This window comes from Adiantum capillus-veneris, chromosome 12 (assembly GCF_014529385.1).
Source record: "Adiantum capillus-veneris isolate H3 chromosome 12, ASM1452938v2, whole genome shotgun sequence".
Classification (NCBI taxonomy): domain Eukaryota; kingdom Viridiplantae; phylum Streptophyta; class Polypodiopsida; order Polypodiales; family Pteridaceae; genus Adiantum; species Adiantum capillus-veneris.
In genome coordinates, this window is record NC_140942.1 from 51,970,203 (window position 1) to 52,042,291 (window position 72,089).

The 72,089-nt window shown below is 42.8% G+C and overlaps 1 protein-coding gene across 1 annotated transcript; it reads left to right on the forward strand.

Moving 5' to 3' along the window:
* Positions 1-9,331: 9,331 nt before the first annotated feature.
* LOC147445739 (phytol kinase 1, chloroplastic-like) lies at positions 9,332-35,314 on the forward strand. Its single transcript, XM_086525166.1, has 6 exons — positions 9,332-9,796; positions 10,057-10,124; positions 34,166-34,297; positions 34,367-34,482; positions 34,566-34,680; positions 34,759-35,314. The coding sequence occupies exons 1-6, from the start codon at positions 9,494-9,496 to the stop codon at positions 34,949-34,951; spliced, it is 927 nt and encodes a 308-aa protein (XP_086381292.1). The 5' UTR covers positions 9,332-9,493; the 3' UTR covers positions 34,952-35,314.
* The last annotated feature ends 36,775 nt before the right edge of the window (positions 35,315-72,089 follow it).

The following is a 72,089-nucleotide window of genomic DNA, read 5'->3' on the forward strand; positions in this document are numbered from 1 at the left end:
TGTTATTTTGTCATAGGCCTTTTCCAGGTCCAACTGTAGCAGAATGCGAGAGAGAGAGAGAGAGAGAGAGAGAGAGAGAGAGAGAGAGAGAGAGAGAGAGAGAGAGAGAGAGAGAGAGAGAGAGAGAGAGAGAGAGAGAGACTTTCCTTGGTAACCTGGTAGCCCTTCAAAAGTGACCCTAGAGCGTAGCACCAACCAAACTTATCCTCAACTCAAAAGAATTGAGAAAGGGAGAAAAGGTGGAAAAAGAGATAGCAGAGATCTACTCGATGAATCTTGATCTCAAGGTCTAATATGAGAGAGAGAGAGAGAGAGAGAGAGAGAGAGAGAGAAGGCATAGCTATGCATTGTTATCTTGCTAGAGTGATTCCAAGGATTGTAGTTCCATTTTCCTCACACGTGGGCGAGCGCACACACACACACACATACCTACCTATATATGTCCCTGTGGGTGGGTGTGTGTGTGTGTGTGTGTGTGTGTGTGTGTGAGAGAGAGAGAGAGAGAGAGAGAGAGAGATCTCTAATTTCCATGATTTTCTTGGCCGCAACAACGTGCGGGTCACACAATAGTCACAACTATGCCAAAATCGGCATGGTCACAAAGGGTAGGCATAGTTATTCATTTAATGCTTTGTCTAACGTGTGACCAAGAATGATGCTTAGTTATCAGTTCAAATAAGTGATAAGGCTATGGTCACACGAGGCATAGTTCTCACTAAGCTTCGACAACTACTGACAACAGCGCAGAGCGTCCACCGTCGACAGCAGGTAGAGAGAGAAAGGGCAAGGCGCAGGCTGGAGAGCGAGAGCAAGAGTTGACCGGGAGTAGGCAGACATAGTTTTGTGACTATGCCTAAATACGCATAGTTGGCATACGAAGCCGGTGAGAAGCTGTGGAAAGCTGCCATGCGTCAGAGGCTGTCGGCTGATCTACGAAGAACTAAGCCTCGCGTGACCATAGCTTAAGCCTCACACAATCATAACTAAGCCTTGCGTAACCATGCAACAGGCTTAGTTATTCATTTAATGCTTCATTTGAACATAGTTTGCATAGTTATCTATAACCAATAAGATAGGATTCGTACAAAGGCTCTGACAGGGTTAAGCTATTGTCAAATATGTCCCTACGATTCATTTTTTATTCTGCTTTAAGAAGAATCTTCACAAGATTCTTTCTCTCTCTGTCCAGTCGTTATCCGTCAGTCTCTATTTTTGTCTCGTTAAGTGCTTGTTTTGCATCTCTCTCTCTCTCTCTCTCTCTCTCTCTCTCTCTCTCTCTCTCTCTCTCTCTCTCTCTCTCTCTCTCTCTTACATTCATCTGGAGACCTCTCTCTCTCTCTCACCCATCCATGCGCACAACTACAGGGCAGTCCTCTTTGTTGAGAAGCAAGTCGGTAGAGGTAAAATCAGAAAGGGTCGCCACGAGAGAGAGAGAGAGAGAGAGAGAGAGAGAGAGAGAGAGAGAGAGAGAGAGAGAGAAGCAGATGGTTGTTGGAGATAGCTCTTTGAGGGCAGGATCATAGAGGACAGTGCAGATAGGTCTCAGTGGGGAGGGAGGTATGAGGAGTCGAGGGCTATTGCAGAAAGGAGATAAAAGCGCACATGCAGGTTTTGTGTGGTGTGTGTGTGTTTTTTTTTTTGGCCTACCCAAAGGGCAAAGGCTATAGAGATCACTTCTCTTTTTGCTGACTAAAATAGGAATAAAATTGAGTTGTATTTTCAAGTATTTTTTGATAGACTTAAAATGTTGATTGGTTGAAATAAGATAGTGGGCACTCATTGAAATGAAGAGTGTGTAAATCTAATGATGGACATGTCTTGAGTTTTGAAAAATGAAATGAACGCTCATATATCAAAGAAAAGATTTTGTGTTGCCCAATGCATTAGAAAGCATGAAAGGTTGACAACCTTATATGTTAAATGATAAAGCTTAGAGGCTCCACAAATCCCAAGAGTTACTTTTTCATTTTGAAATTTGAGAAGTTCTTTTAGCCATCTTTTCATTTTGAGAATTTCATTCACGGTTGAAACTTGAGGTAATAGCTAAAATTGTCATTTTTGTTGGTTAAAACTTTATGGAAGGAATTTATCCTTTAGAGCCTTAATCTTTAAAGATTTTTTTTTTGAGATTTTAAACCTAATCCAATGAGGAACTAATTTTTTTTAATATTAGAAGGTAAAAATTTGAATTAAAGAAAGTGAAAATGTTACATGGATCCACAGATAGGGGGAGGGTCACCCCGAGACGTTAGAGTTTTAGGATTTACTAACTTAGAACTTTAAAGCTTTTAAAGTGGGATTTACAACTTAGCGATCTACAGTTTTAATTTGTAAAAGGCGCTCTAGAGCTTAAAAAATGTAGAATTTTTAAAGTGGGGTGTGTTGAAGATGATGAAACAGGAAACAGAAGGAAGACAGCAAGTCAGAGTAGGAAGAAGATGGAGAAGGAGAAGACACAGAGCTTCCGTACGAGATCTCTGTAGTCTATCTCTCTGTATTAGAATAATAGAGTATGTACAAACTCAGAGCTACAAAGCTTATATGAAACCCTAAGAGATAAGGTGTCCTTTCACACCAGATGTCCAGGGGGAAAAACCCAGTGGGAGAAAAGTGCCCCTCGTGAAGCGTGTATACACACTAACACTACTACATGTCTACAAATCCCCCCTGTAGTGATAGTGTGAATCCGTACAGGGTCGCAGATCATCATGTGTATGAGAGTAAGCCCAAAGCTTTTCGGAAAGCTTCAAACTTTTCTCGTGATAACGCCTTCGTAAATAGATCTGCAATGTTATCCAGTGTAGGACAGTAAGTTAGTGTGATCTCCTCTGCATGTAGCCTTTCCCTGACATAGTGGTAGTGAACCTCTATGTGCTTTGTTCTTGCATGAAATACCGGATTCCTTGCAAATGCCATAGCACTCTGACTGTCAGTGAAAATGGTAGTGGGTGCCTGTTGACACTCACAAAGATCTGCCAATAACCTGCGTATCCATACATAATCAACTGTTGCCGTGAAAGCTGCTCTGTACTCAGCTTCACAAGTTGATGTAGCCACTCTGGGTTGCTTCTTGCTTAGCCAAGATATACATGCATTTCCCAAGAAAAAACAATTCCCACTTGTGGAATGTCGTGTGTCAAAATCACCAGCCCAATCTGAATCGCTGTAACCAAGAAGCTGCATAGAACTGTGCTTTCCATACATATCCCCCCTTGGAAAGAACATGGAAAGATTAGGGGTACCTGAAAGGTAACGAAGTATGCGCTTCACAGCCTGCCAATGATGCATACCTGGGCTGTGCATAAATCTGCTTGCTTGTGAAACCCCAAATTGAATGTTTGGACGAGTGTTGCCTGCCAAATATATCAAGCAACCAACCGCTGTTGCATAAGTATGTACATCAAAAGGTTCTCCAGCATCGTGCATGCTCAACTTTGATCCAGTTTCTACGGGTGTAGAGATTGGTTTACAATTTTGCATACCAAACTTGTCCAAATTTTTATGCAAATATTTTGCCTGCAAGATGTATATGCCATCCTCTGATTGCACAAATTGAATACCCAAGTAATAATGTAGCAAACCAAGATCAGACATCTCAAAGGTTTTTCTCAAAGCATCTTTAAACGCTTCAATTTCATCTGCAGTATTGCCTGTAAGAAGCATATCATCCACATAAAGTGTTAGCATAATGAGAACTCCATCTCTCTTTTTGACATACAAAGTACTTTCTGTTGGACTATTCTGAAATCCTTGGCCAATCAAATAAGTATGTATCTTCTCATACCATGCTCTTGGAGCCTGTTTGAGACCATACAAAGCTTTATGCAATCTACATACCTTTTGCTCTTGTCCTTTTACAACAAAAACACTTGGTTGACTTACATAAACTTCTTCCTGCAAATCACCATTCAAAAAAGCAGTTTTGATATCCAACTGATGCACTTTCCAACCATGATGAGCAACAATTGCAACTAGTGATCTAACTGTGGACGCACGAGAAGTAGGAGCAAAGGTTTCATCATAATCTATGCCTTTCTGTTGCGCATAGCCTTTTGCCACAAGCCTTGCTTTGTACCTGTCAACAGTACCATCTTGTTTCCTTTTTACCTTAAAAACCCACTTTGTACCAATAGGCTTTTTACCTGTAGGCAAGTCCACTAGATCCCATGTATGATTCTTATGAATAGAATCAATTTATTGCTGCATAGCATCTTTCCACTGAACACACTCTAAAGCTTGTTCAAATGAATCATGCTCATTTGCATCACAAAGAGTGCTAAAGCAAGCCAAATCTACTTGCTCTCTGCCAAAAGTAGTACCAGCACGTGTTTTTCGTAGCAACGGTGCATCCAACTTGCTATCCTGCAAAGTTTTCTGAACCCATTTAGGCAAGGTTCTTTCTTCCCTAAGAACTTCTTGCTCTTCACGCACAATTTCCTCTACATCATGAGGTGTCACATGCTGATCAAAAGATTGATCAAGATTATCAACCTGTTGTGATTCTTGATTCTCCACAAAAGAAGGAAGAAAACCTTCAAATACATCATGTGTCTGCATATGAGGTACATCAAAAGCAACCATAGATTGAGTAGTAGTTTCTGCAAAAATTACATCACGACTTTCAAAAATCTTGTTTGTAGCAGGATTGTAAAGTCTATAACCTTTACTTCCACTATTGTACCCCACAAATATACATTTGATTGCCTTATCATCAAGCTTCCCACGTAACTGCTGAGGGATGTGAGCATAAGCAAGACAACCAAAAACACGAAGATAACTGACTGAAGGTTTTCTGTCATACCAAGCTTCATATGGAGTAATGGTCTTCAAGGCACGAGTAGGACACCTGTTCAAAACATGTGCTGCACAAGCAACTGCCTCCATCCATGGCTTATGAGGCAAACTCTTAGCCTTGAGCATACATCTAGCTGTCTCCATTAAAGACCTGTTCTTCCTTTCTGCAACATCATTTTGTTGTGGTGTGTATGGCATAGTGCATTGGTGTTTAATGCCTTTCTTTCCCAAAAAATCCTTAAATGCACATGACATGTATTCACCTCCTCGATCGGTACGAAGAGTCTGTACTTTGCAACCTTTTTCATTTTCAACCATGGCAACATAATGTTGAAAAACTGCAAACACATCTGACTTTGCTTTGAGTGGATACACCCAACAAAACGTGGAAACGTCATCAATGAAGGTCACAAAATAAAGGTTGTTTCCTATAGATGGCGTACTCATAGGACCACATACATCACTGTGTACAAGCTGCAACTTTCGTGTCCCTCTAACTGAACCACTGTGAAAATGCAAATATGTGCATCTTTTCAAGAACGCAACCTTCACATACATGTCTTGGTGGCATCTCCAATAAAGACAAATCATGCACCATATTATGACGTTGTAAAGTCATCAAACTGCCATAACTAACATGCCCAAATCTAGCATGCCACAACTCAGCATCCTACATGGCCTGAGTCTTTGTTTCTGCAATACATACCTGAATCTGCTTTTCATAACGATCTAGCACAAATAGTCCATTTTCCAGCGTACCTGTAGTGATAAGAGAATAACCATTCTCTCGATCTCGTACAACACATCTGTCATCCTCAAAAATGACCCGAAGACCATTTTTTGCAAGAGAGGATACAAACAACAAATTCTTCTTGATCCCTGGAACATATAAGACATTTGGCAAGCATAAATCTGAACCATCTGAAATGGTAATCAAAATCTTACCAACGCCTTTGATTGGATAAGAAGCATTATTTGCACATGTCACCTTCTTTCCTGCTGGAGCTGCATCCAATGAACAAAACAAATCCTTCCTTGAAGTAATATGCCTGGATGCACCACTATCAAAGTACCAAATCATTTGTGTCTTGTCAACACTGTAAGCTGAAAAATCTGAACATACTACAAAAGCATAAGAATCCTGCACAAAGTTTGCAGACTCTTCTTTAGCTGTAGAAGAATCACCAGAAGCTGAAACAACCAAACTTGACTCTTTCTTCTTTTCTTTAGCAATTCGCTTTTTACACTCACTAATGTAGTGACCAGGTTTCTTGCAGTAGTGACATTTACCTTTCTTCTTGGACTTATCGGAATCACCTTTAGACTTCTCTGAAGATTGTCCTGCACCAGACTTGGAGTAATGAGCACTCTCTTTACCCTTGTTTTTGTTCTGTACAACAAGAGCATGATCCATACCATCCACCTGTAAAGACTTGTTCTTACGTGATTGATCCTCCTGCAATAGCAAAGCCACTAACTCTTCAAAATGAAGAGGCTCAGGATTAGCTCGCAAAGACAGAGTCAAAGAAGTCTGAAAAGTCAGATAAGATGGTGGTAGTGAATTGAGTGTTTTGGAAACCAAGTCCTTCTCTGGAATCACTTTATCAATGCTAAGCAATTGCTCTTTAAGATCCCTGATTTTTGTAAGATGCTCGACAATATCGTCACCTTCGTCCATCTGTATTTTGTCAAGTTGTTTCTTCAAAAACTCTATTCTGGCAGCGTTTCTTCCTCCAAACATAGCTTGTAGAGTGTTCCAAGCATCCTCAGAAGTTCTGCAAGATCTGATATGTGGTGTGATTGTCCTCTTTATGGTTAAGGCAATCACAGCCATAGCTTGTGCATCTTTAGTATCCCATCTCTTTTGCTCTGGAGTGACTTGTGAGGGTCCTGCACCAACAGCTGCACCATGACCAGGCGTGGCAAGTGCAATGCTACTTGGACGAACTTCATCTCCAGATACATAATCCCACAATCCTTTACCAACCAAAACATTTTTGGCCATAAAAGACCAAAGAGAATAGTTGGTACCATCCAATTTGTCTTCGGATGTAAACGCACCAAAAATCTCTTTCTCCGTAGATTGAGCCATACTGTGGATGCACACAAGAGAGCAAAAGAACCTCCAAGAGATTCACAAATCTCCTCTCCAATGCAAGAAAAACTCTACACAAAATCTCAGCACAAAGCTAAGACAAGCTGCTTCCCAAAAGAACTGTTTACCTGAAGAAAATCTGTCAAAAAGCACACCCTCTTGATCTAAACGCCTCCGAAAAGTAACTTCTGCTACGCTGCTCAGAACAAAATTCTGAGGGCTCGAACGGCTTCAAAAGGGGGGTAAAACTCCAAGTCACCTAGTCAGAATACTCCCGGGACGAGGATGCTCCCACGAACAAATTTTCCGAAAACTGCCTGAAAACTACGATTGCACGCGCGGACGCGAAAATGCAAGTAGAGGCTCTGGAAATCACCTTGCTCTGATACCAATTGTTGAAGATGATGAAACAGGAAACAGAAGGAAGACAGCAAGTCAGAGTAGGAAGAAGATGGAGAAGGAGAAGACACAGAGCTTGCGTACGAGATCTCTATAGTCTATCTCTCTGTATTAGAATAATAGAGTATGTACAAACTCAGAGCTACAAAGCTTATATGAAACCCTAAGAGATAAGGTGTTCTTTCACACCAGATGTCCAGGGGAAAAAACCCAGTGGGAGAAAAGTGCCCCTGGTGAAGCGCGTATACACACTAACACTACTATATGTCTACAGGGTGTAGAGCATAGGGATCTAAAGCTTAGGGTGTAGAGCTTAAGGGTGCTTTTTTAATTCAATTCACTATGTTTATGTTTTTCTTTTAAGCTTAGAGATGTAGAGATTTTAAAGTGGAATCTAGCCTCATATCAAGACCTAAAATTAACGTTTTTTTTTGTCAAGGGTTAGGTAATAACTAAAGTTGTCATTTTTGTTGGTTAAAACTTTATGGAAGGAATTTATACTTTAGAGCTTTAATCTTTAAAGATTTTTTTTTTGAGATTTTAAAGCTAATCCAATGAGGAACTAGAGTTTTTTTTTATTAGAAGGTAAAAATTTGAATTAAAGAAAGTGAAAATGTTACATGGATCCACAGGTAGAGGGAGGGTCACCCCGAGACGTTAGAGTTTTGGGGCTTACTAACTTAGAACTTTAAAGCTTTTAAAGTGGGATTTACAACTTAGGGATCTATAGTTTTAATTTGTAAAAGGCGCTCTAGAGCTTAAAAATGTAGAATTTTTAAAGTGGGGTGTAGAGCATAGGGATCTAAAGCTTAGGGTGTAGAGCTTAAGGGTGTTTTTTTAATTCAATTCAGTATGCTTATGTTTTTTGTTAAAGCTTAGAGATGTAGAGATTTTAAAGTGGGATCTAGCGTCAGATCAAGGCCTAAAATTCACGCTTTTTTTTTGTCAAGGGTTAGGTAATAACTAAAGTTGTCATTTTTGTTGGTTAAAACTTTATGGAAGGAATTTATCCTTTAGAGCTTTAATCTTTAAAGATTATTTTTTTTGAGATTTTAAAGCTAATCCAATGAGGAACTAGAATTTTTTTTAATTAGAAGGTAAAAATTTGAATTAAAGAAAGTGAAAATGTTACATGGATCCACAGGTAGGGGGAGGGTCATCTCAAGACGTTAGAGTTTTAGGGCTTACTAACTTAGAACTTTAAAGCTTTTAAAGTGGGATTTATAACTTATGGATCTACAGTTTTAATTTGTAAAAGGTGCTCTAGAGCTTAAAAATGTAGAATTTTTAAAGTGGGGTGTAGAGCATAGGGATCTAAAGCTTAAGGTGTAAAGCTTAAGGGTGTTTTTTTAATTCAATTCACTATGCTTATGTTTTTAAAAAAAGCTTAGAGACGTAGAGATTTTAAAGTGGGATCTAGCCTTAGATCAAGGCCTAAAATTGACGTTTTTTTTTGTCAAAGGGCTATTTTGCCTATCAAAACAAGTGCTTAAAAAAAAACTCATGTCATTTGACATGCTAGAATCTCAAAATTGCCTATCATTTTTTGTGTTTATATCTTTAAGTTAACAATATATATGGAAAATGATATAAATTGATTGCATTACACAAAGCATATGAAAGGGTACTTGAAAAATTGCATCTCAAGAAAAAAATTTTATCAGGCATGATTCCATACATTATGTTTGTGTTTATTTTATCAAAACACCACTTTGATACTCTTCAATCTTTCATCTCGCGGTCAACATTTATGATGTTATCTGTAAATCACTTTCTCTATAGATCAATATGATTACTATCCTAGTAGTTTTTTGTTTCACTTTCATGTTCTTTATTAGTTTCCTTAATTTGGCAGGTCTTGTGATTTTATCACTTGTTTTTTTGGGAGTTGGGGGAGGGAGGGAGGGAGGGAGGGAATGCCTACCGGGGGAATCTCACAAAGTATTGATTTTTTAAACTTCCGACCACTATGTCTTGTCAAGCTTCTTTGTCATGTTGTGAAAAAGAGGCCATCTAAGTTCTAACTCTGCAGATTTTGGCAAAGTTGAGCAACTCTGGCACTCGCTCTTCTCCATTTCACCTTATCTCTCTTGCTTCACTCGCCAATTGTTTTTCTTCGTTGATGTCCTGTTCAAATGTTTTGTTGCCACCAGAAAGGTGTATAACAGTACCATACCAATCGCGTAATGCAACTTCTCCTCCTCCATGGCTTCTCTCGCCATCACCCCCTTTGCTGCACGCAGGCCCCTCCCTGTTTATCAAAACCTAGAGAGCTTCCCCTTCGCTTTTCAACCCCTTACCTTGAAACGCCGCTTCAGTGTAGAAGTCTGTGGGAGCTCGTTTCTATGGTGGAGCAAGCGTCCCCGTAGAGCTCGCAATCACGTCTGCAGTTCTTTTCTTGTGGGTTCTGCTGGTAAGGATGCCCTTTGTACAGCAGCTGGGTTTGCTGGCGCTTATGCATGGATACGCATCTTCGACCTTTTGGGAGAGAAGAACGTGCTTGAACAGGTTAGCATGTTGTGTTCTTATCACTTATGCTTAAGTTTGCGCTTTTACCAACATTTTCATTGTATCTGAGTTCTCTCATGGCGCTTCAGAAGAAGTCTTCAAAGTTGGTGTATTAACAATCTGTTGATGTTCATCTTAAACTGTCTTTTCCATCGGACAAATTATAAGGCTGAAGCAGTAATTTTCTAGTGTTGCTGCCTTGCAATATATACCTTGCAGCTTACAAGTGCGCCTTCTTTGTTTATTGTGAACCAGAGCAGAAGCTAAGCCGCAAGCTGATTCATGTCTCAACAGGGCTGCTTTATGTGATGCTATGGCCTTTCTTCAGGTTTGTATTTGCATTTGTCCGTAGTTTGTGCTCTCATTTATAAAACATGCACAAATCTTTTGTTTACAAGGTGCATTTGTGTGTGGGTGTTGCCTTGGGGTGCCTTTTGTTTAGATTGTGTGTTTTGTTGTTTTAAATAGATTACTTATACACAAAAGAACACCATGTTCCAAGTTCTAACAACAGCTGGTTCCATGCACAAAAACATTTCTATATTTGAAACATCTTTGTACATAATAGTCAGTCATTCCAAATACATCAGAACAAAAGGTAGATTTTGTAGATAAACTAGGTCCTCATTTTAAAAGTCAGATCGCAACAAAGCTAAACATCTTTAAGCAAGGTGACTATATTCAGAGACTAATGGGACATGCTAAGCAACGATTTGGAATGCATGCCGGCTCATTGACTTATCCTATGGACATGATAGTATCCACCTCAACAGGGAAAGAGTCTGCCAGTGAAGAGAATGAGTCAGGGGAACGGGATGATAGCTCATCACAGGATTTTGGAGAATCAGATGGTAGCACATCTGAGGGTTCCGATGAACTAAGGGATCCAGATGCAAGTTCATCAGAGGGTTCCGAAGAAGAAAGGGATCAGATGATAGTGCGTCTCAGGGTTTTGATGATTGAGACTGATGTGCCGATGGATAGGGGAGGCTAGCTACCCACAGGTGCCAGGGCACAAGGAAAGAAAGGAAAAGGGAATCCAGATGAACTAAGGGATCCAGATGCAAGTTCATCAGAGGGTTCTGAAGAAGAAAAGGGATCAGATGATAGTGCGTCTCAAGGTTTTGATGATTGAGACTGACGTGTCGATGGATAGGGGAGGCTAGCTACCCACAGGTGCCGAGGAGATTCTCGTTGCAAAACAGATATTGGCTCACATGGAAAAAAGAGAAAGGTAAAGTGAACGGTTGTTCTTTAGTCAAGAACTATCCGGGATAAAAAAATCATAGTCGATTTCAATTCTAAGCATCATCTTCAGTCCTATTGCAGTCCTCATCATCATCTTCATCGTCCTCTGATGATGATGATGACGTTTGAGTGTAGTGCTGAGTATGTGGTTTTTAGTGCTTACTAGTTTTATGATTCATTATGTATTTATTTTGATGCTCTTAGTTTTATTTGACCATGGTAGCAGACATTTGATACTATTTGTTTGTAGACATTAATCAATGGTTAGCTAATCTCAGCTTTGCGTTTTCATTGTTCAGTAGAGTCGTAGACTCCAGTTTTTGGCATTTGTAATTGTGTATTGTTGATTTGCTAGTCTTTATTTGAAGTCTTGGTGAATGCATAAGTAAATGTATGAAGTACTCTCAGTTTTAGGCTTTGTGAAAAAAAGGACGAATTTTTATGTACCTAAAAACTCAATCCATTCTGTACTACGTACCTTACGTACCGAAATTGTATTGAACACTACGTACCTAACTACCTTGGTCTGGTGCAGGCGGGACTGCACAAGAGGGGAGTTACTGCGCTCCCTTGTCACAGATTACCTAGATGGAATAAAGTCACTGAATTCCTTTGGATTTTAGAGATACTGATGGAGTTGACAATATTCTGTTGGATGACTTTATGAAAGAAGTACGTTGAATTGGGTCCACTGCCGGTTGCTCGTCTCGCTCATTGTCCACTGGCACTTCACCTTTGAAAGGTCTCAATAGACACATGAAATGCATTGTGAATCTTCCGAGTATTTGGTAACTTTAGTCTGAAGGATACATCATTATCTTTTCTTGTACTTGGAAGGGTCCATAGTATCTCATATCTAGCTTTGGAAAAAGCCTCTCCTTACCCTTCCACTTTTGTAAACATGCTTTCTTAAACTTGAGTAACACCCAATTGTTTTCCTTCAATTGTAAGTCACGTTGATGCATGTCCGTTGCCTTCTTATACCATGATTGAGACTTCTCCAAAGCCTCCCTTACCTTGGCAAAAGCAGTATCTAGGTCTTGTGTATATTGATTTGCTTCAAAAATCTTATCCTTGGTGCTCAGAATCGGTGGAACCTTTTTGATGAACAAAGAGCATAGACTTAGTTTTGGTGCTTAGAATCTCTTGACATGCTCGACAATCTCAAATGGCGCCTTCCTTGTAGACGTATGAATTGTGGTATTGTAAGCAAACTCCACTAGGGGTAGAAACTTTTCCCACTGAGTCTTCTGATTAGAGATATACAACTTTAACAAGTCTAAAACTTCGGAGCGGGCTTTCTCCGATCGCCGATTTGTCTGTGGATGAAATGAGGACGAGAATTCAAGCCATGTGCCTATATTCTCGCATATTGGTCTCCAAAACAAACTCGTAAATTGGGGATCTGTATCTAACATGATAGATTTAGGCATACCATGTAATCTGAAAATCTGTGAGACAAATAGTTTGGCCAAACGATCTGCTTTCACTATCTTCTTTACCGGAATAAAATGAGCCCGTTTGCTGAATCAGTGATGATTGTCCAAATGCCATCATGCCCACTCTAAGTCATCACGGTTGCAAGCAACCTCTCGTCGAAAGGGAGCTCCAATCTCCTAAGGGCATGAAATCAGTCCAAAATCAGCCCCTCTGCTGCACAAAAGTCTCCAACCGGCTGGCTGAAAATTTGCAAAGGAAACTGGCACGACCCATCACACTCGAATCACCTTTTGATCTTCAACACCCCCCCCCGCCCCCCCCGCCCCCGATCTCCTCCAGCTCCTTGCTGAAAATTAACAACACTCCTCGGTCAACAATCGGCTGAAAAAAAACACACACATAGACAGGGGTTCTTCGCAACAAAATGTTGCAGAGTTAGATCAGCCCCCTCTAAAGCAAAAAAGCTGGTTTAAAGGACTTCTCCATGGCGTTGCCGGATCTCACTCTCCTACTGGCTGAAAAACACAGCCTCCAAGAGCCACTCCTCACGCTCCGGATCCACTAGACATCGTTAAGCATAGGCTCTGGAACCATATCAAAGTGCAACCGAAGGCGTGACAAGGGAATACGAAGAGAGAGAGAGAGAGAGAGAGAGAGAGAGAGAGAGAGAGAGAGAGAGAGAGAGAGAGAGAGAGAGAGAGAGAGAGTCGACCAGCCCTGCGGGGAAAACTCTGCTATCACAAGACAGTGCAAGGCTCTGCATAGTACAATGTACCAAAATGGGTCACCCTCCTCCCTGTATAAGTGAGCACAAAATTTGCCCGACCAAGCCCCGTAAAAGCTCGACGATAGAATGGGGCCCTTACTAAAAAGGTGTCACAAACTGATGACGTGGCAGGACTGGCTCCAAGTAAATCCGGTATGTCAGAAAGTGATGACGTGGCAGTGAAATCCTAACCCTAAAAGGCTGTAGAAACCCTAACCCTAAAAGACTGAAAACCCTAACCCTAAATGGCTGCAGAGATGACACATGGCAAGCTGGGAAAACCCTAACCGAAATGCTGACGTGGCAATCCGTGAAACGCGGAAGCTCTGTACACCTGCTGATGTGGTAGCCTGCAAAACGCGGCGGGTTTTTTGCAAAGCAGTCTTGGCGGCAGTTTTTGGCATTGCTTTTTCTACGCCTTGCTGAGAGGGAGAGAGAGAGAACCTTTGTGATTTATTTTAGGCAAGGGGTTGAGAAAGAGGGGAAAAAGCCCTATTGCTTTATTTTGCAAAGCTTTTAAAAAATTTCAGCTTTTGAAGCTTTTGGGGCTCTGCTTTTGGCATCCCTTGTAATCTTTAAATACGCGGGTTGGCCTCTCACAACTCAAGAGCATCTAGACGCAGAGTCTGAGTGTGAGCGCCTACCTGCACTCTTGTCCTTTGAACTCAGATTAATACAAAAAGAAATACCGAAAGGAGCGCCAGTCTTTGGGGCCAATATCTCTAGGCACGTAACTTCGCCGGGCCAGTGTTGAATCAATTGTGAATTGTGAACTGTTTTGAAGTGGTTATTTGATGTTGTCGTGGTAGATTCTTGACTTAAAGTGTCCAAGTCTGATACAGTGGTATCAGAGTACGACCGATTTCTTTTCTATGGGAAATCCGATCCAATTTTTTTTTTCGCGGCACGAATGGCTTCAGGCAAAGATCAGTCGACTCCCTCTGCATCCGGAGATGCGGGAAGGGATCACAACGAAGATTCCGACACGGAGTATGGCCCGCCTCGGCCTACTCAGGCGGAGCGTTTGAGAGATGGAGCGTCGTCAGTTGATCGGCGATGCAACAAAGATGATGCTCAATTTTGTGAAGGACCCAAAATTTGCAAAATATATGAGCGAGACCTCTTTCTAGGAGGTGCACGCGTAGTGGCAAAAAACCACAACACCACCCCCAAAACCCGCTCTCAAGAGACCTTCTGCTCACAAGCAATATACAGAGAAGGAATTAGAAGAGGTGGTTGATGCGTGAATTGCTCAGCTTTTTGAGACGCAGAACAAAGATAAAAAGCACGGCAAAAAGCAGAAGAAAGGCACTGACTTCTCGGGTTATTTGGGTCGTCAGTCGACATTTCAAAAGGCCAAGCAACAGAAGAAGCGTGTTCGATTTGAAGGAGTAACCAGTTCTTCTTCTTCTTCTTCTTCTTCTTCTTCTTCCAGTTCTTCTAGCTCATCTGACTCGAGCGAAGAAGATCGAAAAGGCAAAAAGCGAAGCAAGAAACAACGCTTCGGTAAGGGCAAGGAAAAGGCAAAGAAGTCTAAATCTCACTCAGTGAGTGACAGTTCTACAGAGGACTTGTCTACAGACAGTTCAGACTCTGAGAGCAACTTTTATGCAAAGAAGAAGGATTTTTACAAAGCCAACCAGTATGACTTTCTCGAAGACAAGCAAGAAAGTCCGAGAGTTTAAAGAAGGTGGACAGTCAATTAAATTTGACACGTTTTCGGGATATAGAGATGCTTTGAAGGCTTTGTCTTTTGTACATCAGTTTGACGTCGCTTTCGTGGGAGGACGTTACTCAGAGCACTCTAAGATTCGGAGAGCTGCCTCTTACTTTAAGGGGAATGCTTGAACTTGGTGGTCCACACTTCTATTAAGCAAGACTGCGCCAGTTAAATGGCTGGAATTCAAGAGGCTTTTTATTTCTTCTTGGTCGACTCCAGAGTATGAACGTGATATACGAACTGCTTGGAACCATCTTCGAATGACCAAGAAAGATACAGTGGACGCTTATTGCGAGAGATTCTGGAGCTCTTTTCTACCCACCTCTTCATTTAAGAAGATCTCGTTCAAGGAACAGATTGAGTGGTTTACCTTGGGTCTACCTACAGAGATCCGAGATCATTGCTTGGAACAGAAGTCAGTTTCTATTCAGGAGTTGATGAGTCATGCGAAACGGGGTTTTGCCATCCACTCCGGCAGTTTGCCTTACCCCACCGATGAGATCATGACACAAAGAGCTGAACAGACTTCGACAAATGAAAGTAGAAAGAGAAAGAGAAACTTAGAAAAGAAAGATGCACAACCCAAGCTTACTCCTTAGGAGAGAGCTCGCTTCATCAGGGAGGGGAAGTGCTTTGGATGCGGGGAACTTGGATATATCTCCGCGAAGTGCCCTAAAAAGTCATAGAAAGAACAGAACGATAAGGACGATGAAAGGCCTGAGAGTTCGAGAGTAGCTGAGGAACGTGGAAGAAAAGACAAGATGAAAACAGGACTGGTTCCAGATTGTGTGGGTACCAACCCCAGCACATTGGATGAGAGGTACAGAACTTTGCCAAGCTTGGGGCAAAGTGAAAGACCAAGAGGCCTTGATCTTCTTTGATGAAGGAGCCAAGGCCAACTTCATTTCACCGGAATTGGCGGCGCGGCTCGAGATCACTCCCGATCATATGGGACCACTTGCGGAGGCAGTTCTAGCGGCACTCGGCAAGGACATAGCCATTACACCTGTCATTGGCAAACTTCGGTTGCATTGTCAGGGGTATTTGGGGCATGAGCACTTTTACATAATGCCTTTGGAAGGTTGTGATGTTCTCTTGGGAATTTCCTGGTACCACAAGAACAACGTCGTGGTCGACTATCGGGCGAGGAAAGCAACATTGACTACAGAGAAGGGCAAAACCATTGTACTTGACATTAAACTGAAGGGCGAGTCTGTCCCTATTGTATCGGCTTCGACCATTTCTAAATTAATGAAATGTAGTCTGTTTGTTACTCGATCTTTATGAAAGAGTTGAGTGATGAGGATAGGATAAATATGTCTAAACTTGATAAAGAATGCCAAGATTTTCTCCACTCTCATGCCGATTGCTTCTCAGAGGGTCTGCCAGGCGAGTTACCACCTGCTCGTCCTGAAGATAATACTTTTGATTGATACCTGGAAGCACACCACCGAACCGGTCACCTTACCGTGTGAGCCGAGCACAGAACGAAGAGATTATGAACCAAGTGAAAGACCTCTTGGAAAAGGGTCCTGTCCAACCTAGTACTTCACCATATTGCTCTCCATTGTTGATGGTTTTGAAGAAAGACGGATGTTGGAGAATGTGCATCGATTATAGAGCCCTCAATAAAATCACCATCAAGAACAGATTTCTGATTTTTAGGATCGGTGATATACTCGACAGGTTACAAGGATCCTCATGTTTTAGCAGGATTGATTTAAAGGTCGATATCATCAGATCAGAATCATGCCGGGAGACGTCTATAAGATAGCCTTTCGAACGACTTTTGGGTTATTTGAGTTTTTGGTGATGCCTTTTGGCTTAAACAATGCTCCTGCGACATTCAACCGGATGATGGACAGGATTTTTCGAGAGTACATGCTATTTGTTGGCACTTTCTTTGACGTATCATTGTTTTCTTCAAGAATGAGGCAGAACATAGAGATCATCCGCTTAGGTCTTTCAGGCATTATGAGAACCCTAACCCTAATTCTGAAAACCCTAACCCTAAAACTTGCAAACCCTAATTCTTGAAACCCTAACCCTAAAACTGCAAAAACCCTAACCCTAACCCTAATCCTAAGGGCAACAGGGAGATTTCCAAAAATTGCATTGATTGATGACGTGGCAGGCTGTACGGATTCTCGTGATTTACGCTAGCAGCTTTTTGGCTTTGCTTTTGGACCAGATGCTTTTAAGTTTGAAGGCTTTTCACTGTAATTGCTTTTAGGCCAAGGGCCTTTAAATATGAGGTTAGGGCTCATTCTTTGGCATGCTTCTTGGAGAAGGTGCAAAGTCTCGAGTACCAGCTTGTACTTTGATGATGCAATATAAAGAAATACCGAAAGGGGCGCCAAGGTTTGGGGCCAATACTCTCTGGGGTGGAATTCCGCCACTCCGTGTCGCATATCATCTTTCTCTCTCTCAATTTAGTTGTTATTGAAGTGCTAAAAGTGGAATTCCGCCACTTCGTGTCACATATCGTCTCTCTCTCTCTCTCTCAATTTAGTTGTTATTGAAGTGCTAAAAGTCTGTTTCAGTCTGTTCTTTTCTATTGGCACGTGGTGTCCACCTTGTGACAGTGGTATCAGAGTATCAGGCGTGTGCTTTTCTGAAAGCATACCGGTCCTACAAAAGAGCCGATAGAGCTTTTTGTATTTTATTTGAGGTATCTTCGCCCTCCAACCCGGACTTATTAGCCACTCCCACCCTTACTTCATCGCGCATCGGGCGCGCTCCCGTCTTCACCGCTCATTGCTTACAGGGCATAAGCCATTAAGATCACTTGCAAGAGAAGGATCCAAATTTGTTTCAAGTCACTGTTTTTCTCAGAAGCAGTGCCTTGCAGATATTGATGTCTACAACTACCAAGTAGCACACTCCAAGGACTCGGCAAGCTTTCAAGAAAATTTTTGCCCGAAGTTATATGGTTTCTGACATCTTCCTTTGGAGTGCAACTTCTGACAGAGTGGGGTATCCTGAAATGCTTGCCATGGAAACCCTAGCAGATTATAACTTGAAATTTCTCGACATTTCTCAGTAGTTGTCTCTTCACGAGCAGATGACCTTGGAGGTTCGGTGTGATTGCTATCTCTTGGGACTACCATTGCCGCCAAAGAAACACTGTCTGTCCAAGAGCTGATGGACCATGCTGTGCTCGGCTACGACCTTATGGAATAACCTAACCCTAATTTTTGGTGCAGGTTTCAAGTGGAAAGTCAGGCGACTTTTTGAGCTTGACTGATGTCGAGATTGCTTTTTAAGTTTGAGTTCTGTTTGATCTTGTTTGGTGATCCTGTTTGGAATTTGTTTGAAATGGATGGTATCTGTTTTGAACCTGTTTTGGTGCCGATTTGAATTGTTTGACTCTGGTTTGATACCGGTTTCAATGATTGGTGATTTTATGCATGGGGAGCGTTTCGTTGTGTGTTTGAAAACCTCGAAACGATGCAGGCCGATGCTTGGGGAGCGTTCCGTTGTATGCTAGAAAACCTCCGAACGACGCAGGCCGATACTTGGGGAGCGTTTGGTTGTATGCTTGAACCTCCAAGCGACGCAGATTGCGGTCTAGGGAGCGTTTGGTTGTACAGTCCTCTGAGCTCATGGCCCGGACCTTTTTAGGTTATTTGCGGGGGGAGTGACGAGGTAGTCGTTGAGTAGCTTCATACCGCAGACCGTTTGTCTCGGGGGAGTGCTCAGCGGCGCTGTTTGTTGTGTCTTGTAACATGCATATGTAAGCATTTGTGTTGCATTGTGATGTGCCAATTACTGAATATTCCTAATTGGATGAGATTGCCTGGGTATGTAATTTTAGTGCATCAAGACACCCGTGGAAGATCAATACGGTCCGGGTGTGATGGCTAATTTTACTACGCCGGAATATCAAGAGTTCTGATCTGGAGGAAAGGAGAAGCTAACTCCTTGATCAAAACAACCGAAAGGAGAAGCTAACTCCTTGATCAAAAGAGCAGAAAGAAGAAGCTAACTCCTTAATAAAAAGAGCAAACTGATTGTCCCTCGGAAATTTTTTTGAGCTAACTTGAGTTGTTTTGCAGATATGCTGTAATCGCGGACGATTACTCTCTTTCAAGAAGGGGAGATGTAACAAAGTGCTGACGTGTCAAAGCCCTGAAGAAGGGAGCCAACTTGCAGATGTCAACCGAGGGGCCTAAATCCTAAGAAGAACAAGTAACAGAAGAAGTGTCACAAAGTGATGACGTGGTTGCCCGAGAGCAGAAACCCTAACCCTAATTTTTGCCCAAAACCCTAATTGTTGAAACCCTAATTTTGGAATCCCTAACCCTAAAACTTGCAAACCCTAATGCTGGAAACCCTAACCCTAAAACTGCAAAAACCCTAATCCTAACCCTAAGGGCAGCAGGAAGATTTTCGAAAATTGCGTTGGCTGATGACGTGGCAGGCTGTACGGATTTCTGTGATTTACACTAGCAGCTTTTTGGCTTTGCTTTTGGATCAAATGCTTTTAAGTTTGAAATTTTAGGCCAAGGGCCTTTAAATATGAGGTTAGGGCTCATTGAAGGTACAGAGTCTCGAGTACCGGCTTTTACTTTGATGATGCAATATAAAGAAATACCGAAAGGGGCGCCAAGGTTTGGGGTCAATACTCTCTGGGGTGGAATTCGGCCACTCCGTGTCGCGTGTCGTCTCTCTCTCTCTCTCTCAGTTGAGTTGTTATTGAAGTGTTCAGTCTGTTCTTTTCTATTGGCACGTGGTGCCCGCCTTGTGACATTTGGCATCCCTTGTAATCTTTAAATACGCGGGTTGGCCTCTCACAACTCAGGGCATCTGGATGCAGAGTCTGAGTGTGAGCGCCTGCCCGCACTCTTGTCCTTTGAACTCAGATTAATACAAAAAGAAATACCGAAAGGGGCGCCAGTCTTTGGAGCCAATATCTCCAGGCACGAAACTTCGTTGGGCCAGTGTTGAATCAATTGTGAACTGTTTTGAAGTGGTTATTTGGTGTTGTCGTGGTAGAATTCTTGACTTGGAGTGTCCAAGTCTGTTACACGGTCCTCAACTATTGTCATGTTCTCTAATACTCTCTCTCTTGCAAAAGTATTGTTCATGCCAAGTTAATTAAGTACTATGTTAATGTTGCTACCATCAATTAAGTTCACGCTCTATGTTCTCAAAGTAATCTCACAAAAATGCTCACTCTAATTCTCTTAATTCCGCTATTCTCAAGTTCATAGGCGATTTCCATTACAAAGGGAGAAGGGAAAGATGGCCTTTTTACAGAGATGGTCGGGTGGTGATTGTAGAGCGGTGCTCTACATGACGGTGTGAGACCTATGGGACCACACTGAAGATGGCTACTTGGAATTGTAATGGATCTATGAGGTTGGACATTGGTGCCTTTGAGGACAGTTTCAGAGACAGGGACATTGTTTTCTTCTCAGAGATGCATCAGGCCCCCGGACAGCTTATGCCACATGTGGTGGGATACAAATGGGAGACAGCCCACAAGACAGCCGCGAGATCTGAGCATGGGAGTAGAGGTTCAGGAGTAGCAGTGCTATTTAGGGAGGAGTTACAGCCACTACTACATATTGTACGGAGTGATGATCATGCTAGATACATGTGGGTGAGGCTGAGAGCTGACACATGCCGATTTCTATACATTTCCATATGTTACTCCCCCCCCCCCCAAGTAGGTCAGTATATGTTGCATCTAAAGGACAGTCGCCTTTCTCTATACTAGATGATGATATATGGGAGTTTTCTAGGGATGGTGATATCATCCTCCCAGGGGACTTCAATGCCCGAATGGGCAACTCTCAGACAGTCTTCTACGACACTTCAGATGAGATGCTTAGAGAGTTGGATATGGGTGAGTTGGGGCTTGACAGATGCTCACATGACAACGAGCAGAGGGAGTATGGGAGATACCTCACAGAGATGACGACTCCACATGGGTTAGCCATACTTAATGGCTTACAGCGATTTCCTGGAGCAACCGGTTTCACATGCTTTCCACACAGACATGAGGCCAGTACAGTGGACTATGTTATGGCACAACTGAGCTTTATTCCTTGTATTCAAGATTTCATAGTGGGAGCCAAACCAGTGGGCGTAGCAGTGGATCATGCACTTTTGACATTTTCTGTTTCATTTCAGTATAGTACATTCCAGACATTAGGAGGTAGGTCACATACTCGTTACACATTTACACGAGAGAGTGACTCGGTTTATACAAAGAAGATCTGTAGCTGTCTATGAACAGCTTGTCTGGCCTCTCAGTGGAGGAGTGCACCACTTTACTAACTGAGACTCTGCATGGTGCAGCATCAGAGGTATACCCACACACTCAGCCTATCACAAGACAGGCACCACGTGCCAATAGAAAAGATCAGACTGAACAGACTTTTAGCACTTCAATAACAATTGAACTGAAAGAGAGAGACGACACGCGACACGGAGTGGCAGAATTCCATCTCAGAGAGTATTAGCCCCAAACCTTGGTGCCCCTTTCAATATTTCTTTATATTGCATCAACAATGTACAAGCCGGTACTCTAGATTCTGCACCTTCTCCAGGAAGCATGCCAGAGAATGAGCCCTTAGCACATATTTAAAGGCCCTAGGCCCCAAAAGCAGTTTACATGAAAAGCCTTGAAACTCAAAAGCTTTTGGTCCAAAAGCAATGCCAAAAAGCTGCCAGCGTAAATCACGGAAATTCGTACAGTAGTCAGCGCAAAACGCGGAAATCCGTACAGCCTGCTACGTCATCATGTCAGTGCAAGTCTTTTGTGTGTGTGAGAGAGTCCAGCTTTATTTGAATCCTTTATGTCACTTGGGGCCCCATCGGACAGGGTCCCAATAAGTTGGTAGGACTTCTTCTTCTGTTACTTATTCTTCTTAGGGTTTAGGCTTTCAAAATTTGCCACGTCATTAGTTCACGCAAGTCTTTTGTGTGTGTGTGTGAGAGAGTCTAGCTTTATTTGAATCCTTTATGTCACTTGGGGCCCCATCAGACAGGGTTCCAATAAGTTGGTAGGACTTCTTCTTTTGTTACTTATTCTTCTTAGGGTTTAGGCTTTCAAAAATTTTCCACGTCATTAGTTCGCGCAAGTCTTTTGTGTGTGTGTGAGAGTCCAGCTTTATTTGAATCCTTTATGTCACTTGGGGCCCCATCAGACTGGGTCCCAATAAGTTGGTAGGACTTCTTCTTCTGTTACTTATTCTTCTTAGGGTTTAGGCCCCTCGGCCGACATTTGCAAGTTGGCTTTATTCTCTAGGGCTTTGACACATCAGCAGTTTGTGACACAGGCGAGTCGAAGGCGATATTCTGGGATAGTTGGCACGATGAGGAGTGCAGAGAGATGAGAGCCCAGCTTCAGAGGGATCTTCTTTTAGGAGTCATCACTTACAGACAATCTCGGATTGCTTCCCGATGCCTTGTGCGACGGAAGAAATGAGCTTACTTGGCCCAGATGGAGCGAGACTTGTATCAGTTGTTCTTGAGTAGAGACTCAGGAGAGGCATGGCGATTCTTTCATGAGCACTCCCCTCCCCCAGTGATTACTTCTCTTGATGTGTGGGGCCAATATGCCTCATCGTTATATACGGTTCTTGGACAAGACCCCATAGTTACATGGGACGGCGGGTCGGGGTCGGGAACGGGGACGGGACGGCAAAAGTCAGGAAACGGGGACGGGGGTCGGAACGGCAAAAAAAGAGAGTTTTTTTGGCATTTTTTGACCTACACACATGCCACACACATAGAGTATCACTTTGACCACAAATTTACACTAAATAGACCAAAGAACACGAGTCATATAGGCGGAAATGTGCTAATAAAACATCGATGATCGATAGATACAAACTGAGAAGTGCATGCCACAAGGGCTCAAGAGTCAAAAAGCCTAAAGGACTTAGGACAAGCCTGAGGCCTCAAGGATAACAAAAAGTACAAAGGGCTATGTAGTAGGTAGAGTCGTAGACTCGAGAGTCGAGTGATCAATGATCATCAAACTCAAGAAGTGCTCGCTTGCTGAATCTCCATATCGTCGTCGTAGTCGAGGTCGTCAGCGACGTATGAGGGCTCGAGAGGCTCGCATTGAGGCTCGAAGTCCTCCTCTAGCTCCTCCAAAAAAGTATCGGCCATAGATGGATTCTCTTGTGCCATCTCCCACTCAGTGAAGGGATCTGCCTTGTGTGTGACGCTCTTGGCAAGCATGCGCAAGTTAGCGCACACAAACACCAAATCATTGGCCCTCTGGACCCCAAGGTGATTCCTCTTCTTAGAGGCAATGTGGCTGTACACACTCCATAGTTGCTCCAAGCAACTAGTGGTACATGCTTGGCTAAGGACATGAACATCCAAGTGTTGCAAATGTGGGACATCTCCTCCATAGTCCTCCCACCACAAAACCGAGCCAATCTTGTTGCGATCAGGCTGTGCATCTACACATCCATAGGAGCCCTTCTTTTGCTTGTAGTTGAGTAGCTCGTCTCTAATCTTGCGCCTAATGTCACTGCTAGGCTCAAGGCTCTCCAATGCAAGCCGCCATCCTTTGCTCACCTCCTTGTCGGTCTCTTGACGCCTTTCCTGAAACTCAGGGTCAAGCACATAAGCTGCCGCATGAAGTGGAGAGTAGTATCCATTCCACCTCGACTCACATAAGCCATGAATCTCCGCATACTGAACAGGGTCAGGCACAAGCTTCTCAAGTGCCTCTATCATCCGATCCATGGCTTCGTAGACTTTGCCAATGCATGGCTGCAAGCCATCCACCACTCGAAGTAGGTGTAGAATAGGCTTGACCATGGCGTCAAGAGTCTTCACCTCCTCCCACCAAGCGGCGGCGTCGGCCCATTCTCGGCATTTCAATCCTGTTGCTCATGTAGACTCCGGCATGGCCTGGAACTCATCACTGAGAAAGAGGCCCCTTGAGGCTCCGCCACATGTAGACAAGCGGCCTAGCATAAGCCAATTGAATGCAAATCTTGTCTCTGAATATTTGAGCAAGGACAAGTGGCTCCTCTTTGAGAATTCATGGCGCACTTTTTGATGGTTGAGCACAAAGGAGACAATTCGAGAGGTGTCACCAATGGTGGGTGAAATCCATGACAAGTTCCCTATGTCCTTGAGGAGGTTATTGAGGCAATGCGCCATGCAAAATGTGACATGGATGCTGGGATACATGCCCTCAATGATAGCCCCGGCTGCTCTATTTGACGCCTCTCCATTTGCAACCATACAAAGGACATTCTCCGGGCCGATGATCTCTATGGTGCTTGTCCACTCCGCAGCAAGCATCTCGGCGGCCTTGCCACTATCGGATGCATCATGTGACTCCACAAAGTACATCTCCCCCCGAGAGTAGGCCACCACCCCGTGGATGGACCGCTTGCGGGTGTCGCTCCATCCATCTACAAGGAGAGAGACGCCATTGGTCTCCCACAAATCCTTTGTTGCTTGGGCCGCTTGCTCCACGACAAGCTTCTCTTTGTCAAGGAGGGTGGTGCAAAGCCTCTCCGATGAAGGTGGCACATAAGAGGAGCCATATTCCCCTATTTTCGTAACCATGGTTCGAAAGTATGGAGACCTATCCACACAAAATAGAGCATGTTGTGTTAGTATGGAGAGTCGAGAGTCGAGAAGTTAGAACCCATTATGAATACAAAATGGAAGATTGAAATGTGCATATGCCAAGGGAAACTCACCGCGAAGCATGGAAGGCAATGTGGTCGTGGAAGAAGAATCGGGCGACCGACCTATCCACCTCTTCCTTCAATTTAGGATTCAAATTTTCGTTGAGAGTGCTTTGGCGATGCGGAACGGAAGAGGACGGTGTAGATGCATGGCTCTTGAAGCCTCGAGAGATGTCGTCAAGGTTGGCTTCCCTTTGCTCTCGCGGTGTCGCTGTGGCGGAGGGATCAACGGCAACAAAACGGCCCATTCTTGGCCGCTTCCGTGACCTCATACATCGTGAGCTTCTCAAGAGATCCAACCTCTTCTCGGGAGTTACTCGAGGGCAAAACTTCACCTCGTGACCGGGTTCATGAAGAAGATGGACTCGCACTTTGTTTGAACCACCCGTTCTCTTGTATGGGCATAGCTTGCATGTCCATGGTCTTGCACCGCCCCTTTGCCACGCGTGCTAAAGTCGACTTCATCCCACCACGACCACGTTTGCACGGCGGGCCTCCTTTGAGAAGTGGAGTTGGCTTGAGATGACATGATGGTGGAGAGACTCGAGAGAGTAGAGCTTAGAAGTTAGAGGAGTTAGAGGAGAGCTTGTGTGGAGAGAGTAGAGGAGAGCTTCAAAGTGGGTAGAAGAGGGAGAGAGTAGAGACTCAATGGTAGAGTGTATAGCGTACGGGCCACGACGCGTAGTCATGCTTGAGCCTTGAGCAATGAGGCTATGAGTAGAGAGGAGAGCTTGAGGGAATAAGTGGCCCAAGGGGGCTTTTATAGCCTCCCAAGGGCCAAACCCCCCCAAAATATGAACGTTGGGCTGCAACTAGCCGTTTAAAACGGTCAAAAACTGCCATTTTTTACCTGCTTGAAGCTGCCCGTTCCCGGCCGTTCGGTCCGTCCCTAGTCTGTCTGGTCCGTCCCCGATTGTCGCCGGTCCGGCAGCCTGCAACCCGCCCGTCCGGACAAAATTCCGATCGTCCCAAGGCGTCCCCGTCCGTCCCCGGCCCTAGGGCCCGTCCCCCCCGTCCCCTGTAACTATGCAGGACCCCCTTCCAGATCCTACAGAGCCATGCCCACCTACCAGCACCTTCTTTACCACTGAGATGGTAAAGAGAGTCATTTACAGGATGAGGACCAGCAAGGCATATGATCATGATGGTCGAGTAGCAGAGCACTTTACACATGCTAGAGATCTGCTGGTAGAGGTTCTTGCAGTGTTGTTCAATCGTGCCATGTGTGAGGGGCTACCTGAGACTTGGAGTTTGTCTACTATTGTGCCTATCTTCAAAGCAGGTGATCTTACAGAGCCTGGGAATTACCGCACTATTATGGTTGGGCACACATTGGCACGGTTGTATGCATCCATTATTGAGTAGCAGTTGAGTAATTCGGCAGAGGGTGAGGGTGTACGAGCAAAGGGCCAGGCCGGTTTCAGGAGGGGTTTCTCCACTCTTGATCATATTCTGACACTCAGAGCCATCATTGAGGAGGGCAGGTCACATGGGAGAAGGATTTATTGTAGCTTTGTGGATTTCCGCAAAGCATTTGACATGGTACCGAGAGCTCGATTGATGCGCAGACTGCAGGATATGGGGTGCCCATAATGTTGATTTGGGGGATTATGGCTCTATAGAGATCAGTGATGGGACATGTACGCACTCTGGAGGGGATATCTGATTTAGTTCACTCCACCATTGGGGTGAAAGAGGGTTGCCCATTGTCTCCTACTCTATTTGGTATGTATGTTGATGAGGTGTCTGATTACATTGACAAAGAGGGTGATAGAGGTGCCCAACTGGCAGGACGTGGATCCCATTGTTGTTATATGCTTATGATATTGTGTTGATCTTTGACTCACCAGAGGGTATGCAACGACAGTTGGATGCAGTACACAAATTTGCAGAGGATAGTGGATTGTCTGTAAACCTTGGTAAAACCAAGGTTATGGTGTTTAACACCACGCCATAGTGGATCAGGAGATCAACACCGACTTTCACATATGGTCAAGAGATTGTAGAGTATACAGATGCATACGCTTACCTTGGGGTTGTCTTCACTGGGCCGAGGTTTTCTTTGGAGAGAGCAGCAGAGACTAGATTGACTAGAGCTTTTGCGGCCTTGGGAGGCGTGGAGAGGATGTGTTCACAGGTTGAGTTCCAGGAACCTCGGACAAAGTTATGGCTCTTTGATACGTGAGTAGCCTCAGCTATGTTGTATGGGGTGCAGACATGGGGACCTTCTGTAGGCCAGGATGGTTGGAGACGTATGGAGAGGCCCTTGGTATCTATGATCTCTCGACTGATCAGAGCCAAGGCCTCCGTACCCCACGCTATCATTCGACAGATCAGTCTTTTGTGCACACCTTGTGGGATACTACTAGGGACAGATATGCTAGACTGGCCCTTGAGTCTTCCAGACAGTTAGCTCTTCAGGGGGACACTTCATGCTGGTATGCGTAGATGACATCATGGTTTCAGATGCATGGTTTCACCATGGACAGGCTGCTCCCTTTCCAGTACTCTCTTTAGGCACCCTCGATGTCTCTTACACGAGTGGAGATTACTAGACTCATTCTTCGGGACCTGATCCAGCTGGATACTAGGAGGACATGCATAGAGCCGCCACAGGAGTTGGGTAGGAAGATGTCTTTCTATAGAGAGCATCTTCTCCACCTCACAGGAGATGGGTTTGTGATTCGACCTAGCTACATGGACACACATACGTCTTATGGTTTGCGGTGTGCCATTGGTCAGATACGCACATCCTCCCATCAGCTGGAGATTGAGACTGGTAGATTTAGAGGGATACCAGCAGATAGCAAGATATGCTGCTTATGCCAGCTAGAGCCAGAGACAGAGCTACATTACATATGTCATTGCACAGTGTACTATGAGATACGAGGTCGTTTCCACTGCTTATTCAGAGAGGGTTTCGGTCCTTTCTCTAGGGTCATGAGTTATGAGGATCAGAGATGTCTTGGGCTGTATCTACTTGAGTTACACAGATATAGAGACACTTTACTCGGGAGAGATAGAGAGAGATAGTCCCAAAGACAGATTACAGATTTCTTTTCACTAGATATGGGACAGCCAGTGGAGCAGTCATCAATGCAAAGCTCGGCCCACACTCATTCGACCACTATCGGCACTCTCATCGACCGAGCACTGCTGCTACGGAGATCCACACGGCCACGATTGAGGAGAGGGGCTACATAGCATCGACGGAGACTACAGCAGAGAATTCGAGCCATACTCTTCTCGATATCTAGAGTGCAGATGAGGATGGATTCTAGTAGTAGTATCTAGTTCTTTTGTACCTAGACATGGTATTAGATTCACCATTTTGTAACAGATCGGTCTCACAGGTCATTTTGGCCTTTTGAAGACGTTAATATAACATTTCATTTCATTTCATTTCTTCTCTCTCTCTCTCTCTCTCTCTCTCTCTCTCTCTCTCTCTCTCTCTCTCTCTCTCTCTCTCTCTCTCTCTCTCTCTCTCTCTCTCTCTTTTAATTATTTTTTTTAACGAGTGCATTGTATTATCTTCACCAAAAATATACGGCACAGACCATGCTCAACCAAGCCATGGCCACAACCATAACCATCACTCAAAAAAAAATCTTGGCTAACAGGGGGCCCACCTCATCCCTAACAATAGAAGTAACACCACCATCCACACAGTTCATAGACCAAACATCGGCTAGACAGGGAGACACCCTCGACAAATGACCGTACATCGGTTGACTAGGGAGCCACCCTCAACAGGAGCATGCTATAAAGCCGAACAAGAAAGGGGTGGGGCCCATAGTCCCCATCACCCACGAGATCCTCCAAGGTGTTACCATAGCAAATCTGTTGTCACCAAACAAAGCCATACCTCAGACAAGCCAAGACCGGATAAGAAAACCACAGTAAAAGACTCGCAGGAGCCATCCAAACACCACGGAGCATGAACCGAAGGCTGTTGGGATGAGGAGTACAACGAATGCCCAAGCACCAGCAGAATGCCATTTAGACTACATCGAACGAGCCAATATGTCACTGCTGAAATACACCCATTCCGAACCAACCCCCGAGCGAGCAACACCGGCCGAATCATCCCAAACCAAGGAATTGGGCAAGTGGTGCCTCATAGAACTACACACCGCGGACGATCTGCTTCTCCTTCTTCTTCTTCGAACCAGAGACGGATTTTCTTCCAGGTCCCATGTGCAAAAATATGGCCACCTTGAGAGGAGAACCGAGCCAAGACAGGAGATACGAAGAGCCGAGCGACCCACCCCGGGGCCACCCCTACCCGTCGGCACAGTGCCACAAATCTTGGCTCTCGTGTGCAGCATGAAGGTCCACTGCTCCACTTTACCACGATGGCCAGAGCCTCGGGACGACCCGCCAAAGGAGCCCCCTAACTCTGTGCGAGAGCACCTGAGCCGTCATAGCAAACCCTACAGAGTGAGTTCCCTGCTCCCATCCTAACGAGCAGGCTCTACTTAACCAGGGTTTTTAAAAGGGATCTCTCTCTCTCTCTCTCTCTCTCTCTCTCTCTCTCTCTCTCTCTCTCTCTCTCTCTCTCTCTCTCTCTCTCTCTCTCTCTCTCTCTCTCTCTCTGTGGCGCGCGCGTAAACTTCAGTAATTTTGCAATTTCTGTTTACGTGTTGCTAGTGATTTCTCGCTTGGAGTGTTGAAGCTTGTAACAGTGGTCTCAGAGCTCATAAAGATTCTTCTTCTACAGAGGATCCGATCCCTTCTACAGCACACAGAGGTTCTCAAGGAGAATCTGACAAAGCATTCAAGAGTTTGTTTGTCAAAGAATCTTCGTGTCCCTCCCCTAGACTTATTAGCCACTTTTGTTTGTCAAAGATTCTTCGTGTCCTTGCCCCAGACTTATTAGCCACTTTTGTTTGTCAAAGAATCTTTGTGTCCCTACTCCGGACTTATTAGCCACTCCCACCCTTAGTCCATCGCGCATTGGGTGTGCTTGCGTCTTCATCGTTGTGTCTTAAAGGGCATAAGCTATAAAGAACCCAAGACCACACATGCGTACTCGTGGAGAATGTGACAGAGATAACACCTCTCAGCGGGAAGGCGAAGAAAAGTTGAAATCCGGTTTTGGAACTAAGGAAAAAAATGAAGAATTGGGCAAATTTTCGGCGGAAAGTTTGCCAGAGCGGAGTACAAACGTCAACAGTAGGTTGACACGTGTGTGAAAAGATTAATGAAGTACTCCCAAAACCTGAAATATGTGAAATATCTGAGGACTTACCCGATGGATGAGATTCAAGCGAGATGGTGAGAGGCCATTGATTCTCCTCTCAGGTCGAAAAGAAAGCTGAAAGGAGAGACGAGTGTAGAAAAACGGTTGCATGGCTAGTGTGCATAATGACAACCTGAAACGGAAAGGCAAAAGCGGAAACGGAAAAACCGGAGTTTTGGAGTTTCGACCTCGGTGGAAACGGTTAAGAAATGAGGTTTCTTTTATTATTAAAAAAACCAATATAATACTCAAAACAAGAAGCCTAGAAAGATAAGTCAATGATCATAATTTCATCTTCTATAAAACGTTAGAATTTGTGTGACAAAAACTCAAAAACCTTCAACCTGCGGTCTAGAAGAAACCTGTTGTCAAGCATCTCCCTTGTGTGCAAAATGTGTTGGTAGGAACTACAGAGGTCTCGACCAAGCACCTCCGAGTATTCCAAGAAGAAGCTCAGAGTCAAACCATCCTCCTCCCCTAGGCAACACCCCTCGGGAGTTCCCTGAGGGCCTCCTGTAGCTCCTCAGTCTAGAGCAGTCGCTCAAGCCCCTGCCTTTTCCCTTCAAATTGATCCTTTGATAAAAAAAAGATTTCGAAACGGAGTTTCTTGTGGTTTAAAACGGTGAGAAAACGGCGTTTCCGTTTTGGGCCCCCAAAACACCATTTCTTGTTACAAAAAAAAGATTTCGAAACGGAGTTTAAAACGGTGAGAAAACGGCGTTTCTGTTTTGGGCCCCCAAAACACCGTTTCTTGTTACTATGCTAGTGTGAAACGATTGATGGCCGATAATTTCACCTGCAGTAGTGAGGCCAGGCAGCCATGATAGCATTGAAATTCTATTATTAAAAGGGTGGTTAGGCTCAGTTAGAGTCATTTAGACCCCTCGACGAGACTTCATAAGTTGGTGGGTCAATGGACTTCACCTTAGTTAGAATGTTTCCTGTACCCATGTTGGCTATAATCTCAGTCGAAAGTGCTCTGTTTTCAAACAAAAGCAATCGACAACAGATACAGCATTTCCAACCTGGCTCGCTTAGATGTAAAGATCTGTGGTTTCTATTTTCGAATCTGGTTCGGGCCTATCAAATTTGTAAGCCATATGCAGCTCTTTTCTAATAAGCCAATCAATGTTCTCCACGAGCTCTAGACTTGCCAGGGACTACTAGCAGGTGGTCCATGATCTCCCGAATCCTCGGAAGGAGGCTGGCTCCTGTTGGAATCCTTGCTGGTTTCTTCTGTTCCCCTGCTGGGATTAGGGTTTCCTCCATCCCCCCGCAGACAAGTCGTCGGAGGGGTGTCATATTCATTGCTAGAACCCATGTGTGCTGTAGAAAAGGATCGGATCCTCTGTAGAAGAAGAATCGTCAGAGCTGTGATATCTCTGTTACAGGCTTGGACACTCCAAGCGAGAAATCAATAGCAACACACAAACAGAAATAACTGAACTGAACTTCAATCTTCATTAGAAAAACTTGTTTTCCCCCATGTTCTTTCCCAGACACAACATGAGTACTATATTTGGTATCAAAGAATATAAAGCAATCATGGAGGCTCAATAGCTTTGATCCATTGTCCTCAGCTGTGCTCAATAGTGCAACATCGAAACATGGGCATTGCAAGCTTCCAAGACGTTAGCTATCCATCAAGGATGGCACAGGAGCACTATATGGAGTGCCTAACCAAATCATGGGAGTCCAAACATATTCTTCGCATGTTCACAATTAACCAGACATGAGCATTCCGAGGCATGGTGTGCTGGGCTACACATCCGTGTGGCTGTCCACAGCCTCCTAACAATCCCATATGGTAATCTGGCCCTAGCAATGGACGCCACTCTTGAACTATTGTACCCGTGGTGTGCTCTTTGCACTCTATCCACATATGTCATCTATGCTCCGAGGTCCCATGTAATAGGTGATGTGACATTGCCTCCCCCTAACGTAAGTTTACGTCCTCGTAAACATTGTGGAGCTCATTAAGGGAAAAAACAGTAAGGTAAAAACTCTCCTTGAGTTCAACTCTTAGAGCTCCTTAACACTTGTCGTGTAAGTTCTCCTTTTCAGAACTCCTTGTTAGCTTTGTAAGTTCACTACTGTAAACTCCTTTCTTAGTCTTGATTGCAGGCCCCAACCTTTCAGGTTCTTTGGTGATACACAATTACCTCACACTTCTATGCTAAATGTACCATAACAATACAGTGCTTCAACTAAGGTAATTGTTGTCCATCCTATCTAAACCACTGGCTAGGTGAGATCCCCAAAGATTATGACTAAGTTTGCTCAAAACATTCCGTTTTATTCACTTGGCTTCTTTGACCTTTTTACCCATTTAATCTCCTTGTTTCCAAGACAATAAATTGCTTTTTCCCACAAGTGTGTACACTTCTAGTTGGGAATTAGCAATCTATTTGTTTCCTTTCACCAATAGGCGAAAAAGTTTTGTAAGCCTCTCACCTGGCATGACCTTGCCGGAATAAAGGAGAGGACAAGAAGAGTAGTCCCAGATGTGAGCTCAGCCAAGCGTGTAATGTGGCAGGAATCCTGGTGGGATTCTCAGTGCGGATCAAAGGATGATGTGGCAATGCTGACGTGGCAGCATGGACGCGGGGCAACTTTTGAACAATTATGAAAGTGTTGACTTTGCATGGCATTTGGGACGTCATCCTTTGATAGCAATTGTTTTTCAAAGCGGCTTGTAAAAGCTGGGCCATATTGCCTTTAAATGAGTCCTCGAGGAAACTTTGGTATGCTCCAATACCGAGACATTCTCCCTAGCACTTGTATCTAGGAAGATTTGAATCGATGAAGAATTACTACCAGGTGAGCCTACCTTAGGGGCCATTGCATTTGAGTGGGAAAATCATTGAAACCTGCATGTAGTCTTTCCAAAGGGCAATAAAACTTTAGCTTTCACCCGATTTATACGTTGTTTAGCTTTACCTGTACTTCATGACACAAAGTAACTTCACGAATAAACCTGTAAGTGGAATTCGCCATTTCACAACAGTTCACGACTTGGTAGCTAGAGTGCTCCTAGGTAGACAGTGACTCCCTGTTGGTGTCCCTTTCCGATTTCTTTATTCCAATTGAACTTGAAGAAAAACCTGTAATCTTCTACGAGCTATCCCGCTCTTATTGGGCTCAAAATTCTCTACTCTAGCCCAATTTTTGCAGCCTAACGATAGTAGAAGGCTTCACAAACAAAATTCCCATGTAAGAGGTGACTTTCCATGCGCACATTGGATTCTCTATTTTTAGCCTCTGAAATGCACCAGAACACCTGTTTGACGATTCCCTAGCTTCCCCGAAGCTCTTGGGACCTTGAGGCATCAAAGAGGAATCTGCAAAAATTTAATGCAAGCTGTAATTCTCTGTTTTGAGCTCCGCTTTGCATGCCAAACGCACCTATAGGTAGTCCTTGAGTTCCTGCACTTGTAGGGCTACTTGCCCTTCACTTTAGACGAGATTTCTCGCGAGAAATCTCTCTAAATCAACCTGTACCTGCTTTGGATTAGCATTTAGCTAATCCGGTACCTGCGCAAGAGGATCTTGCCTCGGCAATCGAGCATAGATTTCCCCACAACTTCACATACAGATTAATAGCCCTTGAGCTGGGTCTATATTCAAAAGGGGAGAGAGGTGCATGAGAGCGGAAGCATCATGCTATGTAAGGCAGAGTAGGCAAGCTTTTCATTAAAGCTGCGAACCTGCACCCACTACTCACACACACACACATTTTAGTCTCACAATGAGTTAATAATCAACCCTCTCTCTCATCCTAATTGCTTTTGGGCGCTCTCAAGACAGAGTAGGCAAGCTTTCCATTAAAGCTGTGAACACACACACACACACATACACACACACACACACATACACACACACACACACTATAGTCTCACAATGAGTTAACAATCAGCCCTCTCTCTCACCCTAATCGATTTTGGGCGCTTTGAAGACAAAGTAGGCAAGCTTTCCATTAAAGCTGTGAACCTGCACCCACACTACACACACTCACACTGTAGTCTCACAATGAGTCAAAAATCAGCCCTCTCTCATCCTAATTGATTTTGGGCGCGCAAATGCCTCTTAAGTTCGCCAAGTGTCAACTTTACCCATTTGAGTTCATCTCCTAGTAGTGGCATTTTGTTAAATTGAGCGATTAATTTTCTGTATGATGTGGAATATTGTTTCTCCTATGAAAATAAATTTTTATCTGCGTCTAGCTTGGTTTCTGCTTTCTGTATTGAAGTTATGTTTGCCACTCTTATTTCAGTGCATCACCATGGTCTCGATTCTTTGCTCTTGCAATACCTATGGCTAATGCAACCAGGCTTGCTGTAAATGGGTTTGGTCTATTGAAGGATGAGGGTTTTGTGAAGTCTATCAGCAGAGAAGGCACAGCTGGGTTAGTCTCCTTTCAATGACATTTTGGATATCGTGTGCACACGTGCTAAAGTCGAACTTCAACTTTCAGGGAGCTCTTAAGAGGACCTTTTTATTATGCTTTGGTTCTCTCGTGTTGCACGGTGTGTTTTTGGAGGGATTCGCCGGTGGGCATGACTGCAATAGCTATCATGTGTGGTGGTGATGGTAAGAATCAATTACAAATACCGAAAATGAAGTCATTGTTAATTTCCTGAATGTATTAAGACGTCGCTGCTCGACTCAATTAGGTATAGCTGACATAGTTGGGAGGCGCATTGGTGGCATCAAGCTTCCTCATAACACTCGCAAAAGCTGGGCTGGCAGTATATCTATGTTTGTTTTTGGATTTGCACTTTCAGTTTGGTAAGCTTCTGTTGAATCATGGGCTCATTGACTTCTTAATTATCTTCTAGATTGATCGATCAATTGTTGATTTTGCAGCTTCCTGTATTACTTCTCAACTTCGGGATATTATCTGGTCGATTGGACGAGTGCAATTTGGAATGTCGCATTAATTTCCTTTGTGGCCACTGTTGTGGAATCTCTTCCTATTTCGGGTTTTCTTGATGATAACATATCAGTTCCTCTGGCGTCGGTTATTTTGGGACTGGCCCTTTTTTCTACCTCTATGTGATGCGGTCACAAGAAGATTTGCTTGCAAGATACATGACAGTAGCACCTCGGAAGTTTATGGCCATCTTCTCCCCTTAAAGCAAGCTTGCCCTCTTGAGGCCAAGAGCAAGCTTTGAAAGATGTCGGTTTTCCCTTCACTTGTGATGTTTTGTTTTATAATACACCCTCCAAAGCCAAATTAGCATTGGCATACTAATGATAAAAGCAAATCAAATCATGTGGATGGTGTGGAGTCGGCAATGACTAACCTCGTGATAATATGGACTGCCTGAAGGCATGTATGGCAATATCTTGTTGTACAAAATTTGACGGGGCCAACACTAGGGGTGTTTTATGTTTTGCAACATGTTTGGGGTAAAATTCATTAGAGTGTCGCATGAAACGCTTTTTGTCCCTTCCAAACAAAACTCTCGAAATTACTCGAACTAGGGGGATGATTAGTGATATCGTGTATGATGTGCAACATATTTAACCACTTGTGTGGCCATGTATATATGATGTATCCACCTACTAGACTCCTACAGATAAGGTTTCCCATAACCTCTAGAAACATGTGTTTTGTATTGCATTTCTTCTTGGCAATTTTGAAACAAAACGGATGAAACACACAAAATGTTCGCATTTTCTTTGTATATTAGTCTATGTAAGGTCCTTTCCTTAGAGCCATCATCTATTTTCAAAGATAAGAAAATGCACTAGCCATTTGTTTTATGTAGCATAGATAAATTGATGCAAACCAAAAATTTCAAGGAAATTGTATGGGTGCATATAAAAATTGATACTCTTAATTAATAGAGTCGATAACCTGCTCTAGAAAAAGGGAAAGGTATATTTGGATGCTTGAAATGTGGAGAAAGGGTTTATTTCTCAGGAAGGTCTGAGAGAAGTTCTGTAAAGACTTATATGGAATAACGCCTTCTCTTTTCAAAAACTGATATATAATTTATCAAGACCCATTGTAGTATATATTTCTCTTTGGGAAAACTCACGCTTGCTGATTTGTATGCAGAGACATTTAATCTATAATAGGAATATATATGTAGCTTTTCGACTACATGAGAGTGCATCATGAAGGTTTCCATCTCTTTCTTTTTTTTTGGGTGGAGGGTGACAAACTGGGCTCATTTTCTATCTATTGCAGAACCTTGGCTATCGATGTTTCTATGAAAGCCTAGTGGTATCGGTGATACTTTCGGAGGTTGTCCTACTGTCGAACTTAGCTGTATAAAAGATGTTGGGATCAAGAACCAGTGGCCGGTCCCCATTAGTGACATTTACTGACTCACTTATCTCCTTTATACATATAAGCAATAAGGAATCAGGCACACTACTTCCAAGTGTGGTTCCCACACTCCTCTGTCTTTCCTCTTCCCTCTCCAAACACGCACACATCGCATGCACAATAGATCTAGAAGTATTAGAGTCATGGTGGTGGTGGGGAGGACGGCTTCGAAAGTTTTACGGTGACGGTCTCTTGAACTTGGGAGAGCTCTCACTTCATGATGAAGAAGAAAATGAATAGGAGATCTGCAAGGGGGCAGCATAGAAAATTCGTCCGGGGTGGCAGGGTTGAATCTTAGTGAATCAATTGCAGCACAGCCTTGCAGAGTAGCTAAGGGGGCAGCGAACTATAGAGCAACAAATTGAAGACAAAGGCAAATTGACAGTAGCGGAAAATAGATAAATATTGGTGTGGTAGCACACAAAACAGAGAACGCAGGTTGAAAATGCTAGAGAAGATGAGGGTGTGTGGAAGAGAGTGGAGCCTTGAAGGTGCCTGTACCACACACACACACACACACCTTCGAGCTACGCCATCGTAGCCTCTCAGAGCCACTTTAGAGCTTCCAAAACAAAGAGAGCGGTTTTGGCTCTACTCCAACGCATCCTCAACATCGACGGCTACCTCGGGTGACCATAGTTCACACACAGACATGTTCAGTGTGCATAGAGCTTCCAGCCTTAGACATAGAGTCATCAAGAGCTCTTGGCTTCAAGAATTGGCATTCAACATCCACATCGGCGTTCCTTCTTCAGTATCTGGATATTGACAGGTTTTAACATCCCTCTTCGGTGATTCGGCAGCCTCGATTCGACATCAGTTTTGGCATCTACTTCGGATCGGCATCAAGTTTTTTTCCAGCTTTCTGACAGGCTAGCACAGGGAGTAGCTAGTGGCGGGTTTTCTCACAATTCCCGAATTTACAACTCCACTAAGCCTTTTCACCCTAAAGGCAGCACCTTCATCCGGTGGCGGAGACACGTTATTGACGGTTCGCATCGACATGGAGACACAAGCACAGGATTGTAGGAAAAGCATCAAAGACCTTGATTTCTGCCATATGCATCTGGCATCTATGTATGACATTTGTGTATTTGTTGAGGCACGCAATCTCTATCTTTAACCTACTCAAAGTAGATTTTCATGTATTTTGTTGAATACAAATCTATAGAGATAGATTTGACCGAGTTTATAAATTATCAGTGGAAGTGTGCATGGTACATGCGTAGTAGGTACTTACTAGTGATGTGTGGACACTTTTGAGAGTTGTATCTTCGCAGGGATTACTATTTACTATTTGCATCTCATTTGACACTTGTTTATGTACGGTTTACTCCTGTACATTGAGATGCGGACATTACTCTCGTATATCCCTTGTGGAGCCATATTTTCCCATTTGACAATCCCAACCATTTTTGAAACTTGGTCGAAGGAAGATTATAATCGTGTCTGTTGAGTCTTTTTAGGGTGGTGGTGAGGCTTTCTTTGAGCTCGGGTATTTTTGAATGTTGAGATACCTTTGAAGATACAGTTGTGTTGAAGCATTCATTTTATAAAGCTTTGTCAAAAGTTATGTATAGAGAGAGTTACGTGCATTTGACACCGTGTTGACAGTTTATTAGGTCAGTCATTTTTGACTTGGTTTATGCACAATTGACTTTTTTGTCAAATTTTGATCGATTTCATGCGTATTTTGGTTTTAAATTTTGCTCAACACTTTGTTAATTTTTTTCGTCAATCTAGTTTATGCATTGATAGTCTTTTTGCTACCATTTTGAGTTAAGATTTTGGTCTTGTTATAGAGGAGATTTTGTCAAATTTTTTTCGAGATTCTTGCCATAGTTTCTGTTAAGAAGTATGACGTAGCTACATAGATAATTGAGTAGATTACTTAATGGAGAGAGATAATTTTCACACACAAGAGATTAGAGAGAGAGAGAGAGAGAGAGAGAGAGAGAGAGAGAGTACACACGATATACGTGGTTCACTCAATGTGGGCTACATCCACGGGAAAGCAACCACTTAATGGCTTTAGTACTTCAAACAAGAAGTAGGTTACAAAAGGATTATACCTTTTATAGAGTTCCCGTCTTGCTTCACTCTCACCACCTCACACCCACCTTGTTGCATCAACTTCACACAGTGAAATGTATGTAGATATGGCCTCCTTTTATAGGTCAAAAGGGCTGTCGTCTCTCATGAGAGGCAGCTCTGTGTAGTCGTCCTTGTGTAAATAAGTCCAAATCGGACCCTCCAATCCGTCCATGTGTGGCCGTCCTTGAGAAAACAAGTGCTCCTTTGAAATCGGCCATCGGTTAACCGGCCAAACGACCGATCGTTTTTCGATCACTTTCCGACCGCTGGCCGGCCATAATATTCTGGCGAAGCCTTTTGGTTTCCGACGAGTGATTTTGTTTTTCGGCGAGTGATTTTTCTTCACGCACGATGGCTTCTCCTCATAATGGGGGCCTTACAAATGTGCGTTTTTAATATAAAAAATTACAAGCGGTAAATCAAGCTCTATACTTAACAATCTCCCACTTGGAGCTTGATCTCCAAACCAAACGTGTGACTGCTTTCTATCTTGGCTTCTTATCTTTGAATGTCAATTGAAGATGAGCAAAAGCTCAACTTGTCCTTATTGACCACATTTGTAAACATGTTTGCATGATTTTCACTTGTATGCATGTTTTTTAGCTTTAATTGTTCCTCTTCCAAAAGAGTGTGTATGAAGTGATATCTCACCTCAATGTGCTTTGTCTTTGAATGAAAGGCTGAGTTCTTTGCAAGATGGATAGCGCTTTGGTTATCACTGTACAAAACACAATTGTTTTGTTTGAATCCAAGCTCTTCTAAGAATATATGAAGCCACATAATTTCTTTGCTTGTCTTTGTCATTGCTACATACTCTGCTTCCGTGGTAGAAAGTGACCACCTTCTGCAGCTTTGAAGCCCAGCTTACTACTATGCCTCCAACCGTGAAGACATAGCCAGTAGTGCTCCTTCGAGTATCTTTGTCACTTGCTATATCTGCATCAACATACCCTTCTAGAAAAATATAAGTTCCTCCAAAATACAAAGCATTTGTTGTTGTCCCTTTTAAATACCTAAGTATCCACTTCACAACTTGCGAGTGCTCTTTACTTGGGTTATCCATAAACCTACTTACAACTCCCACCGTATGTGCAATGTCTAGCCTTGTCCAGACCATAGCATACATAAGAGAACCTACTGCTGCAACATATGGAACTTTAGACATATAGGCTATCTCCTCTTATGTCTTTGGACACATATCATTGGTTAGTTTAAAGTGACCAACCAAAGGTGTAGAAACCGTTTCTGTATTTTGCCTTGCAAACCTTTCTAGTACCTTCTTGATGTAATCCTCTTAAGATAGCTTTATTGTCTTCTTCGTCATGTCCCTTGATATCTTCATACCAAGTATCCTCTTTGCAGTACCTAAATCTTTCATTGAAAAAGGTTTAAACAACTCCTCTTTTAGGTCTTTGATATCGCGCATGTTAGCACTTGCAATCAACATGTCATCAACATACAACATTAGGATGATGAACTTCCTATCTCCCAACTTCTGTGTAAACGCAGTGATCCAAGTTGCATCTTGTGAATCCATGATCCAACATCCATCAATCGAACTTCAAGTACCATTGTCTTGATGCTTGCTTTAAACCATACAAGCTCTTCTTTAATCTGCAAACCATTTTCTCCTTACCTTTTACTTCATATTCCTTTGGTTGAAGTATGTAAATTTTCTTTTCTAAGTCACTGTGAGGGAATGCCGTATTTACATCCATTTGCTCAAGATTTAGATCATGAACAGTCACAAGGCTTAAGACAAATCTAATTGAGTTCATTTTTACAACATGATGAATATTTCATTGAAGTCGATACTTTTCTTTTGAGAAAATCCTTTTACCACAAGCTTACACTTGTACCTTTTCTTCTCACCTTCTTTTTCCTTCAGCTTATACACCCATTTGTTCTGTGTCCGCTTACCTTTAGGCAACTCAACCAACTCCCATGTTTGGTTGCGATGTAATTTTCCATAGAGGCTAATCGTACCACGTCGCCAATCTTGAACAGCTCCCACTGCACGTAACCATGGTCTGCCCAGTATAATAGGATATACTCCCAACCCCGCTGGCATCACATGAAAATCAACCACCGCCTTTGCATCATATGCCTCCACTTCTAAGCTCTTTACAACACCCAAACATTTTACTTTTTGATGGTTCGCCAATCTAATCCGGAAGCCTGACACCCCAGTCACTATGAGACCCATCTTCTCAATGCATGAGTGTGTTTATGACGCATATCCGGGCTCCACCATCCACATAACCTTGTCCCATATTTTTTCTTTTGTGCCACACATCTACTATTGGACAAATGTCTGGTAGCTCATCCATCACCAACACCTTCACTGAACCTCTCTTTGGCTCTTTCTCCATTGGGTTAACCATCCTCTTCCACTGTCGCTTTAGCTTAGGCACCATCTCTATAAGCTGCCCAAAAGTAACATCTGCTTTCCTACTTGTCAGATCCTCCTTCAAGCCATAGCTTAATTGCCCATCCCCTAGTGGAAAATCTAAAACATGAAACTTGCGACGAGCCCTTCTTTTCCTCTTGGCCTTGACATCCTCGCCTTCATGGCTCTTTCCCTTCTTCTTGCTAGGACCTGGGGCACTTATTCCTTCCTTGTCCTCTGTGGTTTTCTTCCCAATAGGCATCACTAATGTATCCTCTAGCTTTGATGCCTTCTCCAAGGTGATTACACTTAGCACTTTTTTCTTTCCCTTTTCCTCCTGGGTTAATGCACTGGTTCCTTCCTCTCCCTTAATTCGATGCCATAATCATTTGACCTAGTTAGCACCTGTCTTGGAAATGGATACATGTCTCCCCCCATCCTTGGTGGCTTATCACATTGCGGGCTGATGTGACCCAACTCTCCGCAATTATAACATGTGGGCGTCTGCCTCCAAAACCTACCATTGCTTTGTCCAACACCATTCCTAGGTTTTTCTTCACCTCCTGACTGATTTGCAAACCTTCCTCGACCTCGATTATTTCCCAGTTGACCTAGCATGTTTAGGTTGAGATTCTTCATTAAATCTATCACTTGCCTCATGTCTTGCCTTAGCCCATCATCTTGCATTGCTGTAATGACCACTGCTGGCATAACCTGAGGAGTAACAGAAACCACTGGTTCATGATGAACCCTTGGCATGCGACCTTGTAAAGAGTCCATAGGCTGAAATTCAGACCTCATGGGCAAAGACTCTACTCCTAGCTGGCTCATTTTCCTCAGCTTCCACTCTTTGTTCCTTGCTACCTCTAGTGCATCTTCATATGTTCTAAGCTTCTTTAGCTCCAACTCTCCAACGTATATTCTCCCAAAGACCAGCCAAGAACCTGTCCTTCTTCATCATGTCAGGTGGGGGTACCTGTGATGCTAAAGCCTTGCACATCCGCTCCCATGCCAATGAAAACTTACGTATGTATGCATCTACTGGCTCACCTTCCTTTTGCACTAAAGCCTGTACTTCTTGCCACACTTTGTCAGGATCTTCTATCTTCACAAACTCCACTTCCAACCCATGCCGTAGATTGTCCCAACTCAACCTCACGGGTGGATCAGCCCCACGCAACTCCTCTTAAAATGCCTTGGACCAAACTCGTGCATCACTCTTCAAACAGATTTGGAGAAGACGTAACATCTGTGCAGGGTCATGAATCTGGTTGCTAATGCAGGCAACCTCCATCTTTTCCAAAAAGTCTTCCACATCGTCATCACTTCTTCCATGAAACTCCGGATAAGAGAAAGCCATGGCTACCCAAGATACGATGCTTTGAGAACCCCTTTGAACACACGTGCAAGAACCCAAAACTTTTGACTGACTCAAGCCCTAGAAACTTGAATGGAGCTTGTCTTTAGATGAGGACAAACACATGCACATCAAATGAGTTTTCATAGTTAATCATTGGAATTACAATAGGCAAAGGACATTCCAGTATCTCTCTTAATCTTCTTGGCCCGAACATAAAGACTATGCGCTGCTGGAAAAAAAATCTTCCTGGACACATGAATATTTATATGGATTCTTTGTGTTAAATGGAAGGGAGTGAATTGAGGTCCATTTTGATCATCCACATTAAAGTCAACCATGAAGCTCCCAAGAAGGCACACTTGACTTATCCTCTGATTTTGCCAAAATTTCAGCAGTATAACAGCATAATAGACTTGAAAGACCAAAAAACCAGCCATCATAATTTGAAAATTTTTTGCCAAAGTTTCCCCAGAAGTAGAGCAGTAAGAACCCAAAATATAGACTATATATGTATGCATAAACTGCCAATAATAGAACCCGAGCATCAAGTAGAAATCACTAGTACATAGCCTATGGCGAGGTCACGAAAAGGGTGCTCCAACTACCTCTATCACCGAAAGGATCTTCACATTTGAGAATCCCCCAGCTCAATAAAACCTCACACTATCGACCCTCACACGAAGGCTTATGCAAATCGCGTATAGTCAAGTCTCAGAAATGACTATCTTCCAGACCAAGTCTCAGAAATGGCTGGGACTGTCAAATAAAACCAAGTATGGCTCCACAAAGGCGTACAATGGCAGTTTCCACAAGTAACGTACAGTACCAACAGACAATGCACTCAAACAGGCGCCAATTGATGCATACCCACGGCAACTGCAAGTGACACCACTGCTAGTATATCACTGTAGTCCAGTTACCTGTACCTGTGTGAATCACCTGTACTTGTACCTGTCTCTGTAACCTGTAACCTGTAACCTGTAACCTGTAGTCTACAACCTGTAATCCCGAATCTCGAAGCTCGAAGCTCGAAGCAGAAGGTACTCGAAGGAGATCCTCCGTGGGGGTACCAAAAGAATGTGAGCGGGATGGAAACACACAGAACGCCTCTATAATGACCCAACACACACTCTTGGAATGATATGCACACACACTATGGGGCACCACTCCGCTTACACAACCCACCTGGCTGAGACAGGGAACACACCGACGGAGTGAGAGGAGAGAGACTATCCACTTTCCCACTCCACACAGAGAGAGAGACACACACACACACCCAAAAAAACTCAGCTCAAAAGACGAGAATTTCTGATGTTTAGATACAATAGAGCTTGGTCCAACACCAATGGGGCAAATAGCTCACACAATATGGATAAAATATGCCAGATACAATCATAAATTGGAGCAGAAGCTTCGCTCATAGGAGGAACTTACACAGCCAAAACAACAGAAAAATAGTGAGAAATTTGGCAAAATGGACAACACCATCGCGTCCGGAACGGCCCAAAACCCCAGTCTACAACGTCAAAGTGCTCAAATCCGACCTCGGATGAGTAGTTTACGGCCAAAACAGGCTCCAAAATGAGTAAAAATACAGTTACGGCTGTTCCTCCTCTTCTCTCCATGTTTTTTTCTGGTCTTCTTTGTGTTTTTTCAGTTCCCACACTTAGCTTTATTACTTGGGCACCCTTGGCCTTTTAGATGACCTCAAACGAACCCCGAACATGCCAAAAACTGACCTTGCAGTGCATGGTTGTCACCTTTTTGCATCATCCGCACACCTGGCACTCAACTTTTTCCAATAATGCATCCCGCCACCATGTGAAGTGGCCCCAAAAGATGGTCCTCATGATGACCTTTCTGCATAATTAGCACAAGAAAACACCCACGTCATGTCCGTACTTATCCATGTGTAAGTATTGACCTCGTTCGACCTCCTGACGCCACTAGATGCCATCTGACGCATCTGCTTACCTCATGTCGTCGTCCTGCGGATAGGTTCCTCAAGAAGTTTTACGTGCTATCAAATCCTCATTATTATAGAAAAACACACTTGTACTGGTAATAGTGAAAACCGATGCACTATGTACACCATGTCCTACCTATACACATGTGGGCCCCACGTAACCACCTGGCTATGGAAAATGGGCAATCCTTTATTCGATGCACCATGCATGTGTATGTACATATGCGCAATCCCTTGCTCCAAAAAACTCCTGACACCGTTAAGGATGACCGGTTGATTAAGTACATAGACGTACTTACAGCTTTCGCCCAAAGCTCAATCGGTAGGCCTGCATGTAGCCGCATGCTTCATGCTCACTCCATGATTGTTCTATTCATCCTTTCTAAAATCCCATTTTGTTGAGGTATCCTTGGGGTTGCCTTTTGCCTCCGAATTCCATTGCTAGTACAGAAGCTTTCAAAAGGTTGGCTGCAATATTCACCTCCATTGTCGGATATGAGGCATTTAACCTTAGTACCTATCCACAAAGGCTTTCCACCTTTGAAATATGTAAAACACATTGGATTTATTCTTCATTACATAAACCCATGTTTTCCTAGTCGCATTATCTATGAATGTTACATAGTACAATGAGCCACCAAGTGATGGTGTACTTGTAGGACCCCAAACGTCAAAATGAACCAACTCAAGTTTTTTATTTTGTCTTTCATTTTCAGATTTTTGAAATTTTACCCTCTTTTGTTTACCATAAACACAATCTTCACAGAACTCTAAGTCCACTTGTTTCAAACTTGGTAGAAGCTTCTTTATTTGAAGGATTTGCATTCCTTTGGCACTTATATGCCCAAGCCGATAGTGCCACACCGCACTGTTGACTTTTGTAGATATTGCACAAGTTGAAGATTGCGTGTTAACAGTACACAAGTAAAGTGTACCGGCCTTTTCTTCCTTGGAAACCACCAAAGATCCCTTTGAGATCTTCCATTGTTTGCTTCCGAATGCAATATTGTGACCTTCATCGTCCAAGTGTCCTGTAGAGATCAAATTTTTGCAAAGAGAAGGAACGCGTCTAACATATTTAAGCTTCCGTTCATTATCGTTAGCAGTTTTGGCACAAACTGTGCCTTTGCCGACAATTTCACAAGCTTCATTATCTCCCAAGTATACATACCCAAAATTACCTTTGGTGTAATCTTGGAAATGTTGCTTGTGTGGTGTCACATGGAATGAAGTCCCAGAATCTACTATCCAGGAATTAGACATATCGTCTAATGATAGAATTAGAGCATCTTGCTCTACTTTACTTGCCACATTGGCCTCCGATGTTGGCTTGTGGTCTTGAGACTCCGACTCCTTCTTCTTCTTAGACCAGCAATCCTTCTTGACGTGGCCCTTCTTGCCGCAGTTCCAGCATTGAAGAACTGACTTTGTGCGTGATTTGCTCCGCCTTGAGCGATCATGACCCTTTTGGTTTTTGAACCTCTCCTTTGGTCTTCCTCTTGTTTCCATTGAAAGTGCAGCACTTGATGATTCTCCTGTGCTTCTCCTTCACATTCCTCGCTTAGGAGAACACCCACAACGTCATCAAATTTAAAAGTACTTGTACTAGAGATAGAATTACTTACAACCATCACGAGGCTGTCCCAACTATCCGGGTAGAGATGATAGTATAAAGAGAGCTCGCACTTCGTCATCGAAATTTATTTTTACCGATCGAAGTTGACTTACATTGGTGTTGAAGTCATTTAGGTATTCAGCCTGAACCATTTTCTGTCATCTTTACATTGAACGAGTGCTTCATGAGAAATACCTTATTAGATGCCGGTGGTTTCTTGTAGAAGTCCTCAAGTGACTTCATCAAGTCCTCCGTGGTCTTCATCTCTAAAACGTTCAAGGCCACCATTAACGCCAAGCTTAACCGGATTGTTCCCAGTGTCTTTCGATCAAGGACAATCCATGCTTCATCTGCCATTGTTGCGGGCTTCTTTGTTAGGAAATAAGACGTAGCTAAATAGATAATTGAGTAGATTACTTAATGGAGAGAGACAAATTTATATACACGAGATTATAGAGTAGAGAGAGAGAGAGAGAGAGTACACACGATATACGTGGTTCACCCAATGTGGGCTACGTCCACGGGAAAGCAGCCACTCAATGGCTTTAGTACTTCAAAACAAGAAGTAGTTTACAAAGGGATTATACCCTTAATGGAGCTCCCGCCTTGCTTCACTCTCACCACCTCACACTCACCTTGTTGTATCAACTTCACACTATGAAATGTGTGTAGAAATGGCCTCCTTTTATAGGCCAAAAGGGCTGCCCTCTCTTATGAGAGACAGCCATGTGTAGCCGCCCTTGTGCGAATAAGTCCAAATCGGACCCTCCAATCCGCCCATGTGTGGCCGCCCTTGAGAAGACAAGTCCGCTTTTGAATTCGGCCATCGGCCACCGGCCATCGGCCATTGACTACCAGCCACCGGCCAACCAACCGGTTGTTTTCCGACCACTTTCCGATCGCCGTTCGGCCATAATATTCCGACGAAAAAGAATATTCCGGCAAAAAAAAAAATGTTTCGGGGGCCTCCACCCCCGAGGCCTTTAAAGTTGCCCCTGATTCTTGTCCGTGAAAATTTTGGTTTCCGGTGAGTGATTTTCCTTCACGCACGATAGCTTCTCCTCATAATGGGGTCTTACAAATGTGCGCTTTTACCACAGAAAATTACAAGGGTAAATCAGGCTCCATACTTAACATTCTTTGCAAGACCGCCTAGTGGCAAATAGAGGTCCTTCTGGTAGAGATAGTCTTCAATTTGCATCTTCTAATGTTGGTAGTTTTGGCGTTGAACTTCTCGATCTTGAGCTTTCCTTCCTCCGCCATTACTCCCACTCAATTCAAGGAATACTTTCCTTGAGATAATTTAGCTACGAGTGAACCTTACGCTGATACCAGTTGTTAGGAAATATGACGTAGCTACGTCGATAATTGAGTAGATTACTTAATGGAGAGAGATAATTTTCATACATAAGAGATTATAGAGTAGAGTAGAGAGAGAGAGAGAGAGAGAGAGAGAGAGAGAGAGAGAGAGAGAGAGAGAGAGAGTACACACGATATACGTGGTTCACCCAATGTGGGCTATATCCCACGGGAAAGCAGCCAACACTACATCCATAGCAAGCATATTAAGAACACATCATCACCATTGAATAAGTATCATTTGTAGCCACTAGAATTTGTTCATAGTGATGTTTGTGATCATATAGGAGAGCTAATTACTTTGTAAGATTTATAAATGATTCCACTAAGAAGGTGTGGGTTTATCCTTTGCATCATAAGGGTCAAGTCTTCTCTACTTTCCAGAAATTCTAGCATCTGTATAGAATCAGTCTAGCACAAAGGTAAAAAGCTTGAGGATTGAGTGTAAAGTATACTTTTAGGGAGTTTGAGAATTTATGTAGCAAGAGAGGTATCAAGAGGCAACTTTCTACTCTTTATACACCTAATCAAAATGAGGTCGCAAAAAAGGATGAATCAAATGATTCAGGAGCAAGTCACAACGATGCTTTTTATGGAAAATCTGACTCGAGGTTTTTAAGCAGGGCAATATTGACATCATTATATAGATCACTTAGTATGCTATTGAATTACCAGATTTTAGAGGAGTTGTGGTCCAAAAAAGAAGCCACACTATAATCATTTGTATATCTTTGGATGTGAAGCATATGCACATGTGTCAAAGGAGCTTCAATAAAAGCTAGACTCAAAGTCACATAAGTGTATTTTTCTCGGTTATGGTGCAGGTGGGGAAATGGAATATCATCTCTAGCACTTAAAATCTTGTAAAATCATTCATAGTTCACATGTTATCTTCAACGAGTCAAAGATGTAAAAGAAATCTATTGAAGCAGTTGAGTATAAAAATATCACACTCGAAGAAGTTTCACACTCAATTAACACCCAAAAGACTAGTAATGCACCTCCTTAGCAGTACTCCAATTAACAATACATAGAGCAGTAGTCAACCGTTGAGATGATCTAATAGATCCTCATATCCACTTGAATATTTTATCCCAGTTTGGACCATGTCATGTTTAACTATGGTGCACCATCTTGTGACAAAGAAGCCATGCAAATGGATGATAAGGTCAAGTGGGACTTAGTTGACTTGCCAGAAGGCAAGTAGGCCTTACTTTGCAAATGAGTTTACAAAAAAAGTTTTATATCTGAGGATCTTAAGCTTAAGTACAAAGCTAAATTGGTTGCTAAGGGATTCAAGCAAAAAAAGGGAGTTGATTTTGATGAGATTTTATCGTCCTTGGTCAAGATTATTAGATTGCATATAGTACTTGGACTAGTAGCCGTTGAAGGCATGGAGCTTGTCCAAATGGATGTGAAGACCACCTTTCTTCACGGGATCTTGAGGAGGAGGATTTTACATGATGCAATCTAAAGGTTTTAAGAAACCTAACAGGAAGAAGCTTGTATGCAACCTCAAAAAAGTTCTTCAAAATTTTGACGCTTTTAAGAGATCCCATGGGTTTTTGGTTGTATTTACAAAAACTCAATGGCGGTTCGTTGCTCATTCTCATCTTATGTAGAGATGATATGCTAATTGCCCAAAAATCGATTGAAGAGATTGCCAAATTGAAGCAAATGTTGAGCAAAAACTTTGCTATGAAGGATTCGGAGGAAGAGAATCATTTTCTTGGTATGTGTATCAAGAGAGACGGGAAAAAGAGTATCCTTGTGTTGCCTTAGGAATCTTATGTCCACAAGGTCTTGTAGCATTCTTATATGCAAGGGGGGAAGATAGTGAGTATCCCATTGCCGTCATATTTGAAATTAAGCAAAGAATATTCTCCCAAGTCATTTGCTGAGAGAGAAGAAATGAAAATTATGCCATATTCTTCAGCTGTAGGAAAATCTCATGTATGCTATGATAGCTAAGAGGCAGACATTGCATTTGCAATGGGTGTGGTTAGTTGATATATGGCTAATTCTTGCAAGCGGCATTGGATAGCATTGAAACATATCTTCAGGTACTTGAAGGGTACATCGAGCAAGTGCTTACACTTTGGTAATAGCAATGCATCTATTGTTGGTTACATGGATCCAAATTATGCTTGTTGCAAATACATGAGGATGTCTACATCTAGCTACATATTCATATATGCAAGAGGAGCCATTTATGGGAGGTCATCTCTTCAAAATAGTATGTCTTCTTCCACTACAAAGGCTGAGTATGTTACATCATGAGATGCCAACAAGGAAGCTATATGGTTGACAAGTCTAGTGGGAGATTTAAACATTACAAAGGCTGAGTATGTTACATCATGAGATGTCTTCTTTCACTACAAAGGCTGAGTATGTTACATCATGAGATGCCAACAAGGAAGCTATATGATTGACACGTCTAGTGGGAGATTTAAACATTTGATAATTTCCAATTTTGCATTGTGATAGTATGAGTGTCATTACTTCGACAAGGAATCTGGTGTTTCACTTTAAGTCAAAGCACATTGAGGTGAGGTTTCATCTCATTCGAGAAATGTTGACAGATAAAGAGTTAGATCTTATCAAAGTCAACATTGATGGCAACCCAATGGAGGCACCTACAAAGAGCTGGCTATGGAGAAATTTGCACATTGCCTCGAGTTGATGGGTGTAAGATGAACACATTTGTATAAGGGTGAAGTTGCCGCACTTCACAATTGTACATAGTTTAGTTATAGCCGCTTACAGCCACATTGACCTTTAAGTGGGAGATTGTTGGGGTAAATAACCAGTAGTTAATGTCTCGATTGTTGATGGTTAATTCTACACTAACTAATTCACTTATCTCGTTTATACATATAAGCAATAACGAGTTAAGCACACTATTTCCAAGTGTGGTTCCTCCACCACTCCTCTTTGTTTGTCCTCTTCCTTCTCTGCATGCACACATCATGCACAAAGCACATCTACACAAAAATGTGAGCAAGCTCACTTAGTCTTGTGGTAGCAATTGTCACATAGTCTATATGTATGTTAGTTGCATTATCATGGCTAAACAACCAAAGATTGTGGCAACATTCTCTTCACGTATACAAATTGATGAGAGTTTATGTTGATGTTCTCTTGTGGAAATTGAATACTTTGGGTTTGGTATTGATCAATGAGGTATCTTACCTTATACTTGACCAAGATTGGTTCTCTTGTACTTTGGAAAAATACTCGTTACATGCCTTATATGTGTTCTAGATGAAATAAGATTATAGATGTATGCATTTTGAGATTAGGTACTTCCTTGGTTTTGTCTAAGCTTGTTGGTATTAACCATGAGCACTTACACCACTTTGACAAAAAGTTTGACAGTATCACCAATTGTATAGCTAATTTGTATCAAGTGAAAAAACGTAAAATTTTAGTCTCCATAGTTTGAACTGTAGGAGAACCTCCTTTTAAATTGTAGCTTGCATAAAATTAAAGAGTATTATCTGAAGTATATTGCAACATGATGCAAACATCATGAAATTACATAATTGAATTTTTTTCTTTCATATATGGTCCTATCCTTGAAATAATTTAATACTACCTTAAAATAATTTTATTTCAAGTGAAACTTGTATAGATATGTAGCACTTGTGTTAGTAAGAAGTCTAAATTTCTATCTTTAGTGGCACTATTTTTTTAAAGCTTGGGGTTCTTTTCCGATGAAAATATCACGTCCAAAAAGGTTAAAGAGCCAATTTTTGAAGATATTCTTATCAGTGATAAAATGTCCTCCAAAAAGATTTTTTGAGATTCTTTCTTCAACGCACGTGCCATTTTATTCAAAATCAACAAAAAAGGACACTCCTTGTCAACAATGCACAAAAAGCTTGAAGTTCCATAAGCAAACTCCACATAGCTCCAATGTTCCTTTTGCAATAAGCTCAAAAAATGCAAAATATCCTTTCCTTCTTTTCATGTTACACACAAGTGAAAAGCATTGAATTGCACAAAACAATCTCTCTTCTTCTCATCCTAACAAAAACATGCTTGGTGTTCTCGACTTATTCACATTTACCGATAAGTGTACTTCTAGGAAACATATTTGAATCCACGCCATTCTTGCATGTATAAGCATGTACAGACTAGCCTATCTCGAGATAGGCAATGGACATTCAATGGCTTCTTCCCTTCTTATACAAGTGGCACATGCTTTAAGCGCAATGGCCACTGTTGTTTTATATACAATAGTTACCTTATTGTATCACTTTGTAGAATAATAAAGCTTATTTCTTCAACCTTGGTCAACATAAGCTACAAAAAATTTAGAAGAATGTATCTTGGTTGGCATGCTTTTCTTTGCTTAAAATATGGCTTCCGCTTGTAGTTGTAAATAAGGCTTCTCTGCAAAAGCCTATTTAAATCAAGACCTTTAATTACCTCTCCATAATGTAATGCCCTAGTAATCTCATGAGACAAGTTTCTTTTTTCCCTAGAGCAATGCCACATGCTTAAATGGCGACCACAATGGTTAACCTGTTTGGTAAAAACCTTTTTTTCCTCATTTTCCAAGAGCCTCGTCACTAAGTACCACCCCTCCTAGGGAGGTATCAACCATTAGAATCAGGGTTTAATTTTAATGGGCATGTTGAGCAGGTTGGGTCCTCTGGGCTTAGTCGCCAGCTGCTCCAGCAGACGCCTGCTCACTTTCTCCGATTACAGTGAGGTTTGGCGAGCGTTCGTAGGTCGAAAAATATTTTGCTAGTGCTCGTAGAGCGTAGTGTACTCAGATTTTTGATTCATCTCATTTCGGCCTCCGTTTCCACTACAGGTAGGTTTGCATAGGCAATTTCGTCATTTTGTGCAGAATTTCTGTCAGTGCCGATTTCTGCATAATAGGTGCCTTACAGTCTTCTACGGTTTTTGCTATATAGCACATGTTGTTCCCGCTCTGTTTCTCCTATTTTTGGACAGTTTTCACATCAGGTGCAGCATTTACCATGGCTGACAACAACAACACAAATGTGTTCAAGATGTTTGTTGTTGAGGACAGGTTGGATGGGGACAATTACCCTATGTGGGCTTATATGATGCAACACGTTCTTGTGTCAAAGGGCGTCTGGAATATTGTGCAGGGCATTGATGTACGTCCTGGTTCTAAGGATATAGACGATGTTGAGGATGTTGCAGGTCTTGCTGCAAGGATTGTTGCTGTTAGAGTTGTTTTGCCTATGGCAGAACAAGCTCGTTGGGATGTTAAGGATGTGCAGGCTCATGCATTGATTGCGTTGTCTATGAAGCACACCATTGTTCCTCACATCCATTCAGCAAAATTTTCAAAACAGGCTTGGGATATTTTGGCTTGTCTTTATGCAAGTCGCAATGAGGCTAAAATTGCTTTGCTGCGTAAAGAGCCGGAGTCGAAGATTATGCATGAGGAAGATGATATGGACACTTTTCTTGTTGGTGTCAAGGATATCAATGAGCAACTTATTCCTGCAGGTGAAGTCATTTCAGACAGTTCCCTTGTGCAGACTATTCTTAATGCCTTACCAGATTCTTACCAGACTTTTGCTAGTACTTGGAGACTTATGACCCAAGGAAATCGTGAAGTTGTCAAGTTGATGCATTATGCACATTGTTGTTGCAAGAGTCACTTTCCAGAAAAAACAGGACTAGGCAGCGTGCAGTTGAACATGCTTTTATTGCTTCTCAAAGAAAGGGTGGTAACAGCAATGCAGCCACTTCTTATGGTTCTACTGCGAGTCGCAAAACTTTTGTTCCTAATGCTTCTGCTGGCAGCAATTCATCTGGAAATTCTAGTGATAAGGGCAAAAAGAAGATGCGTTGCCATTATTGTAAAGCTAATGATCACTTGATCAAGTCGTGTCCTAAGTTGAAGACCAAAGAGGCTAAGAAGAAAGAGGGTGGTTCCACTACAAATGCTGGTTCCACTACAAATGCAGCCAATGTTGAGTCTTCTGTAAAAGGAGACTGTAATGCTGATGTTGATGCAGAATGGGCTTTTAGTGCAGAGTGCACTTACAATCCTGTTGTCCATGACATGCTTGCCAGTTGCTACAGATTCACATATGTGGTATTTCGACAGTGGTGCTACAAAGCACATTACCTCACATCGTGAATTGTTCTCCTCTCTCGAGTATGTCCCTCATGGGAATTCAGTCACTTGTGCCAACAATGCCTCTTATCCGGTTCAAGGAGTTGGAAAGATTGTACTTACTACTTCAAATGGCAGTTCCTTCGCACTTGTTGATGCACTTTATGTACCTGGGATCAAGAAGAATCTCTTGTCTGTATCCACACTTGATAGACTTGGAGTTGTAGTCAAATTTGTGGATGACAGATGTACAGTTCATGATCTCAGTTTTGGTGATGAAATTGTTGCATCTGGCCTCTTGTGCCGTGGGCTGTATAAGCTCACTTTTTATGACAAGTGTGGACAAAATTTTGCAAATGCTGTTGCAGATTCAAGGGCTAGTTCAGATGCAAAACTTTGGCATGCACGTTTTGGTCATCTGAATTTTGCCAGTTTGCTGCGTTTGCAGAAACTTGATATGGTTGCTTCTTTGCCGCCTCTTGAAGCACCAGTCAAACATGTTTGTGAAGGCTGTATTTTGGGTAAGATGCAGCGTTCTAAGTTTCCAAAGGATGGTTCACAGTTCGGGCCACATGCAGGTTGCAGCTTGTGCATAATGATGTTTGTGGGCCCATGCAAACTCCATCCTTGGGCAATTACCTTTACTTCGTGACTTTCATTGATGATTACTCCATGCATGCATGGGTATTTCTGCTTAAAGAAAAGTCCGAAGTTTTTATGTGCTTCAAACAATTTCTGGCTATGGCTGAAAATGTCTCGAAATGTACTATGAGCACCTCCGTTCCGATCAAGGGGGGAGTATATGTCTCATGAATTTAATGCATTTCTGGCTATTCATGGGATAAAACACCAATGTACAGTGCCTTATCCTTATACACCTCAGAAAAATGGTGGTGCTGAGAGGAAAAACAGGTCACTTACGAAAATGGCACGATGTATGGTCAAAAGTCAAGCTTTGCCGCATTCCTTTTGGCTTGAGGCCATCATGTGTGCCACTAATGTACTAAACAGGTGTCCTACAAAAGCTTTGCAGTCTATTACTCCATATCAAGCATGGCATGATAGAAAGCTTTCTATTGAGCACATGCGTGTTTTTGACTGTTTGGCATATGCTTTGGTGCCACAAACACAGCGCATAAAATTGGATGATAAGGCTGTCAAATGTATTTTTGTTGGTTATAGTGCTGAAAGAAAAGGTTACAGGTTATATCATCCGCAAACAAAGCGTATTCTGGTTTCACGGGATGTAGTGTTTGTGGAGATTCTGTTCGGCCCTTGTTGTGTCATGTACTAGAGACAGTAATGTGAGCTCACAGGACATTTATGACACTTTGTTTCCTCTTTTCAGTGGTGGAAATACGAATGTAATTTCCAATGAGGCAAATATACAGCCTATGGGGGTTTCTGAAAATGTTACAGATCAGCCTATTACTGATGTAGATGTACATGATGTACTTGATGAGGAAAGGGATGAAAATGAGCAGGCTGGAGGTATGCCAAAATGGTTGGTGCACACTTTGCGTGACAGTAAATTGGATGCACCTTTGTCTAGTTGTACTCGTTTAGGCTCTCACCATGCATCTTATGCATCAGATTGTTATGCTTTGGCTGTGTCTAGCTTACATGATGTTGAGGAGCCTCTGTCTTTTGATGAAGCACGGAATTCAAAAAATAGGATGGCTGCCATGCAATCATAATATGATGCACTTATAGAAAATGACACATGGACTTTATGTGATTTGCCTCCTGGCAAAAAGGCCATTGGTACGAAGTGGGTTTACAAGTTGAAATGCAAGCCGGATGGTGAGATAGATTGCCATAAGGCTTGACTTGTTGCAAAGGGTTATGCACAACAAAAAGGCATAGATTATGAAGAGAATTTTTCTCCCACTTCTTGTATGACTACTATGCGTTTTCTATGTGCATTGGCAGATCATTTTGGTTGGGATGTACATCAATCAGACATTGTTACTGCTTTCTTGAATGGTGACATATTTGAGGAAGTTTATGTAACGTAACCTCGCGGTTTTGTCATCAAAGGACAAGAGGACAAAGCGTGCATATGTAAGAAGGCTTTGTATGGGTTGAAGCAATCTCCTTGTGCTTGGTATGAGAAAGCTGAAACTCATTTGGTTAAATGAGGCTTTCGTAACAGTCCAACAGAAAGCACATTGTATGTAAAGCGTGAGGGTGATGTACTTCTCATTGTGGTTCTTTATGTCGATGATTTGTTGATCATTGGACCAAATGAGAGACATATTGCTGAATTTAAGGCTGATTTGAATGCTACTTTCAAGATGAAAGATTTGGGACTGTTGCATCAATACTTGGGTATACAGTTTAAGCAGTGTGATGGTGGTATTGCCTTGTGTCAGAAAAGTTACATAGAGACATTGCTATGTAAGTTTGGACTTGAGGATTACAAACCTATTGCCACTCCCATGGAAACAGGTTTGAAGTTGAGTCTCATGATGCTGGCGATCCTGCTGATGTCACTCTTTACCAAACTGATGTTGGCTGCCTCATTTATGTATGCAACACAAGGCCGGATATTTAGTTTGCAGTCTCACAGGTCAGCAAATTTATGCATAGCCCAGGGTCTAAGCATTGGCAGGCTGCCAAGAGGATTTTCCGCTACCTTAGTGGCACTTTACATCTTGGTTTGTTTTATCCCAAGGGGGGATCATTGCCGCCAGACTTACATGCTTTTTCGGACTCAGATTGGGCTGGTTGTTTTGACACATGAGTGTCCACAAGTGGTTTTTGTTTGATGCTTGGTAGTTCATGTATATCATGGTTGAGCAAGAAGCAACCTACTGTGGCCACTTCGAGTTGTGAGGCTGAGTACAGGGTAGTCTTCACAGCTATGGTTGAGTGTGTATGGCTCAGACGCCTTATGGCTGATTTGGGTGTTGGACAGGACACTGCCAACACTATCTACACTGATAGTCAGAGCGCATTGGCAGTTGCGAGGAACCCAGTTTTTCATGCTCGCACAAAGCACATTGAGGTGCATTACCAATATGTCAGGGGGAGGCTCTCAGCAGGAGAGATTAGCTTGGCTTATGTGCCAACACAGGACAACCTTGCAGATCTTTTCACAAAGGCATTGTCTCGTGAGAAGCTTGAAGCTTTCTGCAAAGCTTTGGCCTTACTCCCCTTTGTGGACTGATCATGTCCTCAGGGCATGGCACTTCCCTTTACTCATGTGCCAGCTCTCGTTCACCGCATCACTCCAGGGGGATTTGTTACCATATACATGTGATAGTGATGTGTATGAACACACTAGGACCGCCGGGCATTTTTTCCCTCTTTAGGAGGTTTTTCCCCCGGTGCATTGTATATACACCCATCACTCTAGGGCTATCTATCTTTCCATTGCACACTAAGTAACACACTCTTTATTGTGTGCCTTGAGCTTCCTTCATCTTCTCCAAGCTGTGTGCGTTTCTCTGCAACCCTAATTCCAACAAGTTTACAATATTTGTCATACCTTTTCCATACGAGACGGTGATGCGCATCTCTGCTTTTGTGCCCCAACTTGTCCTCCATGGATCCCATCACTAGGGGCTCATTTAAGACCCCTTGCTCTTTAGTCTTGAGGCCAAGAGACCTCAAAGATCTATCCAAAAATATTGAACTTGAGACTTGTTATCTATGTGTGTGTGTGTGTGTGTGTGTGTGTGTGTGTGTGTGTGTGTGTGTGTGTGTGTGTGTGTGTGTGTGTGTGTGTGTGTGTGTGTGTGTGTGTGTGTGTGTGAGAGAGAGAGAGAGAGAGAGAGAGAATAGATATTTACATCTATTAGGGGCAAAAATTTGCCTATGAGACAAATCAAATATACGTGTGTACTCCAATTGTGAGATTTTGGGTGAATTGGCTCGTTGCTGGTGTACCCCCCCTCCCGCCATCACCATATCCCCCCCTCCCCTCTACCTTCATTGCCTGAGCCCCCTGCCCATGCGCCCTCGCTACCCCAGCCTACTAGCACCCCCTATCCCCCCCCCCCCGGGGGACCCTCCTATCACCTTTGTAGCCTCCAGCTCGGCCCCCCCATTCCCTTCCTCATATTCCATGTGGGCAATGTTTTCAATTTTGTCTTTGCCTTTTCCATTTTCATCTCAACTTCGTTCTCCGTCATAGTAGTAGGAACATATAGATGATCCTGCCATGCCCTGCCATCTACAGAGGGACTTGGTTGAAGCCTCCTTGCCTGACTTGCTCTTTCGCCAATAGAGCAATTGAGCTTAGAGGCAGAGGTGGCACGACTTTGGGACACCTCTGTTATCTTCAAGATCATCAGCACTCAACCTGGCAGAGGGGAGGTGCGTGATCTCCTCCATACCCGCCTTTTAGAAGAGGTCTTCTCGGGCATGGCTATTATCAGATGATTTTGAGACTTCCGAGATGCATCCAAGGTCATTGCAATGGAGCCCCCTAGCCATTCAAGTAGTTAGAGCTCATTTTTTACAGTGATGTCATGGCTTTGATGATCCGACTATCAATGAGGCAGATCTACCCATTTTGGTCTGCTTCTCTGGCCTTAGGAGAGAGTACCTTTGGTTACTTTCTAGGATAGGCTTCGATATTGGGATTGTCTTGGGAAACACCTTGCACGGCAGCTTCCGTTTCTGCCAAGGTAGCAGGCATACCTTAAGTGTCATAAAATCTAATATCTAGCTAGCCCAAATGATTTCCTCATATTAATCTGATCATTTAATGTGGGAGACTAAATGGGAACAAGAGTTATAATAGAGACATGTGCTTCTAGACCTATCTCAGCAGGGGACCAAAAAGAGAGATGGTTACATCTCAATAGAAGTCCAAAAGGAGATGATCTACCAAAGAGCAATGTGTAGTAAGAGCTTCTAGATCTATCTCAACAGGGGACCAAAAGGAGAGATGGTTACATCTCAAAATAGGGGTCCAAAAGGAGATGGTCTACCAAAGATCAATGTGTAATAAGTGCTTCTATCTCAGCAGGGGACGAAGAGGAGAGATAGTTACATCTCAATAGGGGTCCAAAAGGAGATAGTCTATCAAGAGCAACGTGCAACTAATGGAGCTTAAAAGACCTTAGGGTTAGCTTCATTAAAGACCTCCAATGGTTAGTGTCAAAAGTCCTTTGACCTTAGGCTAAGGTGGGAATAGAGCCTAAGCTTGAGGTGCTTGTCGTGCTTGCTGACTAAGGTGCTTGAGGTGCTTCTCGTGCTTGATGACTAGGGTGCTTGAGGTGCTTTTCATGCATGGGGGGTAAGGTGCTTGAGTCAAAAAGAGACCCTACAAAGGAGGGGGAAAGCCCCAAAGCTATGGGAATCTTTGACGTAAACCTCCCACTCACCCAAAGGGAAGCCCCTTTTCTCAAGGGGCACATGGACACATGTCAGACTCTCCCTATGCTTAGCCACATGGTGTTCTTGAATGCTATTGGCTGGGCTAAAGAGGGGCCCAATGATCTTTTAGTTCAATTCAACAAATATCTAGATAATTTCAAGCTCTCTCTCTCTCTCTCTCTCTCTCTCTCTCTCTCTCAAAGAGGTAAGGAGGACACTTGTCCAAAGACTACCCATGTGCTTGAAATGCATGGTGCATGTGATTGGCTAGGGGGAGAGGTGTCCAATGAGCTTCATGCACGAGCATAAAGGAGGGCTTACTCAAAGCAAGCAAGGGGTATGTTTGGGGGTATACACCTCTCACACACTCATTTCATTGATTCATTCTCACTGGTGAAGGTAGAGGCACTCCATCTCCTTCTCCGAGCTTGTTGAGAATTCGAGTGCCTACACCAACACTCTTGGCTATGGAATGAAAATCCAACCAAGAGCCATGCTTCAATGCTTAAGCTTTCCATCTTCATTACTATGCTATTATGTATGCTAGCAAGAAGAGTGATGATAAGTGAGGAACTATTTCTTTCTCCTACGGAATGTTTCTTCTTCCTCTTCCCTACCCTCATTCCCCGCTAGCTCTCTCGACCTTCAAAGGTGTTTGAGGCCTTGGTGGGATGATTAATGCTTTCTACAAAGTTTATGTTATGCTTGTGATGCATGAAGCTTTCCATCTTCTTTGCATCACCTAGGGAGGAGTTGACAATCGTCTAGACTACCGTCTTCATGGAGCCACATCTTCTGAGGAACTTAGGGATTCATTACTTTCTTGTTCTTTGGATTCCTCCTCTCTTATGGGAGAGAGTCTTCTTTTGGGAGTCTCATCAAGAGACCTCCTAAGCTCTCTCTCCTCTTGGAGAGGAAGAGCACGAAGTTGTTGAGTAACTTCGGCTTGCAAAGCAAGGTTGCCCATAGCTTGTTGCAACCTAGTAACAAAATAATCAACAAACATGGGGGCATCATCATTAGCACCGTCATGTACAAAATCAAAGTTGTCAATGTTCATTCTACTCTCTTGGTTATTGTCAGCCATGTTAAAAAAATTTGTGTGTTTACTTTGGCAATTCAAAACCTTAGTTGCTACTCCTCTCAGTACTTAAGCATCTACAACCACGACTCGAATTGATTAATTATAGAGAGTAGTGGAGTGGGTCTAACATAGCAGAGTTGCCGAGGGATAGCTCCTTTTAAACTTCTTATGGCTCAATAATGGTAAAGCCGTAGGCAAGTCTGAAAAGACTCCATTATCAAGACCAAAGCTCCCGAGGTGTGCATCATATTCCACATAGTGGGCTCAACAAAATCGATAATAAATCTCAGTTCACTTACCATAATATAATTAACAAAATCAACCATTAATAGGCTACTTAAGGACCTCTCTTCTTAAGAAAGAAAAGTGAAACCAAATGCTCTGATACCAACATAATGGAAATGGCCTATGAACTTTGAGAGAGTAGCGGAATAAGTAGATTAGATAAAGCACGTTTGTGAGATTATTCTGTGAGCATAGTGGGTGAACTTAATTGATGGTAGCAACATAAACATGGTACTTAGTTAACTTAGCATAAACAATACTTTTGCAACAGAGAGAGTTTAGAGAACATGACAATAGTTGAGGACCGGATTTATACGGAGCCGGTTCCTCCTCCAATAAGCATTTGTATTATAGTTTCTCTCATCAAGAGAGACTTGGTACAATAAAATATTTGTGTTACTTGTGAATTACTAGCAAGAATCTGAATGCAAACTAGCCAAAATATGGCAAAAATTGATGCTCAACAATAGCTAAAAATCAGCCCACATATGCCATTCCAAAACATAGAGTATTATCACTGAAAAATGCGCATCCACATGGCAATACGAACGAGCATTAAAGCATGCACCAAATGTGCATCAAATAAGCATATGAATCATATGAAAAATTAGCTCACAATCATGCAATAAATGCCTGCAAAACCCTCTACAATTCCGTGCATCACACTTTCAACATAGGCTCTGCATATTTTTGTCAATACATAAATCGCATAAGATCTTACATCAACCACAAAAATCCTTTTCTGTAACCGCTGTGGCAGTTTGTCTGATTTAAAGGACCCTCAAGATCTTACATCCAATATGCATGTGATAGAGATTGCAGAAAGCGTTTGCAACAAAAATCTGTAAGCAAAAGACCGACAAAAGTAGACCACTCTGCTGTTTGAAGTGGATAACTCCCAAACCATGCAAAATTTGTACAAAATTTCCTTTTGCAAAGCTATAGAGCATGCCAAAGCGGTTGGAAAGCATGGAATCAACCTGAAACACTAATTCTAACTAAGAGAAATATGATATGCAAAATTTTTAGCATGTCCTACACGACGGCAGGCAATCTAAGTGACGTATCTCAAAATCAGTGAGGATTCTGAGAAAACTTTCATAGGTGAGAAGAAGAAAAAAAAAACTCTTTCCTCCCTCTTTGAACTTCTTAAGCTTTTGGGACCTTCTCCATACATGAAGGGTAAGATCTGCAATGTCCTCCCCTCTTGTATTCTCTAGGAGAGAATAGCTATTGCTTTTGTCAGAAGAGGAGGAAGGTGAAGAAGAGGGTGACCTCTTTCTTACCCTTTTCTTCCTTTGTTTCCTCTCTTCCATTTCGGAGTGACGAGGAGAAGGACTATGGTTTTGACCGTTTCCTCTTGCCTCACTTGTAGAGTGCACTTTTTTGATACACTTTGTGTTTTGAATTACATGATTGTTTTCCATGTTTAGAGAGTTGAGACTTTGGGGCAGCCCATGTCATTTATGGCATGATTGTGAGCTAATTTTTCAGCTGATTCATATGCTCATTTGATATACATTTGGTGCATGCTTTAATGCTCATTTGTATTGCCATGTGGATGCGCATGATGTGCATTTTTTGGTGATGATACTCTATGTTTTTCAATGGCATACATGGGCTGATTTTTAGCTATTGTTGAGCATCAATTTGTGCCATATTTTGGCTGGTTTGCATTCAGATTCTTGCTAGTAATTGCCTCGCTTGTAGAGTGTGCTTTTTTGATACACTTTGTGTTTTGAATTACATGATTGTTTTCCACGTTTAGAGAGTTGAAACTTTGGGGCAGCTCATGTAGTGTGGATTTTGCGCATGATTTGCTCATGGTTTTGAGCACGTTTATGGCATGTATGGTTATTACGGTCAAATAGTCGGAATACTGCCGAAACTCTGTCGGATTTTTTTGTAATTTTTGGGTTTGTGAACATGGTTTGAAGTCGCATTCGATTGCATTTTGGAACTCGGTGGTTGCTTTGCCATAGTGTTTTGGCATCGCATTGTAGAGTGTTTGCTCACTGGATTATGTCATTTGACATGTATGCGGGGTTTTGGCATAGTGCTCTTGAATTAGACCGGGGTTTTGGCATCATTTGAGTGGTTTTGCTCACTTGTCTCATTACATTGATCATCATATTTGCTGATAGTTCTCTTGGGCCTAAACTTATGCTATATTTAACTTGCTTGGTATATGAGTTAGCCAAGCTTTGGCTATTGTTAGCAGCTGATCAATTTGTGCTTAATCTTGTTCACAGGTTCGCCATGGATTTGGCAAGTACATCATTGTCAAATTTTATTCTTTTCCGTATAACTTCCTCTACAATTTGAGTTGGATGCACACAAATTTAATGAACCATTGGTGGGTGTTGGCTGAGGTCATACTTGATGATGACCTTGTACAAGGTTTGCACGGTTTCCTTTTGTTTTCTCCGTCACGGTCACATTGGCCTTTACTTGGAAGGTGGTTGGGGTAAAGCCCCATATGGCTAGTTAGGCCAGGCGTCCGTGGAATTGGATTTGACCTCTTTAGATAGTTGATCCCAGTGTTAGAATTTAAAGCTATTGGTAAGTCGTCACTTTAGTTAGTGAAACTGGAATAGAGAACTAAGACTGGATTGAAATAGTTATCTGAACTGAAATAGTATACTGAAATGAGAGACATATTGGACAACTGGAAAAGTGTTTTGCAGTTTCAATTCATAGTTCAGGGATAACTAGTACAAGGTGTAACGAGTTGAGGCTCAAATGATTACAATAGTAATGATTACAAGGTGAAGTTAAAGGCAAAAAGATTGTAACTCGAAATACTTGAATTTGGTATGACTCCAAAATTTTTGAAAAAAATCCATCATCTGATTCTGGATTGGTGTTGAGGAATCCATCTGGGTTTCTGGTTGTGGCCCAAACTCTAAACCCTAAACCCATCTGTTTGTTTGTTGAGTTGGCCGATGTTCCTCATGAGTAGGCCAATATTCCTCATGAGTAGGCCGATGTTCCTCATGATAGTACTCCTCTGGAGTCGCTAGCTCTTCTGGTATTGCTAGCTTTATACCATACTTCATGCTTGTTGAGTGCTTGAAACCCCTATAATTGTAATTCCAAGGGTGCCCAGCCAAAGAAATTCCAGTGCCTCACTGGGAAAACCCATCATTTAATTCTGAGATGGAACTACCTAGTATCCTTCCACAAACCCGCTTCCTCTTGCCCTTCTTCGGTGTTGGTGCTTCAGAAGTTCCAGTGCCAGCATTGTCCTTCTAGATAAGTCTGTAAATGGCCTCCTGCTCAAGCTGATCCCGCCTTGCACTGGACATCTCCAATTCATAAGGCATGAGAGGATTGTAGGTTTTGGTGTTGGGATCATACAGCGTGCATCTACCCTTTGTCAGACGGGTCCTAGCCAGTTTATGACAATGCAAGGCTGTGTGGATCCATCCTTCCGGAAGAGGTTGATTTGTTTTAATCCTGGCCTCAAAGAGGATCTCAACCATTTCTTTTGTACTATGGGCCCAGCCCTGGTTTAGCCGTAATATCCTTTTCGGGGATCTTAGAGGACTCCATTGTAAGTTGAAGCAGTTGATTTGTGATCTTGGTGAGACCTCTGAGCTGGATCTGCCATTGTCCCATAGAGAGGTTGACCCTCTTCATTTATCCTTACAGTTCCAAAACATCATTTAGTTGGAGAGCATGATTGATCAATGTTTGCCAAGTTTTCTATTCTACAGCGGCTCGCTCATACCAATCCTGAAGATCATCGGTGATGTTAAAGTATGTGAGCTGATCCATCGGTTTCGGATGCTGAGGATACATTGGTGGAAAAAATATGGGCAGTTTAGCTTCCTTAGCAGGCAATGCATACAAGAGAATTGGTGAATCAGGCACAAATTCCAAGAAATTAAGTACAACCTGATTCTCTTGCTGCATCATCTTCCGAGTCACACGGACTAACTGAAAGAGTTTTCGAAGAGCGGTTGCTTGTTCTCCTACTTTCATTTGAGGTTAAGGTCCTTTACTGTTGAAAGTCTGGTCTTCAATAATAGCCTGCACCCTCTAGTCCAAAACTGCTTTGGCAATTTGCATCTAGAGTAGAACTTCTTTCAGTTGATTCCTCACTTCCTTCATACACTTATATGAGGGTATGTTCCCAAGCAGGAGGTCCAATTCAAGGGCTAAAGAGTGTCTGTCTGCAATAGACTTCCGTTGCTAGTGTGGATTGACTACCTTGTCATCAGAAGTTAGCGCCCACTCAAGTACCCTTTCCAGTAGCTGAATTTTATTGGGATGCACACGCAATTGGCACAACTCCTGATCATGGAAAGCGGCTGATTTCCAATGCTGAATCATTTCTCTGGCATCGACATATAGCCTTCGAAAGTGCTCCAGATCAGAGAGAACAACATCATCCTCCAGATACATCCTCATAATAGGAGCTTGCTGATGTCTTAGCCTCTTGTTCAGTGTGATGAGCTGTAATGAATGTTTCTCATCACTCTTCAAGGTCTCAGTCCGAGCTTTAGCTTTTCCTTTCAAATCTCAATTGTACTGTGACTGGTGTACTAGAGAACCTCCATTGTTGCACGTCTGCCCATTGCCTGGTTGCTAATCATCTGTCATAAAATCTAATATCTAGCCAACCCAAATGATTTTCTCATATTAAACTGATCATCTAATGTGGGATAATAAACGGGAACAAGGGTTAGAATATAGGCATGTGCTTACGGATCTATCTCAACATGGGGCCAATGGTAAAGGGGCCCAAATGAGAGATGGTCTGTCAAAGAGCAAGGTTAACTAATGGACCTTAAAAGACCTTAGGGTTAGCTTTATTAAAGACCTCCAATGGTTAGTGTTAAAATTCCTTTGACCTTAGGCAAGTGAGCTTGAGGTGGGAACCCGACCTAAACTTGCCTTTGACCTTAAGCAAACTAGGGTTGAGCTTGAGGTGGGAACCCGACCTAAACTTGCCTTTGACCTTAGGCAAGCTAGGGCTGAGCTTGAGGTGGGAACTCCACCTAAAGTGCTTGTCATGCTTGATGACTAAGGTACTTGAGGTACTTGTCATACTTAATGAGGAAGGTGCTTGAGAAGCTTCCTATGCATAAAAGTCCCAAAGTTAGGGGAATCTTTGACCTAACCTTCCACTCATCCAAAGGGCACCCTTTTTCTCAAAGGGCACATGGGCAACATGTCAGACTCTCCCTAAGCTTAACCACATGGTGTGCTTGAATGCTATTGGTTGGGCTAAAGAGGGGTCCAATGAGCTTCTAGTTCCATCCAACAAATATCTAGATATTTTCAAGCTCTCTCTCTCTCTCTCTCTCTCTCTCTCTCTCTCTCTCTAAGGGGGAAGGAGGACACTTGTCAAAAGACTACCCATGTACTTGACTGCATGCTGCATGTGATTGGCTAGGGGGAGAGGGGTCCAATGAGCTTGAAGCATGTGGAAAATCCAGAACTCGCCCCAAGCAAGCAAGGGGGGTGCTAGGGGGGATATACACCACACACACACTCATTTTGTGGATCATTCTCACTTGGTGAAAGTTGAGGAACTCCACCTCCTTCTCCAAGCTTGTGAGAAGTGAGAGCCTACACCAACACTCTTGGCTATGGAATGAAAATCCAACCAAGAGCCATGCTTCAATGCTTAAGCTTTCCATCTTCTCCATCTTTATTACTATTCTATAAGTATGCTAGCAAGAAGAGTAATGATAAGTGAGGAACTGTTTCTTTCTCCTATGGAATGTTTCTTCTTCCTCTTCCCTATCCTCATTCCCCACTAGCTCTCTCCACCTTCGAAGGTGTTTGAGGCCGTGGGACTGAGGCTTGGGATAGTTAATGCTTTCTATAAAGTTTATGTTATGCTTGTGATGCATGAAGCTTTCCATCTTCATTGCATCACCTAGGTCACAAGGAACACAAAGATTGTATTGTACCAAGTCTCTCATGATGGGAGAAACTATAATACAAATGCCTATTGGAGGGGGGACCGGCTCCGTATGAATCCGGTCCTCAACTATTGTCATGTTCTCTAAACTCTCTCTCTTGCAAAAGTATTGTTCATGCCAAGTTAACTAAGTACCATGTTTATGTTGCTACCATCAATTAAGTTCACCCGCTATGCTCACAAAGTAATCTCACAAAAGTGCTTCATCTAATTTCCTAATTCCACTACTCTCAAAATTCATAGGTCATTTCCATTACATTGGTATCAGAGCATTTGGTTTCTCTTTTCTTGCTTAAGAAGAGAGGTCCATGGTTGTTTTTGTTAATTATATTAGGTTAAGTGGGACTGGGATCTGTTATCGATTTTGTTGAGCCCACTATGTGGGATATGGTGCACATCTCGGGAGCTTTGGTCTTAATAATGGAGTCTTTTTAGACTTGCCTAAGGCTTTACCATTATTGAGCCATAAGAAGTCCGAAAGGATCCCTCGGCAACTTCACTATGTTAGACTCACTCCACTACTCTCTATAATTAACCAATTCGAGCCGTGGGTGTAGATACTCAAGTGTCTATTTTCAAAGGCTAAGAGGAGTAGCAACTAAGGTTTTGAATTGCCAAAGCATACGCTAAGTAAACAAATAATTTTAATTATCATGGCTGACAATAACCAAGAGAGTAGAATGAACATCGATAACTTTGATTTTGCACATGAAGGTGCCAATGATGATGCCCCCATGTTTGTTAATTATCTTGTCACTAGGTTGCAACAAGCTATGGGCAACCCCACTTTGCAAGCCGAAGTTACTCAACAACTTCGTGCTTCTGGGATTTCCTTTCCTCTCCAAGAGGAGAGAGAGATTACAAATCCTCTTGATGAGACCCCAAAAAAAGATTCTCTCCCATACGAGAGGAGGAATCCAAAGGTCTTCATCCAACAATGTGATGCGGCCTTTGGAGACGAGGGCTTCACGGAGTCCTCCAAGCTACACCATGTAGCTATGCACTTCCAAAGATCGGCTCGTCCATGGTGGGCTAGCCTTCATGGCAATGGTGAAGCCCCAAAGACATGGAAAACTCTATGAGTTTCCAGCATGAAGCAATTCCTTGCAAGCGATACAAAGGACAAAGTGCTCACCGAATGGCCGAGTTTAAGGCTTCTCTCTCATGAGTCTATCCACAAATATGTGGACAAGTTTTGGGATTTACATCTCAATGCTACTGTCTTTCAAAAGATAGACTTTGTTGAGCAAAAGGAACAATTTTGTGCGGGATGACCTGAAGAGATGGTCAAGTATGTCACCTCTCAACGGCCTGGTTCTATCAGCAAATTAATCCACCATACCATGGTTGCTTCACGCATCAATTTCCAACAAGGGGTTAGACGGAATGTCAAGCCCATGGAAAATAAAGACAAAAGTGATGCAAAGGGAAAAATTAATGCCCAAAATTTTTCCCAAGGCCATTCCAACAACAACAACAACAATCGGTCCAAGGAGAAAGGAGTTTACAAAGGTAAAAATAAACTCTCTCCTGAAGATCTTGAAACTTTTTTCAAGGATCACAAATGTTTTAAGTGTGCGGAGCAAGGACATGGTTATCGTTCTTGCCCCAAAAGAAATGCTCGCAATGAGACTCCTAGAGCTTCCACTATCGAAACTCCAAAAGAGGATGCTCATTGCAAAGGATCACCTCTCTCCTATGCTTGGGGAAAGGTAAGGGAGCATGATGCCTTCATCTTGTTTGACCCTGGTTCTACTCACAACTTCATATCAATGGAGTTGGCCACCAAGTTGGGCATTCAAGCTTTTGAGATGGGAGATGCTGTAACTATCGATGCCACTTTCAAGGGACAGCAAGCCTCCATTACTCCCTTAATTGGGAAGTTGTGGCTTCATGTCCAAAGCTATGTCGACAAAGAAGACTTCTTTATCTCTCCTCTCCAACATGAGGATGCTATACTAGGGGTACCATGGTTCAACCGCATGGCTGCCAACATGAAGTTCCCGGAAAGGAGAATCTACTTCACCTACAGGGGAAAGAACATGTATATAGATGCTAATGAGTCTGGTCGTACTTCTTGTAAATCCTCTCGCCCTTGATAAATCAAGAAAAAACTCAGTTTCTACGTACATGATTTTTGTCAAAGAGTCCCTAAAAGGTCCTAATGTTTCATCAAAGGTGAATGGTAGGAATCAAGAAGAGTTAGACTTGTCTAACTTTCTAAAAGGATTCCAAGATGTTTTCATCGATGATATCCCTATGGACTTACCTCCAAAACGAGGGGATGATGACCATTGAATTGAGCTCCTATCATGAAGCTCACCTCCTAACAAACCTCCCTATCGTGTTTCACAAGCTCAACAAGAGGAGATCATGAGGCAAGTACAAGAATTGGTAGACAAAGGGATGGTGAGGCCTACCTCCTCTCCCTTTTGTTCTCCAGTCCTTTTAGTGCAAAAGAAAGATGGTAGATATCGCATATGTGTGGACTATCGCGCACTAAACCATATCAATATCAAAAACAGATTTCTCGTACCTTGGGTAGAAGATCTGTTTGATAAGCTACAAGGCTCTACCTACTTCAATAGGATTGACCTTAAAAGTGGCTACCATCAAATAAGGATAGTGAATGAAGACATCCTAAATATCGCGTTTCGTACAACGTATGGCCTTTATGAATATCTAGTCATGCCTTTTGGCTTGACTAATGCACCAGCTACATTCAATCGATTGTTTTGATGGAGAAAAATTTTAGACACTACTGCAAATTCACTGGAGTGTTCTTTGATGATATCATCATCTAGTCCAATTTCTTGGAGGAACACAAGCAACATCTCGAAGTGATTTTTCAAGCATTAAGGGAGAATAAGCTTTTTCTCAATTTGAAAAAAGTGAATTTTTCCTTCAAGAGATGTTAACCCTCACGGCTCACGGACACCCTATCACCTACGACGGACATTGTAACCTACGGCGGACGTTGTATTATTTATTTGGTAGAGTTAGGTACCGGGCTTGTCGGTCCAATAGGAAAAGGGTAAGAGTGATCGTCGATGAGAGGCGCACTCTAACTGGAATATTCAAGGGATAAGTTGTCTAAGCATGGGCGCCCAAGTGTGAATGGGGCGAGCTCATATAAAAGTCAACTAAACCTAAAATTCACTCATTCTCTCATTTGTGCAATAGAAGAGTGCTCTTGCTCCATCTCCATCTCCATCTTCTTCTTCTTCACCTCTTTGTGTGTGTGTGTGTGTATGTGTGTGTGTGAGAGAGAGAGAGAGAGAGAGTGTGTGTGTGTGTGTGTGTGTGTGTGTGTGTGTGTGTGTGCGCGATTGAGCATTGCGGCGGCACGACGGCGGTGAGGCGGTTGAGCGCAGCATAGCGGTGTCTCCTTCTTCTTCGCGGCGGCGAGGAATCCTCCACGAAGCAAGCGTAGAGTGGTGAGTGACACACCATCGCCTTCTTTGAGATTATTAGTTTAGGCTTGTTGTGTGCTTGGAGCCATTTGTGGCTTGCACACGGTGTATCGGCAAGTTCCTTGCATTGACACGTGCGACATACGCGCACATTTTTGGCGCCGCTGCCGGGGAATGCCATACACCAAGCTCGAGTAGCACTCTGTACTTCTCCGTGGTGCAATTTCAATTATAGGAAAGGTAGGGAAGGAGTGTGTGTGTGTTGAGAAGAGGGATTTGGTGTTATACTGTGTGTCTTTTTTGTTAATGGAGTTTTCAAAGGTACCGTGTTTATTCTCTGTGTATTAAGGTAGTTAGTTTTCTTTGTTAATGGAGATTTCAAAGGTTCTGTGTTTATTCTCTGTGTATTAAGGTAGTTAGTTTTCTGTGTACAGTAAGTAGGAAGTAGATTAGTGAGAGTTAATAGAGTGTGTTAGTGTGTAAGAGTAGGTGTATTAGTTAGAAGTAGGTAGATAGAGTGTGTGTGTGCGCTCTCGCGTAGGCCGCGACGACCTTATCCTTTATATATATATATATAATTTTTAAAAAAAGAAAAAAAATTAAATGTAGGACCGGGATCGAGAATATCTCCCAGACCCAAGCCCAAGCTCACGCTCAGGCCTAGGCCTCAGTCGCCTTTTAAAAAAACGAATTTTAGCTTCACACGTAGCTAAAAATCGATTTTTTGAGGACCAACAGAACGTTAGATGCCCGAAAATTGTGTTGTAAAGCACACAGCAACCCTCTAAGTGATACGCTCGTTTCGAGCTATCACACACTTTAATAAAAAAAATCAAACATCAAAAAACATCAAAAACAAGAAAAAATCAATTAGAAAACGGGGTGCAAAACACCCACAAAACAAAGCAAGTAACCTTTGAGGGTACTTGCCGACACTTGTAGGGCACCCAAAGCACATGTATCTACACTCTGGTCGTGTGCTAGAGTTTGAAAAACTAGCTAGTGCTTCGATTTACGGGGGTACTCACTATCCTTCCACGCTAGGGTCTACGCCCTCGGCAGGGACCCAAGGTAGTGCAACCCAAGACCCAAATATAGCGGCTAGCGACTCTTCCTCTGACTACGATATTATGGAAGAGCATCTTACACAAAGCCCCGGGGGAACAAATGAAACCGTGCCTAGCTGGGCCCAAAAACCTGGAACTAGTGTTTTTAGCCGTTTGATGGAAACTTTTAGTAGAGCTACGCGCTCTGAACCTGCGGCTAGTGAAGTAAACGAAGGGGGTGGGGAAGTAGAATCACCATTCACATCTCCTGTAGACCCCACACTCCCTCAGAGTGTCCACGTGGACATTCTACCTACCTCATTTAATGAGGGCCCTACCGAGCTACCACCTTCCAAAGTCGCCTCTAAGGTAGCGGTGACTAAAAGTCAAAACATGGGAAGCAACATTGCATCCACCTCACGACAACCCTCTAGTACACCAAGTTTGGACGGGGTATTTCTCAATGAAAATTGGGAATATGACCTACACACGGAGACTTTGACCAACCTATACATGGGCTACACATACCATGTGGGTTGGTTAGAAGTTGTACAATCTACATCTAGTGCCACTAGTCTAGAGGAACAACAACACATGATCTGCAATGTCATCCATAGGATTATCCAGTCCGAGAGGCAAAATCGAGGAATAAACATACCTTCGACGGGTCCTATGCGATTTTTAGGCACGGGCAAAGGGAAACAACCCACTCTATCACAAATGGAGACTCCCCCAATGAGTCCCATCGATCCCCTATATGTTCTTTCTCCACGGGTCTCAATGCAATTTGAGCCCACAAGTGATAGCTTTACTTTTCCAATTCTAGCTCATCTTTCCCTCGATGACACCACGAATACCATGCCTACCCCAATGATGGGCATGCCAAGAAACACGCCATGGACCTCATTTGTTAGTAAAGCACCACTACATGGTAGCTCAATGCCTGCAATAGTACCTACAAGTGTGTACCAATCGTATGCACCTATAGGTCATCACACTCATGTAGTCCCTACCCCTCCCATTGTTTCAACTACCTATGCTCCACAACCACAATACACAAGTTCTTATTTCCATGGGACTATACCGGCTAGCATTAGCATGTCACATCCGACGTCTGCTATGCCTAGGGCCACTCATATGAACTATGGACCACCACATGGCACAACATCGTACCCAATGTGGAACCCAAGGGCTTCCTATGCGCCAAGCCCAATGCCAATACCTACTCCACATGTAGTCTCTAGAGCGCCTTCACCCACGGTACCTGCTCACTTAGGTGACTTGGCAACATTTTCTCAAGCTATAGGTCGATCTATTGCTGAGAATATGCGTAGCGCTCCTGATAGAGAGGCTAGAAGTAAGGCAGTACAAATAGCCAAGCTCACACAAAAATTTAGTGGAGACGGGGATGTGAGAAAGCATATCGAAGTGTTTGAACAAATATGCGATTCTCTAGGAGAACACAATGACCTACATAAGAGCAATGCTTTAAGCCTAATCTTAAGTGGAAAGGCTGGGGATTGGTATAGAACCCTAAGGGTGGAAGAAAAAACGATTTACCCTACTCTTAGGAGACTGTTCTTAAAAGAATACATACGAGAGGGAGTGCTTTGGGGTGTAGCCTCTTAGGTCCAGAAAGCCCAACGAGAGGAAGGAGAGTCGGTGAGAGACTTTATAAATCGCTTGAAGCATTTGAACTCTCGTTGTAATCCAAATGAGCGCTTCAACAATAACCAATTGCTTGATAGATTCATTAGGGGATTATGACATGAGGATATCTACAATGGCCTAGTCATTAGAGGTATCACCACTTGGGAAGCAGTCACCACCAATGCGATCCAATTGGAGGATAATTTAATGATTCA

What these genes read in the sequence shown, in the direction of transcription:
- LOC147445739 (XM_086525166.1), top strand. Translation starts at nt 9,494, where the DNA reads ATGGCTTCTCTCGCCATCACCCCCTTTGCTGCACGCAGGCCCCTCCCT. An exon ending in AGAAGAACGTGCTTGAACAG is followed by an intron (nt 9,797 to 10,056) that starts GTTAGCATGTTG and finishes GAACCAGAGCAG; the next exon opens with AAGCTAAGCCGCAAGCTGAT. An exon ending in AGCAGAGAAGGCACAGCTGG is followed by an intron (nt 34,298 to 34,366) that starts GTTAGTCTCCTT and finishes TTCAACTTTCAG; the next exon opens with GGAGCTCTTAAGAGGACCTT.